The sequence below is a fragment of the Parasteatoda tepidariorum genome, chromosome 8 (genome assembly GCF_982258835.1).
Source record: "Parasteatoda tepidariorum strain Cologne lab strain chromosome 8, Ptep-v5.0, whole genome shotgun sequence".
NCBI lineage: Eukaryota > Metazoa > Arthropoda > Arachnida > Araneae > Theridiidae > Parasteatoda > Parasteatoda tepidariorum.
The window spans coordinates 46,260,630-46,332,718 of NC_141762.1; the positions used below are offsets into that span (position 1 = coordinate 46,260,630).

Below are 72,089 nucleotides of genomic sequence, written 5' to 3' on the forward strand. Positions count from 1 at the left end.
TATAATTTATAAATTATGTTTGTATATCATCATAGACCATAAAAACTGAAGTTGTATAATTTGATCATATCTATGAAATTAAGTAATTAGTATTTACTTTTTTATGATTACATTGAAATCGAATTAAGTTACAGATTTCTTTTTCAGTTGGTAAAGATAAATGGTAATATTGAGATTCCAAAATTTTTCATATTAAGAAAAGTGCAAAGAAGAAAGTTTGGTAAAAAACTTTATAAAATATGTTAGAAAAATAAGTTTTGATATTTTACTGCTAGGGCTGCAAACGTATAGTTGTAAGCCAATCTAGCTAAATTTTTGGTTAAATCAAATAAATTCCTTTTTTCACATGAATGGTTTATTTTAAGCGAGTGGTTTATTCATGAGTTTATATCAAAAGAACTTATGCTAAAAAGTGGAATCTGAACTATGTAAGATTTTGCTTAACTATATCATGCGTCATGTTAAATTAAGTACTATCCCATGTAAATGCCCCACAATATCCAGGCACCATTGATCTTTCTGCTTTTTTCCTTATTTTTTTGTTTGACTTAGTTTAATACTATTTAAATTCGTTGCAATGAATATTTTTATAAAAATTGTATGGGATAAAAAACACAATTATACTTGAGAAAATTTATGCTTTTTTAAGTAAGATTTCTCATATATTGGCCATTTATAGGTGCAACAACTATCCAAATTGCTTTGTTTCTCTATGCAACATGTAAATAAAATGATCTAAAATAACTTTGCAGTTAGCGCAATTCTACTGGCCAGAAAATTGGCCTGGTTCTTTAACTAACAAACACTTATAAATTATTTATCTACTCATTAATTATAGCCATTTACTTATATTAGTCATTATTATCAATAATAAAAAATATTACTAATTATTGATGTCAATAAATAATTATTACTATCTATTCTTCAAAGTAATATCATCCATTCTTTAAGTTGCTTTATAATGATTTTGATTTTTTTTCCAAATTAAAGGCTTAAAATTAAAATTGGTATTCTTTCATTTCAAAATTATCCTGCAATATTACTTTATTCTGTTACATTTAATAATCAACACATTCAAAACAGTATGTAACTTTACCATTTTACAACTGTTCAATAGTAAATAAATTATATTTATTTTCCTAATAAGTTGTACAGAAAACTTTGTTTTTAATCAAATTATGCAATTAAAATAATAAGTACGAAACTGTCAAGATGAATTACTTTTGCACAATATTATTAAGCAATCTGACGATAAACATTTAACAGCTTTTATAGTAACCAAAATTTTGATAAGAGTTTTTAAAAAAAATTTAAAAAAAGCGCAATTGTATATTAAGAGGCAATGGTAAACCAAACTATATTATAAAGTTCACATTTTATTCTAAATTAACTCTAAGAGCTTGTGCATATTTAGAAACAAATTAAATAAATGTTGGGGATATTTAATTGAGTAATTTTAGTTTTTTTTGTATCAAGATGTTTGTCGTTCATAAATAAAAATGTATCCTGCAATCTCATTCAGAACTCAGGAATAATAAAATAAAAATGAAAAACTTAGTTTTTCAATCCCTTCTAGCCAAGAATTATTGGGTTTTGAGAAAAAGCTTCAGAAGTTCCTTTGCATTTTTTGCAACAACAGTAATTTTATGAAAATTAGTGTTGCTAAGAATTAGTTGTTGATAATAATGATGTTGATAAGTATAACTGTTGATAAGAATGTTGATAAGAATTAATTCCAAGGAACTGGAGTGTTAAGATATTACTTGATTGAAAACTTCTATCAGTCCTAAAACATATAAATTGGAAAAAGCAGTTGAGTCAAGCTCTCAAAAATAGGCGCCCAATATCAAGACTTGCAAGACGTCATAGAGAAGAAACAAAAGTGATTTGAAATAGAAAATGTGAAGTAACCAACGAAAAGAGGAAAACTAAAGAATGAAAAAAAAAACTAAAAAAAACCTCAGAAGCTTTTAGAGAACAAAAGATGAAAAGCAAAACAAAACAAAAAACACAGTGGCCAAAAGAAGCAACCGCGGTGATTTGCATTTCCTGGTGCTGTGGAAAAGTACGGTGGAAATAATGTCGTTAACAAAAAAATAAGTAGCTCCTCATGACCTCTACATAGTGCTTGGAAGTACATTTTACTCTCGTTTGCCCTTCTCGATTACAGTATTTTTTTTTTGTTCTGCTTTTCATCCTTTTTTTTCTCTCTCGGATAATGTGGTTCTTCTTGTTCTAATTCTTACCTTTAGTTTTCCATTTTTTTGTATACAACTTTAAGTTTTATATTTTAAATCACTTTTGTTTCTTCTTATTCACGTTTGTCAAGTCTTGAATCAAAATTCGATGTCTTGAAAGGCAGATATTTTTGAGGGCTTGAAACATGTCTAATGTTATTTCCAAATTGTATATTTATGAAACGAATGAATTTTTTTTTTATTAAATACCAAATTAATTCGTTTATTTTTGTAGAAAATTATCTACTGTTAAAAATGCTTCAACTGAGCACTGACCAGTATTAAAATTTTCTATTTTCTATTCCCTATATATTATCAAACTTTCAAACAGAGTACCGTTTTCGTTCCATATTCTCTTAAATAAATGCAGAAGTTCATGAACTGTACTAAGTGCTACTACAAACTAGTTTATTTTGCATCTAAATGCAAAAAAAAGGTTTTTATCATCTCAAGGAAATTAAAAAGCACCGGATAAAATCCATAAATCGAATACTTAAACAAAGATCCTTGGAATAAAACGTTTTCTATTTTATAACAAATTGAAAAGAGGAGAGGAAAGTCAAAATTCTCATTAAACAACTTCCTCGTTAGTATCGATTTTTATTTGCTTGAATCCTCATTTTTATAGCAGAGTGCCTGCTCGCTTGTGCAAGAATTCAAAATCGTTCTTTCGAATATATCTTAGAAATACGAATGCAGAAAAGGCTTAAAAATAATTTCTTAAGTCGATTCTAATGAGAATACAGTGATTTTAACCATGCAAAAGAATCTTTTGAAAGATTAAAAAGCATTTATGTTTTTTTTTTCTTTTCTATTCTAATTTCGAAAATCATCTTTGCTATTTCTGTTTTGTATTATCGCAATCTTACGGAAGGTGCTTTCTTCCAGGAAAAGATTCTTACGCAGATAAAATATTTTAGTTAATTGTCTTTGTTTTAAATCAAAGCAATTTATTCGAATGCCCTTAACAGTCAGTAATAAAAAACTTTTAAGAATATCGATATAAAAGTCTTTTGTATTTGAAGATAAAATAAATTAAATAGAACCGTTGTATTGTAAAAAAAATAATAGATTTGAATTGAACGTTTAATTTGTCAGAGCGAAACTTACTATATAGTATAGAATTTATTTTGTGAAAACGTAAGCATTAAACTATTTGCATTTGAGGAAATAAAAACTGAACATCATTGTTAAAATTTGCATTATTTTATATGGAAGCCTCATTTGAATAAGGGTCTAACTCCTCATATTAAAAACTGAAGTTAGTGTCACATTCTGAATCGCACTGTTTCATCAGTATCTTATTTTAAAACAACTGACTTACGCTTTCATGAAAAACACTTCCGCTTGAAACCTTTCCCGGTAAAGGGAAAAAACGCATGCAATGACTTTAATTAATTAAAATTAAAATGGCTTTATTTAAAGTCATTTTAATTCAAACATCTCTTCGAGATGAGTAAAATATTCATGACCCCTACCATGGATTATTACAGTCTATAAACTCTGTCGACTAATAAGACATGATAGTCAACAATATTTTACGTTTAAAAAATAAGCTCGAAATAAATTGGTTTTATTGCTAGATTATCCTCATTTCCAAGTACGACACCCTGAGAGAGTTTATCTCGTGACGGTAAGTAAATATATCTGAATCACACTGTTTCATTAGTATCTTATTTTTAAACAACTGATTCATGAAAAACACTTCCACTTGAAACCTCTTCTGGTAAAATGAAAAAACGGCAAATAAAGCCTGTTGATTTCTAACATCTCTTCGAGATGATTAAAATATTCATGACCCCTCCCATGGATTATTACAGTCTATAAACTGTGTATAACTAATAAGGCATGATAGTCACCAATATTTTACGCTTAAAAAATAAGCTCGAAATAAATTGGTTTTACTGCTATATTATTTTCATTTCCAAGTACGACACCCTGAGAGAGTTTATCTCGTGACGGCAAGTCAATATATGAATTACGGTCAAGGAAAAAACTTCCTCTGGAAGATTTTTTCATAACTTCCCAGATGAAAGGGGAAAAAGCGTTAATTAAGCCGTTTTATTTCTGATATCTCTTCGGAATGAGTAAAAAACCCATGACTTATTACGACTTATTACAGTTGTAAAGTTTGTCGCTTAAAAAGTCATGGTCGTCGTCTATCTTTATATATATATTTCGTCTGCTCGTGTGTATGTCACTGAACTCCTCCTAAACGGATGGACCGATTTAAATGAAATTTTCTGTGTACCTTCAGAAGGATTCGAGAATGGTTTGTATCTAATTTTTTTTCATTTTTTGGACAGATTTAGCGTATATTTTAAATATATCTTTATTTAATCGTATTCGGATCCAAACTAGACATAGAAACATAATAAATCAAAAATAATATTCACGCACGTTGCAACAAGTCATATTAAACTCTAATACTTATGCATGCCCTTAAAAGAAGAGCATCAAATATATTTGCAAGTATGTGAATAAAGGCAATGATATAGCAGTATTTCGAGTTGAAAATACCAATGTGACTGCTCTTCCAGTGAATAACAACGACGAAATAACGCTGTACCAAATAGGCCGGTACATCAGCTCCAATGAAGCTGTTTAGCGTATCTTTGGTTTCCCAATTAATGAACGGGATCCAACCGTTATTCATTTAGCCATCCATCTTAAAAACGGTCAGAGCGTATATTTCACGAACGAGACAGCGATTGACCGAGCTATAAATCCACCAAAAACTACACTCGCCAAATTTTTTGAATTGGGTAATCGTACGGATGCTTTTGGCGTCTTTGCACGGACATTCGTCTACTCAGAAGTACCACCCTATTTCACATGGGTTCAAAAAAATGGACACCCCACAAGCAAGGCACACCGGTTGATGCATGTCCGGGTTTATTCAAATCAAACGCCTTGGGGAGAATATTTACAGTCAATATAAGGCAAACTGAGTGCTTTTATTTTCGACTGTTGTTGGTTAATTACACCGGCTCATTGTCATTTCAAGATATATGTTAAGTCGATGGAAATCAGCATCCAACGTATAAAGATGCATGCTTTGCACTCGGCTTGCTGGAAGACGACAACCAGTGGGAATGTATGCTTGCTAAAGCTGCATTGAACTGTACTGCAAAGCAAAATCGTCTACTATTTGCTATAGCATTAGCTACATGTTTCCCGGCCCGTATAGAAACGTTATGAGAATATCACAAAGATTCGATGACTGATGATATACGGTATCAATATCGCACACGTTGCAACGATCTAACGATAGTATTCAGCGATGCTATGTACAATGAAGCACTGATTGTTATTGAGGATCTTTGCATTATTATTGCCAAATTGCCACTCAGTCATTTCGGTATGCTTTCGCCAAATCGAAGTGCATCTGATTTATTAAACACTGACATGAATCGTGAACTTCAATACAATACGATAAAAATGGCAGCGATTGTTCCACTAACAAAGGAGCAATGTTCCACTCGCAATGTTCCACTAATGAATGAGAAACAAAGGAGCATTTATGACAGCATTATGCTCGCAGTTTCAGCAGGACAGTGTGGATTTTTTTCCTGATGCACCAGGTGGAACTGGCAAAACATTAATTACTTCGCTAATTCTCGGTGAAATACGATCAAATAATGGCATCGCGTTGGCCGTTGCATCATCTGGCATTGAGGCAATTTTATTGTACGGAGGCAGAACAGCTCATTCAGTATTTAAGCTGCCACTAAATATTCAAAACAACCCAGATGCAGTGTGCAACATAAAAAATATTTCTTCTATGGCCACAGTGTTAAAACACAGTAAAATTATCATCTGGAATGATTGCACTATGGAACACAAAAATCGTTTGAGGCGTTGAACAGGACATTGAAAGATATAAAAAAATAATGACAAATTATTTGGCGGCACTCTGTTACTCCTTTCAGGTGATTTCAGACAAACACTTCACGCCATTCCGCGTTTAATGTACGCTGATGAGATCAATGCTTTCTTGAGATCATCTCCACTTTGGCGTAATGTTGAAAAAGTTCTACTAAAAGTAAATATGCGGGTCCAAATGCTTCAAGATCCATCTGCTGAAACATTCTCAAAACAATTGTTAGATATCGGTGATGAAAAGGTTACTAAGGATGAGACTGGATGCTTAAATTACCGGACGATTTCTGCACAATCATTGATTCCCAAGATGCTCTCATTAGCCTAATATTTCCCGATGTACACACGCAATGCATTCATCATGAGTGGCTGGCAGAAAGGGTGATTTTAGCAGCAAAAAATTTGGACGTCAACGAATTGAATCTGTAGTTGCAACAGTTATTGCCAGGTAACTTGGTGACATGCAAATCCGTTGATGCAGTTTGCGATCCCATTGAAGCTGCAAATTTTCCAACAGAGTTTTTAAACTCATTGGATTTACCTGGCATATCACCGCATAATTTAGCACTCAAAGTCTCCGGTTATTTTGCTTCGTAATTTGAACCCACCTTGGCTGTGCAACGGCACGCGATTAGTCATTAAAAAATTAATGAACAACGTCATCGAAGTCATTATTTTAAATGACAAATTCCGGGATGAAAGTATATTACTTCCACGAATCCCTATTATGTGTCAATCCCTATTATGCCTATTATGCCCCCACAGATGTGCCAATTCAATTTAAACGCATTCAGTTCCGCATTAGATTAGCATTCGCAATGATAAGGCCAAACAATGTCTGTTTGCGTCTTAGATTTGAACACACCATGTTTTTCGCACAGATACGTGGCATACTCTCGAGTGGGCAAACCATCCAGTTTATTTGTGTTAGCTAAAGATAGAATGACAAAAAATATTGTACACTCCATTGCACTAAGAGATTAATATTGTTGACTAATATTTTCAGAATTCGTTGTATATATAATTTATAAGAAAAAGTTGCAATAAATTAAAAAAAAATATTATTTGGTGTGTCGTTACTTTCACATTCCGTCATTGTTCACAGCGCTCCATGCCTCTTCCACTCATATACCACATACGCACACATTTACAATAAATAAGATATATTTTCATACTCTAGAAATAATTCATATGGCAAAACATCGTTTGCCGGGTCAGCTAGTATTTTATATTTTTCGAAATCAATGTAGAAATGAAGTGGTTTTACAAACAGGTTATCCTCATTTCCAGGTACGGTTCCGCAGGAGAGTTTCCCTTGCAACGGTAAGTCATAACATTTTCAGTTTCTCGTTGCTGTCAAACAAAAACCAGGAAAATATAGAAAATACTGTCGATTGATTTTAGTACCTTTTTAATCACTTGTAACTTTTAAAGACGTGCTTTTCATCTGTTGCTTTTTCATATGTAAACAAGTTAATAAATAAACATAAATGAGAAATTTGTGTATTGATAAGAAATTTCTGTACAAACTTGTTTACATGAAAAACGATCTTTTAAGGCTGCTTATCTCAAAATGACAAAGGTTAGCAGCAATACTATTCAAGAAAATATTTTAGGTATTTATTATTTTACGTATTAAATATTTTGCATTATGAATAATAATTTTGCATAATTTAATAAATTTTGCATTATAAATTTTTTGATAAATCTTAATAAAGCCTATAGTATAATATAGCTTTGAGCTAACGATGCATAAGTTGAAATTCGCTTGTAATGATATTTGAATAAAATTAAAATGCGAATTAGGTACTTGCAATTCGAAAAGATGATCACTGAATTGTAAACACGTGACCTATTATATAAGCGCCAAATGATCATTTATAAACAAGATGGTGTGTTAAAGTCGAACTATGCTACTAAACACATCTTTTATGTGTACAAGATATTTACATATCTTATCACATATCACCACATATCTTACCGTGAAGGTTACTAAATGCAATACCTTAGCATTCATCAAATTTGTTAAAATATAAATCTATCTCGTCTATGTCTTTTACTAAACTTTGATTTATTATTTGTTAATATATTTCTTTGCAACCCTGATATATTTTAGTTTTGTCTACCTAGCAACTGTGATACATATTTTTTAAATATAATTTACATGACTCCGTGCCTGTTTCTGTATTAAGCGAGGAATACATAGTAACGGAATTGAAATATTTGCGAAAGAATTTTCGTGAAAGAATATAGAATGTGCCACTTAAAATAATTGAGGCTTAACGGACTTGGTTTAGTTGAAATAGAATAGGAAGAACAGTTGCTAACTGCTAACGAAAGTAAATGACACGTTTCAACAGCCTATCAGGACCGAGATACCCACACTACGTCACTTGCAAGCATCCCATTGTAAAATTTTATGTTGAAAACCAAAGCGTAACACTTGGTAAATTTTCTTCTTATAACAACCATACCATATTTTTTCTAATTATATCAAGTAACCTCTTCTCTTTTCTTACATTAACAGTTTTATATTATTGATCTAAAAATTTCATAGTTTTAAAGTTTTTTTTTTTTTATTTAACTTGCTAATCTAATTAGATGATTACACTTTTATTTCAAAGAGAAATTCCTTACAAAAAAATTCATTTTTCTGAGAGATAAAAATATGCGGTATGAGAAAAAATATATACATATACACACATTACATTCAATTCGACAAGAAATAGATAAAATAAAAATCACGAAAAATGTTGTAACTTTACCCCGTGAACTTTTCATGTAACCGAAAAAATAAATGCGCTATGAAAAAAAAGTCATAAAGAGAAAGAAAATATTAAGTTCACCAATCAGACTTAATTGCTTTCTATCTCCTATTTTATATGTTCTTTTTTATATCCTATCGTAGCATCCATTTTGGTAAAGTTTCGGGTTTCAAACCGCGTCCCTCCATCTAACCTCACCTCTTTCTTTTCCCTTTTCATAGAGATCTAAGAAACAAAAGAAAGACGCGAGGGGAAAGAAAAAAAGAAAGAAATCTTATATTTTTGTCACGGAATCTTTCAGGAACGTGATGAAGGAATTTCGGGGGAAGGAGGGAGGTAAAAGCATTGGCATTGATTTTTCGTTTAGTCTTTTATCAAAAGGTCGTGCGAATTGTAACGTCACTTTCCAAGAGCTTCATATTTCTTATACGGTAAGCAGGGGTGCTTTCCTTTTTTCCCATGTATGATTTAGATAGTGAAAGTGACATATGATCATACCTTGGTATAGTTTTCTGAATTCAAGTGATATTGAGTGTTAGTACGCTGAAATTTCTGGGATTTACGGTTGAATAACAATTTATTTATTTCTTATTATACCATATTCAAATGAAATAGTCAAATAACCGTAAATAAGATGGTAATCAAACAGTTAACTGTGACAAAGAGACATTTTAATGACTGCTTTCCCCAAATACGGTTAAACAACCAGAATTTTATCGCGCCAACTAAGTCCATCTGATGAAGCAATTTAGCTCATGATAACTGTGAACCTATTTAAGCCAAAAGGACTAATCTATCAAGCTTATAACCAACAGAACCAGGGTTCGACTCCCAGCTTTGAAATCACACTAATTCCTCCATTCCCCTGAAGTCATGGAGAGTTTCTAGTGTCCTGTATTCTCCAATATCCATTGACTAACAAAAATATTAACTCTTTGGTCCAATTGAAATTCTTTTTATTTACGATTTTGAAACCATACTAGTTGTAAATGGTTAACACGGAAAAGTTTTGTATTCATGGTTTTATAACCATACCAGTTGTAAACGGTTTCAAAACAGTAAAGGTAAAAAAAAGGATCTGTACCGTAAACTACAAGGTTTATCGGATGGACTGGCTGCTGGAGATTATTAACAAATTTCATGAATAATCAGTTTAGATTGAAAGGGAAGAATATATTTTTATTTTTGCTATCCATGAGCTTCTTTTGGTAATTATTTTGTAATAATTTGTATCATTGTAATAATTTTGAAAATGGGATGGAGGGTGTGGCTGTAACAGCAAGCTCAACAGAAAACTCCGATCATTAAGGCTTAAAAAATGGAAGAAACCAAAATGCAAGTTTTGATTTATTTTTTCCTAAAAAGAATAATTATGCATACGTTCAAACAGTTGTCGCCAAGAAAGGGAAGTAATCCATACGTTGGCTATTAATCTTTTTAATTTTCTGCTTTTTTTTTAAGTCTTACGCATTCAAATGTGTTGGCGGAAAAGAAAATACGATATTAACGAATTTCAATAAACTAAAAAATCAAATCAAAACATTTTGCAACAATGCAATGGTTTTTAATTGAAATTTAAAACACAAATCTAGAAGGAATCTCTAAAAATAGATTTTTTTTATGGTAAAATGGTTACGGTTTATTATGGTATGGTTAATTCAAGGTGATTGAACAAAAACAATTTCGATAATATTTATAATTTTTTTATTCATTGATAAAAGATTTAAATGAAATTATAATTTAGTTTTTAAATGTTAAGAAATATGGTATCTATATTTTTGTAGGACAATACGTTTTTTCAAAGTTTGATAAAAGCAAAATCAACGGCTACCTTAATGGAGAGAACATGACTACTCTTAGCTATTTTGAAGCACTAACTGCACTTAAAGCACTTATTGTGAGCACTTAGGTTCTACGAACAAGAAACTTTCCTCTATGTCTAAACAACAAAAAATCGTACGGAAGTAAAGCTGACATACATTTGTGCTTTACTAATCTATTCACATAGTTAGCGTGCCTGACTGCGGAGTCGCTGGTCGCGGGTTCGAATCCTGCTCTGGGCATGGATGTTTCGTTCCCTCTGTGTTCTCTGTCCTTTCTCCTTTGTGTGTGATTGTCTGAATGTGACCAAACCTATAAACGCGTTTGTGGTTGTGTGGCGTGGCCGGCGCTGCTCCACCGCCGTGGCTTCGCCACAGGTGCCCACTGGGTAGCAAGAAGAGAGTAGCAGTTCTGGCATTTCTGTTGCCAATGGGACAACCCCCAAGTGCCCGCCATTAAAAAAAAACTAATAAATTCATTTATTCACATATGTTTTTCCTTAATGTTTCACTTGAAATGTTAATAATAAATTCCCTTTTTTTACTGTGAAGTTAAATAGTAAAATTAAATATTAAAATAAATTACCTCGAGTTGCACTAAACCTCTACCTAGACTATACTACCTAGGTTAGAGTTATATAACCTCGAGTCGATTTTCCCGTGCTTGAAATACTCGAAATAAAAAAAAAATCAGTCTATTTTGCTTTATTCTATTTTATTTGAACGTTGAATAATCAAAGCAAGGTACCATATGTTTTAATTTATCCCTTTTTAATTGAACTAAATAACTAACTAGAAGCCACATAGATCACAATATTGAGTGCCTGATATCTATAGAGGGAACTAAAAGAATAAAAATGTATGAAAATCAATTTATTAAAAAAAAGGATAGATTCCTCACGGTGAATTTAATCGTGGTGATGTCGCGGTGTGGGTAATGTTGCTCGAAGCGAAGAACGTAATATTTCAGTGCCAGCCATTAGAAGAAAAAATTGTTTGAGACTCACGTATAACATAGTTGAAATTGAATAAACACTAGAAAATAAAAGAGAAATGTGTGTGCTTTTTATTTTATTTTGTCTCTCTGTTTTTGTAAGGACAAAAACGAAACATTCAAAGTTTAAAAATTGAATTTTCAAGAGCATATTTATTCGAAAAATATGTATTTTTATATAATCTGCAAAGATAGAATTATTCAAGGATATAAAGAATGAAAGTCTGGAGTCGATACGATAACAGTAGACATATAACTTCTGTTCTAATAATCGGATGTTCATGTTATAGGACTTAATCTTATTGACTTGAGGAGATGACCTAAAATATGCTAATTAATAAGTGCAGAAAATACTTACGAAATCAGATACAATAGCATTTACTCTGAATAAACATACTGTTTTTTAGACCGATTATGATTTCTGACCCCCAAAACATAGGAGGTAGCCGCAATCTGGAAATTATGGTCTCCATAGTTTGATTAGGAGAAAGATCCAAAATTCAGACTCCTTAAAGCAAATTTTACTTTTTACGAACTTTTTAAGTGAATAGAGAGATTTTTAAACACGATTATAAAATTTGTTTCTCCAAAGATAATTCTAAGTAAAAAATCGTATTTAGTATTTTTTATATTTTTTTTTCTTAATACTGATCGGAAAAATTTTTAATTGTTAGACATACACATTTTTGCATAATTTTAAAGAATATAATTTTACATGGAAAATACAAAATTTAAGCAAAATCGGTCGAATAGTTGCTGAGAAATCGAATTTTAAATATCTGACTTTCTTGAAATTCATTTTCTCAGGAACCATTCAACCAATTTTTTCTCAAATTTTGCATTTTGATGTACAAAATTACATTCCTTAAAATAATGCAAGCAATTGTATACCTTATAATTCAAAATTTGCCGACCATTATTAAATAATATACTAAAAAATTTTGAAGTTAATTTTTGCATGACATTCCATGTAAAAAGTTATTTTTTGCATGGAATTAGCTTTTGTTAAGCGATTTTTATAATTGTGTGCAAAAGTTTTTCAATTCGCTTAAAAAGCTCTTGAGATATAGCGAAATACGCTATAAGTAAAATGAACATTAAGGGGTCCAAACTTTGGAACGCTCTCCAGAGCAAACTATAAGGACCATAGTACCCAAGTTGCGACTACCCTCTTTAATTTAGGGGACAGAAATCCAAATCCGTCAAAAGAGAGATATGTTTATTCAGTGAAAGCATGTTTTTTTGTCTGATTTCGTAACTTAAAGTATAATTTGCTCTTATAAAATATTATATTTCAGATCATCCTCTCGAGCCATTAGGATGAGTCCTAGAACGTATAGATCCAATCATTAAATAAAAAGTTATTGAGGGTATTCTGTTTTTTTATTTCGTGCACTGTATTAAAAAAATTTCTGCCGTTAAAAACACATTTTAATTAGTATAATTTTTAAAAAAATTGCAAAAACATGGTAATTTTTTCAGTGTAGACATTTAAAAAATTACTCTAACCAGTTGGAGACCAGGTATCATAGCCTCCCAAAAATTAGATACCTGGTGGTCTGTAAGGGTAAAATGGATGAAATATGAATGATCACTGATCTATAGTACCTTATCCCTTTACTCACCAGTAATGATTTTAGAATAGAACAGAGTAGTACAGCAATTATTTATTTTCGATAGTAGAATTGAGTACTGTTAATCAGCTAACCAATAATGCTTTATTTTTATTCGAGCGAAACCAAGCTCAACAACTAGTTCATTTTCAAATTAAATCACCCCAAAATCATTACTTAATTCTTGATATTAAGAAAAATTGACTTACTTACATCATTAAGTTATTTTGTCTTCTTTTTAAATTATATCTTTAAAAAACTTATTACATGTAAAGAATTACCAATATTTTTTTTAAGAAAATAACAATAGAAATACAAAGGGATTCTGCAAAACAAAAAATTGATAATGCGATTTAATTTAAAAATATTTTAATGATAAGATAAAATATCAATTCAAATACTTCAAAAATTAATAATCTTTAGCTCTTCAAATTAGTTCCTTTTTAAAAAACTAATGTATCATAAAATTATTATAAATTCTTTAATATCATTCACTTCAAGCTCAATAATTGATGCATATTCCACGTAAAACTCGACCTATTTAATTATTATCTCCCGACACTTTTATGTTCTTAATTACATTTTAACAAAACAAATGAATTGAAAAAATAAAAAGGTGTATCTTTGAAGTGAAGTGAAGAGAAGAACGCTCGTTGACGTCACGCGTCCGGGAGTTATTTAATAAGCAAGCGTCGGTTTCGAGACTTAATTGCACTCATCATTAGAAGGTACAGCTGCGGCCACCAATAATTACTCGGCGCTTGCTGTATAATCACTCGCTATCTAATAGTTAATTAAATACGTAATTGTTAGATTCGGGAGATGGCTGATTTCGTGCTCAGACGCGTCTGAAAATCCCTATCACAAATCTCACTTTTGAATTAAATGGATTTTTTTTCTAAAATTTCAAAGACGTATTACAAGTCAACAACAATGTTTTAAATGAATGCATTCTTTAAATTTAAAACTTATTGGTACAACTTCTGCATTTTTATCCTTTAATTCTGAATCTTCTTGTTAGCGATAATTGAAGTATGTTGTGATCGGTTCTAAACATTCCCCACTGCTTAAAATACTTTAAATCGAAACACTTAAAAGTTAATTAGCGCTCTTTCTAATTAAGCTCGACCTATCACGCATCAAATTAAACAGAATTTTGGGAAAGTAAAGTAAAATGTCTTACAATTATGCATTTAAATTTATAAATCAGTTAAGAATGACGAGTGAGTTGAAAAATATTTTCCTTGTCACAAAATCCACCGTTATGTTTTAAGTGCAGAAAATATTTTTCTTGTGAGATAAAACTCAAATGAGTGCGCATCACTTAACGAATGTTTATTAATTCATTGAAAAATCTTTGAAAACATTTAAATTCAATTGGAAATTACTTATACTTCATTTCCTCTTATTACCTAGGTGGTTAAAGGGAGTTTTAAAGTGTAGAGACAAACTGCCCCTACGACTATATTAATATATATATATATATACATATACATATATATATATATATATATATATATATATATATATATATATATATATATATATATATATATATATATATATATATATATATATATATATTTATATATATATATATATATATATATATATATATATATATATATATATATATATATATATATATATATATATATATATATATATATATATATATATATATATATATATATATATATATATATATATATATATATCCCAAGCTTTAAAATTTATCATTCTAAACATTAAATATCATACAGCATAACACTTCATTATGAGGACTGCATTCAGTCGGAAGAAGAATGATGTTACTTCGGATTAAACTCTCTTCAAATACAATTTTGTGCAACCAAATAATCAGTAATAAAATTCAATAACAATCATATTTGTTCTAATTGAATTTTAAGGTTCCACCATGTTTTACAATATACAGTTTACAAGTAACGAAGTCCCGCAGTGGACTGATCGCTAATACACGGTTCCCAGCAGATCACCGAAGTCAAGCATCACTGGCTACGGTCAATGTGCGGGTGGGTGACCACTTGGATCAGTCTGCGTAGAGACCGAGGGTGTGCGGTATTGGTCCTCGTTAAACTGTCCGTAAAGTGTTCAACTTCGCGCGCATGTCATCAGGCTACCGAAGCGGGGGTGCCATCCTTTCCGCAGAGGATCAAAATTGTGATGGCATGTCTTCGGATCATCCTCCGGGATGTTTCCCAGACCGTCGCCAATAGCCCATTGTGCAGCTCTAGTGCGGCGTAAAGTAACAACAACAACAACTACAAGTAACGAAACCATGTCTACAAATTTGAGTTTAACACACATAAAGAAGAAGCGTGTTTTCTTAATTATTTAATTAATTTTTTTTTAATTTTTTAAATAAAGATGAATTATAAAATGACGGTGTATTTGAAAAATCTTACATAGGTCACTAAGATCTTCAACTCAAACATCAGAGAAGTTGGAGCGTCTTCGTGAAACTTATGCTGTATTTACATGTAAAACAATATGTAATCTCTACCACAATGTGAAATGCGTAATTAGGTGTAATAATTACAAGATTGCACTTTTCGTACAAAAAACACTTTTAACTCTTAAAGTATTTATTACATTGACTTATATATAGTCTCATTATTTCCAGTAGCAAAACATTCATAGGAGACTCACTTATTCAGATAGCTATACCCAAAGCGTAAATAGGTTATAGTGCGAATTTGTACTTTTCATACAAAAAGCCTTTATAGCTTATAAACTGTTAGTACAATCGTCTCGGGATTGTTCTAATTCAATTCAATGCAATTCGCTTCACTTGCCTATCTATTTCAACTATCCCCCTCAAAACCACTCATTTTCCTCGAAAAAGGGGGAAACATACAAAGGAGAGTAAGTTTTCATATAAAATTTAGAATGCAGTAACTAAGCTTCCCATAAAAAAATCTTAGGTATTAATCTTTACGAAGAAAAGTTTCATTTTACAAAAAACTTGAGTCGAAAGAAACGGTGTGTCGAATCTCTTATTACTCAAAAACAATTTGCACTAGAAGCTTGAAATTTGGGCATCGGCTACAAACAGTAATTTTAGACCTCGTTTTTAAAAATCATTTAAAATTTTTAATTAGTCTTTTCGGGAGCGATATTTATAAAGTAAATATTCTGCTTTAATTTAACATTAGCGACTGATGCAAATTAAACTGTAGATGATACTTTCTAGTGGATTATTGCAAATGTTTCATTATTTGTTTTACTAGATCAGTGGTCGGCAAAGTGCGGCTCCAGAGCCGCATGTGGCTCTTTGGCTCCTTAAGCGTGGCTCTGGCACAAATATCCACGGAAGGGGCAGTAATATTTTCATTTTAAAAAAAACTTGATAAGAAAAATTTTATATTGTTGTAAAAATAAGTAACGGACATCGAGTTTAATTTTATTAGTTTTTGTAAACATAAACACAAATCATGTACAAGCTACTGGCTGAAATTTTTCGTATGTTTTCGGTGTACTCCGGTGTGATACAAAAATACCACAAGCGTGCGCGCACATACTTTTTCTGAAGTTAGAGTAGTGGGGGAACAAATTGGCATCACAGACAAGCAGTTGCAGTGTGAACAGTTTTGTCTTATCTACCGTGTCTGCCGTTGTCCTGTCTTATTAAAAAGTTTTTGATTTTGAAAGGGAAACATTGTTTCACCTGCTGAAGCATCGCCAAGAAAATAATTCCTCTATTGATAAACACCATTTTAAAACAATAATTTTAAATATGAGGGAAGCATTTCTCAGTAAGTTTCAGGAATTTAAAAACAGCAGAGTAACTTTAACATTTGGCAAAAATCCTCTTAATGCAGCGATAACAGAGTTGAAATTTTCTCCTTTTGAAATTGACATTAGTAGCTCTAAAATACAATTGCTGGATTTAAAAAACAAGGAGATATGGCGCTCTAAATTCGAACGTCTTTGTGTTGAATTGGAAATATTGGAGAAGAAAAAATTTTATCTTAGTTCACAACACAAGTGGTCTGCTTTGAATGACCTGGAGAAGGAAGACATGATCATTTTCAACTCTTGGAATAGTATTCCTGACTCTTACGATCAGGTGAAAAAGCTCGCGTTTGCTGTTCTTTCCCTTTTTGATTCTACATAGGTATGTATGCGAACAATCTTTTTCAAGCATGAACATTATCAAGAGTAAACTGAGAAGTTGTCTTATTGATGAGAACTTGGAATCATATTAAAACAATAACAATTAAAAACAACATTTAGTAACTAAAATTAAAAACAACATGCAAACCTGACTTATTCAAACTTTCCAAGGAGATGCAAGCACATTGTTCGCATTAATAAATGTTTATTAAGTATGAAATTTAGTTTTATTTAATGTAATGAAAGTTTACTAAACAGGGAAATTTGGCTCCCAATTTTTTTTAAAAATTGTTGTAATGTTCATATTTGGCTCTTTGTCTAATAAGTTTGCCGACCACTGTACTAGATCAATTATCACCGCGCATGGTATGTGGATTGGTGTTACGTCACCAAATTTGTATTCCTAAAGTTATCGTAAAACAAGTGTTTATTTTTTTCATAGTTGCATCTTTAAAAAGTGTCTCCGTGGTAATAAATAATTTAAAGTAAATGGCAGGATAGAAAGGAGATATGGATAATTAAAGTAAAGCATGCATTGAAAAAATCATTGAGTAAAATTTAGAGAAACCGCAAAAAAATCACCATTTGTTATTGATGCCAATGCTGATCAATTGATTTTGATAATTAGTGCTACCGTTATTATGGTAATTAGTATATTTTTAATGGATACCAAGCATACTAATGTGGGTACTGCGCAATAATTTTTTTACCGTTCCCCGAAAGGGATAAATACAGGAAAATATTGCTCGACTGTGGCAAATTTTGACTTTATGAGTTGTTTCGAGGAACATCATCATGTTGTATAATATTTATTACAGTCAATCTTTAATTTTAACGGATGAATTTAAAAAACAAAATTGTTTTATTACATTTAATAACGTAATAAATTTTAAAAAAAATTAAATATTTTAACTTTATTATTCTTGTCAATATACTTCATACTTTATTATTCAGTATACTTCATTATTTTTGTCGAAATATTGTAATTTTAACGTAGTACAATATTTCGCAATGTTAATCAGAGAAGTGGAGTAGATAGTTGATATGCTCTAATCCATGGATACATGTTAGTGACGTCACAATGTGTAAATTGTAGTATTTGTTGATTATGAATCCAATCAGGTTCGACAGACTCGCAAACGTCACTTACAGGTACCCAATTAAATCTGATTTAAGTCACATTGATAGGCATAATCACTTCACTTATCGAGTTGCAAGCACGCGATTCAGACTCTAGACTTTCCTAAGATATCGACTCCGATTCAAGTCTATATTCGAGAGTTGAGCTAATCTCAGTTAATTTTCCAGACGTTCATTTTTGTATAAAATTTATCTTAATATATGTTGCCAGAATTTCTTATAAAAGGTTTTAAAAAAAATGAAATGAACAGATGAAAAGTTAGCGTTATAACAACAATAATAAGATCAAAGCATAATAAAATACAAGTAATAATAATAACATTTTCACCTGCTTTCTTAAATTTTTTTATAAGAAATCGACGTGATTTATTTTAAGATAACTAATATAAAATGAAAATAATACCGTAAAAATTAGCTGGGACTAAATCATCTCGATTCTTGTAAGTTACATTCAATATTCTATTTCTTACTTTTTCGCTCGAAATCGTACAAAAGTTTATATTTTAAATTAGTACTTTTAAAATTATTTTTAAATTTATTTAATGCTTTAATAAATTTGTTTTTCAACCAATAACGTTAATCAAACTACAATAACTGTATTTTGAATCTCCCGAAATGAACTTCTTAGGATGATTGCTTTTAAACTTCGATAATTCTCTCAGACCGGAATTATCAGAGTCGGAAAGGGGGTTGTTTGGAAGTGCTTCTTCCTTTCCCCCTTCCACATAAATCGCTCCCGCCTACTTTCCGAATACTTCCTTTGGTGTAGATCAACTGCACTCTAAAGGTTTTCGCATCAGCGATAACGAAGGATCAGTTTGTGTGGGTGGGAGTTTTGGGGGCTTTCCGGGGCTTCCATCATCATTGAAGGCATCTTGACGGGTCCATTATTGGACGAAGAGATGGATTCCACGCATCCGATAAGTCGTGGTTCTAAATAATGTACGACTGTGTGAAGGAACACTATTATTGGATTAATCACAGCAAACGGAATTATTCGAATTTCAGCAGTGCACTTGATTTGGTAGATGTGGCTTTTAACTAAATCGCTTGCAACTAAATCATTGCATGAATCATGATAAGTCGCGTTAAATATTGATTTATATTGTGTGATTGTGTTTTCTGTACCTACGGAGCCTGCTGTTTAACCATTCAACCATGAAGGCTTTAAATAAAATCTCTTTCTTATTTATTTATGCACGATTCGAAGTTGTACTGACTTAACTTACTTTTTCAAAAGGTACGACTTCAGAGGATATTCTAACTTTTTAGAACTTATTTTTATTTTATTTTTTTTCCCTCGCATCCATTATTTCCATTTTTTGGAAATCTTGATAATTCTATTTTCCTTTTAAGAGTTAGTGAAAACTATCGCTTTTACCTAATGAGGTTCGCATCATCCTTCTTTCTTTGCACTGAAGGCATTTTTTTTCTAGAATGTTAATCATATGGAACCAAAGCAATGAAAAATTAACCAACCATCAAATCATAATCCAATGCAATCCCTTCTGTTTCGTTCATTTTGGTACTTGGCAACAGCTATAAAGAGGCATACCAGTTGACCGTCAGTAATGTGAAAATATGCATTAAGATATATCTGATGCTTCTAACAGTCACATCAACAGCTAGTTATACGACATGCGATATGCAAACAGTCAAATCATACTTGAAAAATGGCGAAAAATCTTATTAGAAAATTTACATAAGATAACCCTCGAAAAATTTGGCACATAGCAAATCTAATTTTCCATGTCTTCTTCAAAAACAAACCTTTATATGTTTTCTAACCAATTCTTAAACACTTTTATACGAAACCACGTACGATTAATACTTTTATCTAGAAGTTTCAAAACTGAGAACTATGAATCAAAATTAAAAAAAAAAAAGTATTGCCAATCTAGCATATGATAGTTACCCTAGCAAAGTTTATTTTGATTAATTTTTAATATTTAAAGCGCGTTTGAATGTTACGAAATAATAATGGAAATAAACACAATACTTAGCATATAAAATGAAATTAAACATTTGTTAACTGTAGTTAATAACATGAAACTGACCTAATATGACCTAATTATATACAATAATTGATGCACTATTGGACCCTGTGAAATAGTTATGACACTAGCCGGCTAATATCACAATGGACATTTAAGTGCATTTCAAATCAATAGGGAATGTTAGTGTGATGAGAAAATTTTTAAGCAAGCTAGTTAAAATGTCTTAACAGAGGGGAAAAAAGTTTGTTAAATTACCAGGAAAAAACCTTTAAATTGTCCTAAACTCCTGAAGATTGAGGGGCTCTTCTGACGCGATTTAGCCAGGGGGTGGAATAAAATGTCACCAAACAACCCTTCGTAGCGAATTTCGTGGTCTTTTTGGACCTTAATAGAAAAATTACTGTGACCTTAAGGGGAAAAAATGAGTCTCCTGCCTTGATGTATCAAATAGTCACGGATTAGTTAACAAAGTAAATTTCGAGTAAATGTCCATATTCTATTCAACTTACTTATATCATTTTTAAATAAATTAATTCATCCAACTTACCACAGTAATTACTTCAATACTTTTTTAAAAAGAATTTATCTGTACGTGTATATTAGCCATAACAACAAATAATTGTAAACAAACATTAAAATTTAAAATTTCCTCTTGAATGTTAAAAAAAATGTGATAATTGAAATTTGAAATGAATTGGAATTTGACATTTTGAAATTTAAAAAAAAATAAAATTAAAAAATAGCTTTTTAATGAAATAATTTCTTGAAAAACAATTCTCCACAATAATCGTAGCATTTTTAGTTTAATTATGTCCTTTTTAAACTAAAAATATTTTTATTATTATTATGTTTCATACCAATTTTTTAAACAATTAATAATTCATCTTCTAATTATCAATTAACGTAAGCGAATTAAATTTGCTATAAAAAACGTCAAGATTTGTGACACCAAATACATGACGAAATTCTGCACTATCGATACATAAATGTAAATTATCATTTATTCTTAACCGCCTTGTTTGAAAAATTCTCATTTTTAATAAAACAAAATGTATAACGATTTCTATTCTTCAAAGATTAAAACAACACCATTGAAAATCTTAAAATGCTTAGTACTATTTCATAAATCTAAAATCAATGATTTGTTTACATGAAGTCATGTATTTCATCAGAAACACTAAACAACTCTCTCATTTTATGAAACATAATCTGGTGGTTTACTTTCCAATCACAAATCAGTTACGAGTACTTTTCAAAGTACTTTCCCCAACAACAGATGTTAATTTTCAACCGGCATTCATATTTAATTACCTCTGCCAACAAAGTTGGAAATAGCATTTTGAATTAGTGTTGTAATTTATAAGCTTAGCGGTGGTGAGTCTAGAAGGTTAGATTACAATCTCGTTAAATTGTTCTAGCTTATAGAAAATACGACTTGTCGACTTGGGTACTCTTATTAAATCGATATTAATATTATTTTAAATTAAAAGAACTGAAAATAATTTAAGAATGCTTGACATTTTTTTTTATAAAGTATATTTATTTTTAAAATATTATAAAAGTTTCCCAATTTTTATGAAAGTTCACCTTTCATTCAATGATTTTAAAAGCGATTATTTTTTCTTACAAATGTCAATATTTTAGACAAAAGAAAAACGAATCAAGGGGAAAAATAATAACAATAAAAAGTCTATAAGCATATTTATTATATTATTTAAAATATTCCTCCGTATTTTTACGCAGCACAAATATGTAAGATAAAAATAAATTAGACAGGACAAGAAAATTTGAATTAGTATTGTATTCTCTAAGTTTAACAGTGGTGAGTCGAGGTAAGAATTAAGTACCGTAAATGCGAGAGTTTCCCAGTAGACAGCCAGATTGTTTCTACCAGATCCCGGTAAAAGAATTTCACTTCACGGTACCTGCACTGTAAAAATTTCCGGATCAGATTACAGTATTATACGGTATTATTAATTTTTTAACAGTAAAATATTCCACCGTAGTTTTTACAGATATTTATTTAATTATAGTGATTTGTGAAAATTATTACTGCAAAAAATACGATCGGATTTTTTTACTCTGCAACATATACCGTTATAAATGAATTTTACGGTAAAAAATACGATCACTTTCAGTGCCGGCACTTTTTACAGTAATTTGATCATGAAGTTCTCATAATGTTGTACTCGGACCCAACAAATTTTATCGTGTATCCAGTGACGAAAACATTTATGTTCGACATTATTATAATCAGATTAATAGTAAGCTCGAAAAAATTTCTAAAAACAATTATAGTTTCGAAAATGCATGCATTCCCACAGTTTCTCAATAATAAAACTGAAATAAATGTTTTTGACATAACAAATTTTCCACTGGAGCAGAATTTTAATTCCAGAAATAAATATAATAAAATGGACACTATTGGTACAGAAATATTTGATCTCTAAAAAAAGTATTCGTAGACGAGAAGGACATACGAATTCAGAAATATAATGCTGAAAACTATTTTAACTAAATAACATGATAGTTAAATAAATAGAACATTGCAAATAAGTAATTATCTTGATATTTTGGTGAAATTAATCGAAGTATAATGATTACAATTCTAAGATAATCGTCAAAATTACGAAATAGTTTATATGATTTATGTTACTCTCCTCCAAAATTTGTTTCGACATATGAATAAATGCAATAATATGTTTATTATTATTATTTTTTTTAATATTTCTATTTGTAGGCTTAACATTTTAGAGTATATTTCAGACAGCAATTACAAACAGAATATAAATGTTTTCTTACAAATGTCCCTTTAATTATTCGAAACCTATTAATAATTTAAACAACATACAAAATAAATTTTCTAGTAAATAAAATTAAATGTGAAACCGAAACAATTGTTCCAACAAAACTTAATAAATAAACGTTTGAAGGTAGTTTTTATTTATTATTTTCCTTTAAATAGCTTTTTTCTACCTAACTCGTCAAAAAACTCAGTTAAAAATATTTTATGAATTTTTCCGCATGAGTTGATTAACGTTCATATTGAAAGAAAAAATGCATGAATAAAATTGGTCATTGGTAAATTTATGTATTTTCTAGCAGCTTTCTAGAGTGTTTCTTACTCGTTAGCTCAATAAATTCAATTCAAACCTGCCTGATAAAAGTTCTTTTAACGTCAGGCTGACAATTGGAGGGTTTTATGTTTTTTCTCTCCTTATAACGCAAATAAGCATTTTTTATTTGCATTTTGATTATAGATTGATCTATAAGCTACTTTATCTCTTAGGGTTTTGTAATTTCTAGGGTAGTAGCATTAAGGACATCAAAACCTGGGCTGCGATAGCCTGCTTGGTAGTCATTGGGACAATGTCCGAAAGGTCAGGAGTTCGATCCCGTTGATCAAGGACTCCCCATGTAGTAAATTGGTACTGGTGCAAGTTAAATATGTCGGCTCACAAAGTCCTCCATGTTCAATCAACAAATCAATACCTCTGGAGGTACTGAATGGGAGACAGATAGATATTTGCTTCGGGTCAAAATTACTGTTTCTAGATGAATAAATGTACGTATGAATGGGTCCGCCCTGAAAACGGACTGTGACGTGTGTGTGGCAGAAGTCACATTCTTAGTCTTCAAAACGAGAAACGCACGTTAGTGCCTTAAATTCGCTTGGTTTGACCAAGCAAGTGCTGCTGGTTAACAAGTAGCATAAGAAACAACAACGAAAACACCAAAACCACTGTATCACTAATTTATTCAACATTTGTAAAAAAATTAAAATTATTAATACGGATCAAAAATTGTGTGAGAGTGTACTAAAATAGATATCATTCCACGTAAATGGTGTTTATAGTTATCAGATTATTAAAGAACTAAACTCTGATAGTTAAGACATTTTTTTTACTCAATATACTGCCCTTTTATTAAAATATTTTTAAACAGCGTTTAACAGATGCTATATTAATATCATAATTGAATAATTTTTCATTTTAATTACTTGCATATTTGCAATTAGTTAGTGTTTGCACTTCTTCGCAAAGTTTTACGCAAATAATTTTTATTTTCAATATGAATTTATGAGTTTTGGAAGAAAAAAAATACACAAATAGCGATTGTAATAACGTTTTGAAGGCTAAGAAAATATGCATTCCCTAATTAAATACTTATATCGTATCTCTACTTATCAGTGACTGTTTCCGAAATATTTGTTATCGTGCAAAATAGTTCCCAAAAGTTGTTTGAATTCTTTTAAATTGTTAGAATTAGTTCACTTCCTCAAATTATTTCCATCATATCTGTATTTCTAAATTGTTTCCGCAGTTCTTCAAATTTAGTTTTTTCGAAAATTACACTGGGGAATAGTTTTTATAAAACTGTTATAACAATTTAATTGTTAAACAGTTTTTGTTCAAATTAGTTATGATTTAAAAAAAAAATACTGCTCTGAAAAAACAATTCGAAAGTGGCGGAATTTCCCGAAAGCTTCCAAATTTCGGTACCTTGTTGATTCAAAACATTCAAAATATAAAATATCACTTATAAGGAGCTAATCTAAAGTACAGAAAACTGCAGTTACCTGATTTCAACCTTTTGTTCAAGCAAATAAATGCATAGATTCAATCTGATGTAAAATTGCAAAACAAAATTTCCTAATAAAAAAATTTAAAAATTTTAAAAATTACAAATAAAGGAAGTAGCTGCAATCTGGGAAATATAATCCCAATAGTTCGGACAAAAAAAACCCCCAAAGTTTGAACCCCCTAATGGCATTCTTACTTTTAGTGTATTTTGCTATATTTCGAAACAATTTCAAGCGAATGGAAAAATTTTTGCACACATTTATGAAATTTGCTCATCCAAAGATAATTCCATGCGAAAACTCATATTAAGTGAATATTTATTTTTTCTTTCCTTAAAATTATTTTTTTATTAAAAAGATCGAAAAAAAAATTGAATGGTAAGATATTTAAAATTCGATTTCTCAAGAACTAGTTAACCGATTTTGAGCAAATTTTGTATTTTGCCATGCAAAATTATGTTCTTTAAAATGACGTAAAAATTCTAGACCTTACAATTCACCTTTTTTTGACGATTTTTAAATAAAATAATAAATATTTACTCAAAGTAATTTTTGCATGGAATTATCTTAGGATAAACGAGTTTTAATATTGTGCACAAAAACTTTTCAATTCGCTTGAAAAATTCTTGAGATATAGTGAAATAAGCAGAAAGTAAAATTAATACAGGTCCACATTTTGGAGTGCTCCGTTGACCAAACTATTGGGACCATATTTTCCAAACTGCGGTAACTCTTTATACGTAGGGGGTCAGAAATTCAAATCCGTCAACAAAAAAGTTATGTTTATTCAGAGAAAGTATGCTTTTGTGTCTGAATTCGTAGCCTAAATTATCGTCAGCACTTATTAATTTGCATATTTGACGTTCCCTCCTCGAGCCAATAAGATTGAGTCTCTTAAATTGTGAAGATACAATCATAGATCAAAAGTTATTCAAGGTAATCAGTCTTTTTTCTTTCTCTTTTTTTTAGTGCCGATGACCGAAGATCCTTAGTTTGTTTAAATTAGTCCTTTTTTTTAAGAAAAAAACTTTGAGAGCAAAATCCAAACTTAATTTTTATTTATATAAGACAATTTGTATTTATTCACGTACAAAGTAAAAAGGAAGTAAAAATTGCACCTTAAAAATTCGAAATTAATTGTTTTTTTAATTAATATTTTTTTTTGAACTTTTTCTTTATTCCACATAAATTGGAATGGAATTTCTTTATAAAAATAAAATAATTACATAAATTAATATTGTGACATTTTATTACAAAATAATCTGAGAATTAATCTCACAGTGTTCACTAAATTTCGAGTTATCACAGTGTTTGTTTTATTTTACGAAACTACTCGGTGTTCACGTAGCAAATAATAATGAAGAATTAAATTACTCATCTCATGTTAAATTGAACTATACTCATTCCCTTCATTTTAGTAACATGGATCTATACAGCTGATTTTGGAAAGTTGATAAAAAATTTGGAAACGATAGAATCATTTTGAACTAATATCCTGTGTATAATCCTAAATTACTTCGATAATTAAAAAATTTGTTAAAGTCTAGACTGTATATGTGAAATTAATTATCTGCATATATTGTTTCATTCTAAACTATTTATAGAGTTATAAAAATATTGTAAGTCTAGACTGTATGTCTAAAATAAATTTTTACCCTTGATTAATAGAGCTAATGGAAATTATTCATTTGCAAAGCGTTGCAATTATAGTTATATTTTTTGAAAGACTTACAGCATTGTTTTGTTAGATTTATGTTGTATAAATAATCAGGATTAACAACAACTATTAGTTATTATTTACTAAGCAATTTCAGTATTTTGTGTTAATTTAAACAAATATTTCCTTTTCAAAATATTTTTAAAAATATTTCTAATATTTGGAGGCCTGAGAAATCTATTTTATTCTTCAAGCTGCTAATTTAAATAGTATTTGAATTCAAATGCTTACGACCCTGATTTTATGTATTTGACTCCATGTTAATGAAAAAAAAATGATTTATTTCTCTCTCTTTTGTATTACTTGCGAGGTTATAGAGTATAATGGGATTTTTTTAAAACTTATTTGTCAGAATTGAAATATTTGTTAAAGTTACCGTGACTAAAACAGACATACAGCACTTGCAGCTCATATAACTCTACAAAGGTCGTTTGTGTTCTCCAGAAAAAAAAGGGCGTTGTTAGATTTGTTTCAATATCTTCCCATCGATTCGATTATGTCAATTCTGTGCATCTCACTTCTATATAATTTTTTTTTGCAGTTATAGGAAATCTAACTAATTCTATATAATTTAGGGTAGATATTTAAAATCCACCTGTACATTTTACTAAACTTTTAATAATAAATATAATATATTAACCGATTATATCACATCTTACTTTAATAGTATTTAATAAGCTGTATTTTTTTTAATATTAGAATCTCACAAAAACTCAAATTTTTTTTCAGTGTAGCGAATTCATTTATGTACAACTTCACAAATTCAAAACAAAATGTGAATAAATTGAATTGCTTTTTACAATGACTTTAGAGCAGCATAGCTGAATATGGTACCTGTGCCATAAATTCAATCTGACTTTCATTTCATATCCTGCCCAGCAAAAACAAATCTGTAGGTCCAGCTCCACAAAACTGCTGTTTGCCACCAGCTAAAGCGACGGGTCTGTGCCGGCAAAAGTCACTTTCAACTGTACTAAAGTGAATGGCTGGCCTTCTGTCGAGCCAACAATACCGGCCTATCGATGGCCGGTAGTACCTAACCCAGCAGTTACTGTCTAAAACGCGCTGGGTGAGTGATTGCCCGACATTTTCCAGTAGAGGGTAATCAATGAATCAATAATTGAGGGCCAGCAATTTATATACACCCAGCAGCATCCCTTTAGTTTATAGAGGTTTACGAGAGGTCATTGACCTAGTTACAGGAGTAATTAAAACCCACAAACCTAATTTTTATTTTATTCAATTAGCTAAATAAATATCTAGCTATCTAATACATTTCTGAATAAATTATTAATATATGAACTAAGAAAATATTTCTAGGTTAATTTTTTCATTTAAATTGTTTTAAGCAAAGAATATTTTTTACACAGTTCAACCCCTTAGTCCTAAAGATTTGCTGTGCACAATCTATGCTTCCACTTATCAATACATTTTTAAACTAGGTAAACATATGTAATAATCTTTTCTTTACAGTGATATTCTACTTAAAAGCAGAATAATAAAACTGCTGTCCAGAATTATGAAAATTCTGTATCTCACAAGTAATTTTTCAAGTTTTAACTTGAAGTCAATATATATGTCTATAATAGCTTGTAGTCAGTATATATATGTTTTAAAATAAAAGCTGTGTTCTTAAGGAATCTAGTGATACTATTGTACCCTATACAAAAATAAATACAACCTACAGCCGATAATATTAAGAGGCTGTCCAGAGATGATCATTTAGTGCGATACTGATCATGAATTCATGTTTTACTGATTATATTTAGTCTTGCAGCAAATTTAACAAAAAATAGGTGTATTGGACAAAAATGTACTAATGTAGATAGTCATGTAATGAATTGAATGTACCCTGAAATTAGTTAAATGAATAATCAACATTGTCTCTTGCAAACATTTTATTATACAAAGACATATAAATACAAAGACATAATCTTAATCAATACAAATATTACACAAATTTCAATTTAATTTTAAAAACAATAAAAACAACAGAGAAATCATATCTTTGTCTACATAGAATCACTTGGAATAGCACAGAAGAGTTCTCCTGAAAGAGAGGATAATAAAATAAAAATTATGCAAATCGTATATTTTAAAAACATAAGTATTTTTGTGAAAATGAGCTTTTAAAACTAAAATTTCTATCGAAAAGTTTTTGCTTTTATCATTTCATTGATAAATTTTGACTCATCAAATTAGTCTTCAAATTAGTAACACCATGCAAAACATACACCTGTCTTATAATTTAGAAAGATTTTGAACATAAAATTCCTTTCTGAATGAAATTATTGAATATTGACCCACAAACCCATTAAGATTGACAACTAGTACATGAAAATCTAACTGTTAAATGAAAAGTTATTCAGGGTGTTTAATTTTGTGCTCACCTTTTCTCAGAAAATATTTAATTTTAAAAAACATGCAGTTTTTTCTTCATTAATTTTATGGTGCTCAATTTTATTGCATTTAATATTTAAAACAATTATGATATTCTAATGTAAATTATTGTTTCAAGGAAAGGTATAGAAGAAAAATTACTTTTAAATATATATTACTTACATGCACGAATGTATCAATAGTATTTCTTTTTCGCTTTACTTTTATGATTAAATTTTTAATTGTATACCCTTGACAAAAAAAATTTCACAATTTACAACATTTTTCATATTAAAATAGGCATCAAAACAATAATATGTATTGAATTGAAACCAGAATTGAAACCATATGAAAAAAGGTTGCTCAAAATTTGCTAGTTAAAAAGGCAGATAATTTTACAATTCTGTAATAACTTTATAAATCAATAAATTCTTAAATTACTTTAATGGTGATGCTTTGTGAAATTAATGTTTTCCTCATATAAAAAACACAAGAACTAGATAAGAATAACGACAGATTTGACCAATGTCACGATTTCCGTAATGTCTTTATATAACTGGTATAGATGTAAGACAAAAAATGAAAAGTTTACATAAATATTAATAACATTGTTTACATCTCTGATGAAATTTCTTTTCTTCAAATTTTTTTATTAATTTAGTTCCTTCTTTTAACAAAAAATATTTGTTAAATACTCCATTACTATGCCTAGGAATAAAAAAGGGAAAGGTGCTTCCTAAAAAAAAAAGGGTACACCGAGTTTTTAAAGGGCTTTTAATTAACACCGTAAATAGTTAACAAAATGTGTACTATTATGTAACAGCTGAATTCGATTCTTAACAACTGTAAAATTACCATCCTATACCTACTATTTTACATGTATATTTCAAAAAGTAGTTCTCACCCATTATCAAAATGAGAAAAATTTGTAGCTTACAAAGAAAAAAAACATGCTAATAGAAAATCATTGTGCAATAGAAAAAAATATTGTTAAACTTGAAGGCTTTTTCCATAATTTAAACTATTAACTAATAAACGATTAATTAAAAATAAATATTGAAAGGTACATATTTTTAAAAAAAATATTCATTTCAAATTTTTTTAAAAAATCTTTTAATAAACTTATTGATACTAAAAAAATCTTTTAAAAATTTAACCAGTTGAGAATTAACAAAGTAAATATTTGTAATGGTATCTGAATCAAACTTATTAACACGAATAATTTTAAAAGTGTGTAATCATCATTTACACATTAAATTTTTTAAAAGGAATATTATCAGACAGTGTCGTCAAAGGGCAGTGAGGACGGTTGGCCCTTCTCGAGGAGGTACACTGCATTTTTATTTGATACAGAAAAATTAGTTGTCATTTTCTGTAGATTAGAATAGCAGGAGTTGCACATTAACCACTTTCAACATATACTTTTCGAATTCTAGCAAATAAACTCTGTAATAGGATACACACATTATGGGCCACAAATAAAAAGAAACAAAACTTATTTAAATCTAATGAATAATTCAGAGAAAAATTAGACTGAAAACATTTAAACCTGTTTGATTGCCCAAGGACAGGAGCGTTACAATGGGCGTTTCCTTATTATAGACTTTTTTCCCTTTTTTTTTTTAAATTGCAGGCATTGGGGGGTTGTCCCATTGGCCACAGGAATGCCAGAACTACTACTTTCTTCTCGTTACCCAGTGGGCACCTGTGGTGAAGCAGGGTCGCCCACGTCACACAACCACAACCCGTTTATAGGGCGGAAAGTTAAAAAAGAATCTTTAAAAACTTCAACATTTCAATATGCAATTAAACTGGTTCTGATGTTTTTCATCTCGTTTAACTCATAAAATCGTAAGATTTCTATAATCTTTTTGCTTCTGTCGCACTTAAATGTTAGTTTAGAGATTCCTAATGTGTTTACATTTTAAACTTCTGTTTCAAGAAAACTTTTTTGTTTTTAAAAAGGTAGGTGTATATATTTTTGCCAAATAAAAATATTTTGTACTATTGAAGAATAGATAAATAAGTGAAATGTAGGTGTTATTAACATTATTTCTTAGTTACCATAAATTAAATTTACTTACACATTTTATTAAGAATTTTTTAACTTTTACGGGGCATTTTATTTGCTTGGACTAAAAAATTGTTCTTATCGCAAAAATTTTTTCTACCAAATAATGTCTTAGAAGGCATTCAATATTGTACAGGTTAGTTTCAAGATGCTTCAAATCAGTACTTTGTCGTTACTTTTTTTTCTTCTCTTTAACCTACACGTTTTTAAGCTATGTTAACAAGGTAGGTTTTTAAATATGATTGTGTTTTCACAATCAAAATCTTACTGTACTTAATAAAATTTTTAAAAAAATATTTTATATACATCAATAAAATTTATAAATATAACACTTTTTTTCATTGAATAGGGAAGTGAACGATTAAAATGAAAATTAATAACCATTATTAAAATATAAAACTACATACAGTGACCAATCACTTCTGCGCCACCTCTTTTATGTGCCTTTTGCATATATACAAAGGTTTTCAAAGGCCCTTGATCATTATATAGGAAAATAATAATAATTATAATTCTTTATGCATCATTCAGAAAATAAATATTTCAATTCAGCACACAATTTTTTTTAAAAAGTCTAAAATTTTGATTTTATTTTTTGTTTAAATAGAAAAAAATAATCCCATTTTTTAGAAAAAGTTTTCAGTTTAAAGCAAATAAACAATCTTCGTTACAGATAAAAGGAAATAAGTTACTGGATCTAGTAATACAGTTCATTTTTCTTCCCTATGGGATTTTTTTCACCTTTATTGTTTCTAGGAAGACATTTTTTTTTATATGAATTTGAATAAGGTGTCTTATCTATCACACCACCCACATTGAAACCACCATATATACCACCCATATGCTTTCAAAATTTATCTAGCAGTGTCTTTCCCACCACCAATTAAAACGTTAGTTTTTGGTCAAGGAATGTAAAGCTATAGCGATTACTATTACTCAGTTTACGCGAAAACAGAGATGACAAAAACATTACTCAAAATCATTAAAAACAATTAGAAGGTTTAGCCGCTATTCACGACTATTTGTAGTTTTATTCAGCTATTGAAACTTTTCTATCTAGCTTTTCTTATTTGTATGAACTTACTGTTTTTAAAATCTTATGGACTTTTTCTCTTGGTCCCAAAGACTGAAGCATAATGAGAATTCACTGTATTTTATAAATGAATTCGCTTAATACATTAAAATGTCCCTAATCCTTCTTTAAAATCATAATTCAAATAATAATAATTAAAATAATACTTCTCAAAATAATAAATTATTTATGCACATCAAAGATTCTGCAGATGATAAAAGTAATAAAACTTACAGAAATTCATGGTGGACTGGCACAGGTTTACCAACATTTGAAGAGCTAAAAGGGAAAAAAAAGGGTCTTATTTTTATGTAAATATTAACTTGAGATATACAGTAAAAAAATTTTTCAGTAAACTTTTAGCAGAAATTTAAAAAACATTATACAACGGACACCCAGAAAGATTAAGTAAAAATTAGAATAATATTTTTTAGAAATTTGAATGAGAAAAATAACTTGCAGGCTACGAAATTTTATTAACAGAATCGTCATCAATAAAACAACAAAATTTTCTAAGTTCGCCTCTAGGATCACAAAATATAAGGCCAGCGTTTAAAATCTTCCAAAGAGTTAATTGAAATTTATTTTTTTATTTCCACTTAAAGATTCTCCACAAAAAATTATTGTAAATTTAGCTTTCGCTGAATCTGAAGCTTTTCTTATGTGCATGAACTTACTGTTTTTAAAATCTTATACACTTTTTCTCTTGGTCCCAAAAACTGATGCATAAGGGAGAATTCACTGCACTTTATAAATAAATTTGCTTTATACATTAAAATGTCCCTAATTCTTCTTTAAAATCATAATTCAAGTAATAATAATTAAAATACTACTTCTCAAAGTACCTAATATTAAATTAATTATGTACATCCAAGATTCTGCATATGATAAAAGGTAAAAAACTTACTGAAATCATGGTGGACTGGCACAGGTTGAAAAGCTAAAAGGAAAAAAAAGGTCATATTTTTATGTAAATATTACCTTGTATACAGTAAAAATATTTTACGGTAAACTCTTAGCAGAAATTTAAAAAGTATTACCCAATGGACACCCAGAAAGATTAAATAAAAATTAAAATATTTTTTAGAAATTAGAATGAGAAAAATAACTTGTAGGCCAGGAAATTTAGAATGAGAAAAATAACTTTTCGACCAGGAAATTTTATTAACAGAATTGTCAACAATAAAAAAAAAAACACAAAATATAAGATTAGCATTGAAAATCTTCCTAAGAGTTAATTGAAAATTATTTTTTTATTCCCACTAATAGATTCTCGGCAAAAAATTATTGTAAATTTAGCTTTTGCTGAATCTGAAGCTTTTCTTATTTGCATGAACTTACTGTTTTTTAAATCTTATACGCTTTTTCTCTTGGTCCCAAAGACTGGTGCATAAGTGAGAATTCACTGTACTTTATAAATGAATTCGCTTAATACATTAAAATGTCCTTAATCCTTCTTTAAAATCATAATTCAAATAATAATAATTAAAATATTACTTCTCAAAATAATATTAAATTATTTATGCACATCAAAGATTCTGCAGATGATGAAAAAAAAAAAATAAGTTAATTGATAAATCATTTTAATTATTAATAAATTTAAAAATTTGTATCAGGGGAATTGGTTGGTAATAGTTGCTTTTCTCAATTTAATTTATGTAAATTAGAACAGTTTCACATAAAAGTCATTTTTGAAATTTAATTTATTTTGAAAAAAACTTTTCAAATTGATTATAATCAAATTTTTGTCGTTTCCATATGGTTCGCTCCCTAGTACAATAATTTAAAATATGTGCGTTTAAACCCTCACTTTGCTGTGGTCAGACTGACAGGCAAACAACAACTATTTTGCTCAAGCCAAAACAGATTATGAAAATAAAATAAGAAAATTATCAATAAAAAAAAGCGGCTAGATTTTTTCGTTAAGCCGTGTTTCAAACTACTCGTAAATTTACGTTTAAATTAGTGTTCAATGGAATCTAATATTAAAGCATATTGTGTCTAATAAACTATTATTAATAATTATATTAGTCTAGCACTTCCATACAAAGCTCAATATAAGGATTTGATATTTAGTTTAAGAAAAAAAAAATTCCTTTAAGTGAGAAGATGTAAGTTGTCAATGGAATAAGAGTTGAATTTGGAGCACTTCAGCTACTTGGAAAGTGAAGTTGATGAGAACAGAGGCGCAGTACTTCACCCAGTTGGAAAATAGTAGAAATTTCAATTGCAAGTTACCATTGTTACAAACATGAAAGCGAGATAATTCAATAAATAATAAATACATTAAGTAATAAAACTTACAGAAATTCATGGAGGACTGGCACAGGTTTTCTAACATTTAAAGAGGTAAAAGAAAAAAAAAGGTCTTACTTTCATGTGAATATTAACTTGAGATATACAGTAAAAAAAATTTCGCTTAACTTTCAGCAAAAATTTAAAAAGCATTACACAACGGGCACTCAAAACGTTTGAATGAAAATTAGAATAATATTTTTCAGAAATTAGAATGAGAAAAATAACTTGTAGGTCAGGAAATTTTCTTAACAGAATTGTCAACAATAAAACAACAAAATTTTCTAAGTTCGGCTCTAGGATCACAAAATATAAGGTTAGCATTGAAAATCTTTCAAGGAGTTAATTGAAAAACTTTTATTTCCACTGAAAGATTCTCTGCAAAAAATTATTATAAATTTAGCTTTCAGTGATTTGGAAGCAGTTATAACTTGTTTTCTCAATAGAATACAAGTTAAATTTGAAGCACCTCGGCTACTTCGAAAGTGGTCAAACATCCTTTTAAGAAGTTGTACTTGTAAATAAAATGGTATTATATTCTGTCTATAGCGGTCAGGAAATGATTGTAATTTAAATTGTCAACAAGTACAGAGCTCCTGTAGATTTTAGTACTCTAACTAGTCGAAAAGTAGAAATTTTGATCGCATGTTACCAATACGAGTGCGAGTTCATTAAATTAATAATAAACACAGCAAGAAATAAGAAAACCTATAGAAATTCATGGAGAGCGCTAACAGGTTTTCTAACATTTTTAAAACTAATAGAAAAAGAGTTGTTTGTTATTTTTATTGAGTATGAATTTTGTTTTCATATTGTATTGAACTTTTATATATTTTTGTAATCCCTATAAAAATCGGGCATTATTTTATATGAATATTAACTTGAAATTCACAATAAAAACATTATTCACTTAACTCTTAACAAAAATTATGAAGTAACTTAACATTGATTTCAAAATATAAAAGAATTTTGTAATATTTTTTTTTTGTATAAGTGGGGTTAGCCAATATACAATTAAGTATGAGCAACTGCGTGCTAAAAAACTTTCCATAATCTATATTTTTTTTAGGTTGTTTAAGAATTCACAGCAGATTCTTCGCAATTATTTATATTAACATGTACAAATAAATTTTTCATCTTAATTTAAACTATTTAGTATAAGTTATTAAACCTTTACCTATTTTTACACTTAAATTTAGCTCAAAAATTTCATTAAAATGAAATACATATAACAGAAACAATTTTTAATATTACTAACAGCAATTAGTTAACTAAAATCTAAATATTATTTAACATAAAGAAATAAGTTTTAATGAAAATTCTTGATTATTAAACAAACCTATTTTCATAATATACTTAGATAAACCTGATTTATATCATATGCTACAACATATTATGAATTGCACTTAAAGAGTCATCATACAACAGAATTTATATTTGTTTTTGGCGTGCTCGATTGTCGCTAAAAATTTGGCGGCGATCTTGGTGTTGATAAAACATTTGTCTGTACATTTTCATTGAATTGAATTTAATATTTTTTATTATTCTATCTTAGAAAGGTGTTAATTATGATGTATTAATTGAATAAAGATGATTGCCAATCTAAAACATAGCGCCAAAACAGCACTTCAAACGCGGTTCTTTGTAAACCGAAATCTGCACGTCGTAAACATATTTGAACAATAGTAAATCAAAAATGATTAAAATAATAACTTCAATGTAATAGAAAAAAATAAAACCTTACCTTTTTTGAAAATTATAAGAATCCAACGTGCTTCTTTTTCTAAACAATAAATTCACAGTTACAGTTACTCGTTCGACCGCTTCACTGGCGGCAGCAGACAACTTTAACTTGGTGGCCCATTGGGTAGATACAGACTGACGGGATGCGGCTGTTTGTAATGTACAGGCCCAACACTTCCTACAATGTTGGCAAAAGTTCATAGGGTGGCCCAGCAATCAACCCAGCTGACAGTAATTTGCACCTTCACTTTTCAATCAGTACCGTCAGTAATTTCGAAGATGGCCAGAACTTATGTTTTTGCTGGGTGCACAATCACATTTGCATTATATCAGTGCACTTGAACCAATTCAATGACAAAAATGCACTGTAAAAAATCCTGATCAAATTACTGTATTATGTACCGGCACTTTGGGTGTATCATTCATAGAATCGAATTCTTCGACAAATCTTTTTCTTGCTGTAAAATGATATACTGAAGTTTTCGCTGAATATTTATTTAATTAAAATGATTCAATGAGTTTACGGTAATTATTATTGTATAAATTGCATTATATAAGATATTTTGTTCCGTAACATAGTCCAATAAAACTGGATTTTACTGTAAAAATTAATGACATCCTGAGTGCCAGTATTCTTTATCGGAATTTGATCCAGAATTTTTACTGTTTAGAAAACCACATGAAGCATTCAGAAGTTTAATAACTTTCGAATGTCTTTGCAGTTGTATAATTTTACGTTTACAAACAAGTATACTCGTGCTATTTAACCAAACCATCAAAAATGATTCACAATCATAAACTCTACACATCAGAAAAATTAATTCAACGTTGAACCGCAATATCGACAATTTAAACTATAATTCGATGCAAGTTTGCGGTAAATTTAACGAAGTGCAAAATTGAATTCTGTGTGTTTAATTTTAATCACCATTATTAAATTATGATTTTTAAAGTTAACCGTATTAAATTTTTAAAAAAATCTGTTCTAATGTATAGTTTCCCGTAAGCCAAAAGTTTCATCAATTTAAATTGGTCATACATATGCTTTTAATTAACACCACATGAAAATCGTAACAAATGCATTGAAATCATAGCTCTCCTCACTAAAAATGCGTAATTGTGTATAATACATTGCATCTTTCACCTTAAACTAATTTACGATAACCACACATCAGTTAATACACTATTGGCCATTAAAATTGCTACACCAGGAAGGCAACACACCACGAACGTGAAATTTGCAGGACGTATAAACCATGTTGTGGTATGCAAATGATTAGCTTATCAGCTCATTCATGCAAAGTAGGCGACGGTAGCGACACCTACAATGTGTATAAAAGAAGAGATTTTACAGTAAGTTTCTCATACAGAAATTGAATTTGAGCGTTGTTCTTGGGGAATTTTTTTTGTTATACCTAGTGTAGGATTAAGAAATGCCTACCAGCTCGTGTCTGAGTTTGATCGAGGTCAAATTGTGGCCTACCGGGATTGCGGTTTATCATACCGAAATATTACTGCTTGCGTTGGTCGAGATACCATGACTGTTAGCAGAATATAGAGTTGATGGGTTCATGGCGATCATATGGAGTTCCGTGCAGGATCTCAGTGGCTCCCCATCTCTAACAGCCTGCCTAGAAGACAGATATGTTATCCACATGGCCTTAAGGGATAGTAGAGCTAGGTCAAGAAACTTGAGTCAACAAATGGGGTAATTTGCAAGATAACAAGTGTCTGCATGAACAGTTCGACGACGTTTGCAGCAGCATGGGCTGTCAACATGGCGACTATGGCTTCGGTGACCATTGACACTGCATCACAGGCAAGAGCACTTCCAATGGTGTGATCAACGACGAACCTGGACATACGAATGGCATGACGTCGCCTTTTCAGACGAATCCAGGTTTTGTATACATAGATAGGTACATCATAATATGTACACATAGATACATCATAATAGGCCGCATCTGTGTTTGGTGACATCGTGGAGGATGCCCATTGGCAGCTTGCATTCGACATCGTCATACTGGCCTATCACTGGGAGTAATGATATGGGGTGCCATTGTAAACACGTCTCGATCACCTCTTGTTCACATTGCCCCACACTTTTAACAGCAGCAGTTACGTTTCCAATGTGTTTTGGCCAGTTGCTCTGCCTTATCTTCGAGGCATCCATAACGCTACGTTTCAGCGGGATTATGCACGACAGATGTTGTCCGCACTGTCCTGTCCTTCCTTGACACAGCACATGTTCACCTGTTGCCCTGGCCAGCACGTTCTCCTGATCTCCCACTAATTGAAAACGTTTGGCCAATGATTGCCGAACGACTGGCACGCCACCACTCGTCAGTCTCTACGGTCGATGAATTGTGGCGTAATGTTGCAGCTGCATGAAATGCTGTACCAGTCCATGCTATCCAATCTCTGTTCGACTCGATGACCAGGAGAATAGCTGTCGTTATTGCTTCCAGGGGAGGCTGTTCTCAGTACCGATTCATCAGGATACATGCATCCAAATATCCTGAAAATATAATGACTTGTTTTTCCAACTATAATGTATGTGCCCAATAAATATTATTCTGTTATTTGCATTCCTTCCTCGTGTAGCTATTTTAATAGCCAGTAGTGTAATTCGCGCATTGTATTGTGTCGGTATCGGTAGTAAATCTGGATAATTCAGTAAAACTTGTGACTTATGGGTAAGTAGTTTGCTCAACGTAAACTAGCATCCTTTTTGAAGCAGACCTCTGTCGGTGAAATTTTCCTATATAATTATGGCTTATCGTTCAGTAGTTTACTTAATATAAACTGGCATATATTTCTTGTAACGGATCACTATCGGTGAAACTGAAAAGTTCTGCTGCAATTGTGGCTTATTGGTCAGAAGTTTGAGCAGCATAAACTTGCATCTTTTTTGTAACGAGCTCTTTTCCGCAGTATTTGTGGCTTATGGGTTACTAGTTTCTTCAATATAAACTGGCATCTTTCTTGTAACTAATCGATATCGGTAAAACTAAAAAAATCCGATACAATTGAGGCTTATCGATAGGTAGTTTGATCAATATGAAATGGCATCTTTTCAATAAAGTTTAGGGAAATTTTAATGTATCGGTAAAATTAACAGAGGCGGGTACAGTAGCGAAAAGAATTGGCAAGGAAAATTGTCGCGAAACCCAAATCAAGCTAACATAAAAACAGTATCGACTTCAATCACCCACCAGCCGAAAACCGCATGGAACGTAACCAAAGATGAACTGGCCTATTATATACTCGAATCCCAGCGATAGCTAGTCGATACGAATTCCGAATTCAACTTGCACTGACCACACTGCTGACATGAAGTATCCTTAGTGGTAGATGGATAATGGGTTGGAGTCCCCTTGCCAACAGGCTAACCGTGGGAGGTTTTCGTGGTTTTCCTCTCCATGTAACGCAAAAGTGGGTTAGTTCCCTCAAAAAAGGCTTATAAGAAGTCAAATTTCTCATAATACTTTATCCAGTATTTCCGGTGTCTTCAGGCTTGGGTTCAAAATTACAAGGCTGCGGAGATGAACATTGGTAAGACAAAAACTCAAAATTTGCTGTTTATCTTGATCTGCTGTTTAACGACGGCTATAAAATTAAAAGAAAAAAAATATTGTACACAATTTTATTTTAGCGCATTTCCTATTTCAGAAGAATTTATAAGCAGAATTTCGTAAAAGTTCATGCTACACTAAGTGCAAATATTAATTAACAAAGAAAAATCAGGAGTCCAGTATTGAAAATGGAAGCAAATTAGAAAACAATAAATAATTAACTAAATATTTACTTAAAATTATTTATTTTATATTTATTCAATGTTCCTCTTAAATTTGGTAATAAGACTCGATATGACATCAATTTCTCTAATACATGACAGAGAATTTGGTTATTTACTCATACTCTATTCATTTTTGCATTTAGGTAGAGGAGAAATTCCGCAGTTATTAACTGCAGTAAAAGTCTTACGCTAGACATTTAAAAGATGGTTTCATCCATATTTTAATCCTGTACAAACCGTTGTTTACAATTCCATTTTAACGTATCCCCCATTCCAAGAAGAATTTATAGGCGGAATAAAGATTACATTATACTTAAAACTAGTGCCTTTGAATATAATTAGGAGAGAGAATTGGGGGTTTTATGTCCGCTTTAGTAAATGAGTGCTTGAATATGCGAAATCTTTGCTGTTCATCATATGATTAGTGTCAAGGATTTAACGGAAATGCATTTCCTAACAGACTGGTGTATCTGTTTCTGTAAAAATAAGGAGATTGTGTGTGATTTTCTGCTTGTTTCATTGGAAATTGTTTTAAGAATCCAATCAAGAACTCTCAGTACTGGTTCATTAAGTAAATTTTCCTTATGCGCACACTATAAAATTTAACAAAATTTATTATTAAAACAAGATATTTTAAAGAGCGAATATTTGGTTGCAAAGTATATTGTTTATTTAAAATGAGATTGTTAAAAACTTGACCTGTCTTACAAAAAGGGCGCTTGATTCCGAAATCATATTTAAATATATATATATATATATATATATATATATATTTTATAACTTTTTTTTCCGAAAGATGAGGATTTATTAAGGATCTCTGTCATGGTTTAAAGATTTTTTTAAACTTACAACTTATTTTATACTGCAAAAAAAAACAGATGTATTGCCAATTTTTATAACAATTATTAATAGCAAGGTGGAGGCTTTCTGTCTTAGCCTTCCTTCATCGATCATCGACTATACGTCCAACCACGTGATGTGGTCTTTGCTTCAAATTGATTAAAAGAAAGCTTTCAGTTAAACTTATGTTTGCGTTTCAATATTTTTGTAAATATTCCGGTTCAGAAATAAATTCTCCCTTTTGACGATTCAGATATCCTTGAGCTATGCTTCCCTAATTTTTAGAATTATTTCGTCACGAAATCACGTTATTTATGACGAAACGAGAACTCTCAAATAAATTAATGACGAAAATGTTTCCTCTACTCGAGATCTCATCGTAGTGATTTGTGAGAGATTGTTAACTAAAGAGAAGAAACTAGTATAAAGATTGGACGATGAAGTAAGCTGACCGCACAGGCAGTTGTCTTGTACGAGGAAGATCCTGGATTCATTCCCGCTTCAAGCACGGTTGTAATTTATCTCTCTGTTCTATTTGTCTTTGTTGTGTTATTAAGGTAACATTGATAAAGCTATATGATGTCTATGATTAAGTGTCTTTTGAAAAGGAATCAGACACTACCAGTTTCTTTCGTGAGGAAGGGGAATAGAATGACAAAATATTTCCTTACTATTGATGAAATTCGCAGCTGCATATCTGCTGTCTTATGAATTATTTTTATTCTTTAAAATTTGAACTTAAGATTATTCAGGTACATAAGAATCATTTGTTTATTAGTTTTATTTTCATCAGTTTAAAGTATTGTGGGAGGAAAAAGAACTACAAAACAAAAAGTTCCGAATCAAATTACGGTAAAAATTACCGACACTCAGGGTGTCGGTACTTTTTACCAGGAAATTCATTTTCGCCTGAACATTTCACTGAACAAATAATTCGATATACCTTAATTTTTACAGTAATAATTATCGCAAGATCACTGTAATTAAATTAATATTGCTGTTGAAATTAGGGTATAATGTTTTACAGTAGAAATGGATTTTACAGTGAAATGAATAATGCACCCAAATCGTCTATACCGTAATTCAATCCGTATATTTTACAATGTAGAGTACCCTTTTACATGAATAATTTTTTTAAAATTAATTCATTATGTTTCATAATTATTCATACTCATTCATCATCTTCTAATTTGGACAGACGGAACGACCGTATTTATATGCGCCTTATTTCATTTTATGACCCATAAGACACAGTAAATTTTCTCCATAACACTATACCAATAACTCATTTCTACTAGTTTTACACTGCATGTTAGTTCGTTTCATTATCCGAGCTTTGTTTAGAGTTGTAATACCATAGTGCTTCAAGTAACACAAACGTAAAGAAGTTATAAACGGCGAGTGAGCAGACTTTAGGGTAAACCAAATCCTCTCTCCCAACATCAATAGTGAAACATTAACTAGCATCAGGGTGCAACAGAACTCATTTGAACTACGAGAGAAATGATGCCCAAATCCTATAAGCCTTGGTGATTACGAAGTAAAATCATTTGTCGCTCGGAAATGTCGGGGAGCCGAATAGCATTCTTGCTAGAGAGACATCCTTGGAGGGACCTTAATCAGGTCGGCACTTAATTATTCGAAGGTTCCACAGACAAGTCATTATTTCTCTTGTGATGTGAGCTTGAGCTTTGATGGCGATGTAATATCTCCAATTACTTAATTCTAACACTAAGCTTTTCTGTGAGGAATTGGCACAACTTTTGGCAACAAATCCTCACTATATTTTAAATCAAATTCCACCAAAGAATAATTTCCACCATGGGGTCAACGTATTTAATATGTAAATTTGGAAATAACGAATAGTGAAAATCTGTATGGTATCAACAAAAGCGTTTCTTTACAAGACATAAATTTATCGCTCACTCTGTAGTTTTTCAATACTGATATTTAAATGCCAGTTAAAAGGTTAAAGGGTATTAGTTTAGTTTAATTATTAAAAATTGGTTAAAAGAACAAAAGAATAAAAAATTTTCACGTTATAAGAAAGAGTTACATTTCTTTTTCACTTTTCTTTCTGCACAAAATAATGAAACATTTCATACACTTTAAAATGTATTAGTGTATGTTAACGAAAACAGGAGGCCACTACTTCCTACCCAAAAAAAAAATGTTCCATTTCAATTGTTTTGGAGTAAGGTAGTTGTCATCACTTCGGAAGTTCAATAACATCAATATTTTCAATTGAAATGATATATAATCAATAATATAATAAGAATTCGTAAAGTTATTGTTAGGATACTAATTATAAGAATTTCAACTAATTTAGAATGTCTACATTGAACTCTTCTTGAAGTAAAATTTGTTATGTAAATGAACGTAGAACAGCAAGAACATTTCAATGAATTCTAATAACATTTAATAGAACAAACACGAATAGAAATTTAACATTACAAAATTTGATATAATTGACAGATACATGTGTTACCTTTGGAGTATATAGTTATCATTATTACATAACTAAATCCAAGCATGATTTCTTATGAGAATGAGCTTCTGTTACTATGCTTAGCTGCGTATGATGAAAAGGCAACGCATTAACATCCTGTGTGTTCGGTAGCAAACAATTTGCCGTGACCATCTGATTGTTTCTAAGAGTACTCCAAATTTATTGTTTCGAAGACTATTATTATTCGAAAAGGGTGCAAGCCTCATCCATTATTGCTTTCTAAATTAAATATACGCTTTAAAAATAGATTTCAGAGGCTTAATAGATGTATAGTAATTTTAAAATGACTTATTGCATTCTCTGCAAATATATGGTGTAATACCTCTTCGAATTTGTTGATAAAAAAGTCCAGAAACTATGTAAGCGAACTCGTTTTTCAGGTTAACATCAAATGGTTTGGCACATCAAGGATTTGAAAAAAAGTTTATTTTTTATTAAAATTGGATTTTAATGTTTAAAAATGATACATTTAAGAGTTTAAAATAAAGATAGATGCCTACATGCTTAAATTTAGAGTTTTTGTGCAGCCCTACATTACTGTTTGCTTCCAGAAAACTTAAAAAGCATTTTTCTCCAAGTCATACTTTTCAAGTTTGCCATAACTTCACCGACACTGTAAGATAGGTTGAACTCCTACCCACCCCAGCGGGGTATACGAAGATAAAAGTAAAATTATTACAATAAAAAATTTCTCTAAAAACTAAAATTACAGTAAAATTTTGCCAATTGACAGTGGTGGTGATCAGTTAAAAGTGGATTAACAATAACATTTGACAATTAAAAGCATGTTTTAGAGGCAATGAAATCCAATAGCGCCAGTGTAAATTTCGAGAATTAAATGATAATAATAATAAGGAAACAAGAGATAAAAAAATATCAAAACTGAAATCAATGAAAGCTAAAAGTCCTAAGTGTAAATGTCTAAAAGTAAAAGTCTGACTAGAAGTTGAAGTCTAAAATCAAAAGTAGATAAAATTTCAAAATGTAAGGCTAAAAGTTGATTAATATAAATAAACGATGACATGCTCTATTGTTGGTTCATGAGTGGGGTCAGTTTATCTGAGGCTAAAATGTCCACGAGAGTTTGTTTAATAATTTGAGTCACAATTTTCCTGCAGTTTAATATAGCAAAGACTCACCGACGCTTGTAAAAAAAATATATTAATTAGGGTGTAAAATATATGGTGTAAAATACCAGATAAAATTAAGGCGTAAAATACCGGTTCTTTGGGCTCGTAAACCGTAAAACCCATTTTAACCCTAAAATACTACACCGTAACTTTTACAGTAATATATACTTAGTTTGATTGATTTATTGGCTTTAATATAATTATTACTGCAAAAATTACAGTATCTCAGAGATTTTGCTTCGTAACATTTTCCAGTTAAAAATAGATTTTACAATAAAAAGTACCAGCATCATCAGTGCCAGTACTTTTTACCATAATTTCAACAGGTAATTTTTACAATGTATTGGATTTAAAAACCATGACTTTACGGATTGACTTTAAATTTAAACGGCATATTTAAAATTACATTATTTACAGGTACATGGGATATTATTTCGCTTTATTACGTGAATGGTATTCGCTTTATTGCATATTTTGAGTGAGATTTTGACTTTAATATAAACGAATTCTTTTTTTTTCTTCAAAAACAAACCCTTAGTACTCCCGTCCTAAATATGATAGGAAGAGTGTAACAAAATTATAACGTAAAAAATTGCAGTTTCTTCTGGTTAGGTCTGTATCTCTTACAAAAAAAGGCATCATTGAAGAAAAACTATACAACCACCATTTTGTATTATAGTTCACTTCTTAAGTAATAAAGCAGCTTGGTACCTTCATTAGTTCAGTGAAGTCATTATGTAACTAAGATCCCTTTTGCAAAATTATGACTTACTCCATTGTCGCGCATAAATAAAACTTAAAAAATTATTTCATTTTTTCGTGGCCAGAGTGGCAAGATCTCTTTCCGAATATTGTCGAAATAAAATTCAACTCAATGAGAACAAACTTGTGCACATTACGTGCATGGAATACCAACGAATATTTAAAAGATTCCAAACTTCAATACATCCTTTTATTATTAAAAAAATAAAATAAAGTCAGTATTGGTTGAGTATTGTAAATTTTTGAATATTTAATATAAAATATAGCTCTAGATTCAAATGTAACCAATAAAACAGTATTTGGGATAAATAGGATAACTAGAAAATGCATTTTTCATTTCTTAATTAGGCTGTATTAATTCCCTATTTGCAAAAAAATTTAAGAGTAGCAATTGTTTATTTATATTTAAACTAATAATTAAATTTTCAAAGTTCAAACTCGTTTACTCTACTTTTTTTAAGATCTGCATAGATAATTTTACGAAAATTGTAAATAAATAACAGAGTACTCTTCCATGTACCTCCAGTCTAGAGAGTGTTTTTGTAATATTCTTATAAATAAGAAACTCTGTCCCCTGCTCGCTCCGTTCAAGTGGTTGTTTCACTTTCATCTCTGTTTTTTTCGATACTATGCTGTTTTTCTTTACATTAAATATTTCTATTTCTAAACTTAGCAGGAGTTATGAGCATATAGGAACTATAAATATATAGATGTTATGAATACGCAATTCACGATGAATTTATAAAAGTATACATAATAAATAGGCAGGGTGTCTCAGTTAAACGTTTCAGAACTCCTAAGAGGGGTAGGGTGCATCCTGACGACTCGAAATCATATAGCAATGCGGGGTCGGAAATGCCTTCCTGAAGCGGTGATGTACACAGAAGCACCATAAAGAAAAGAGACCGTAAGTGAAAAATCATTTTAAGAATACATTTAAAAAAATTATATGGCCTCCTCAGTCACCCGACCTATCATGTCTTGATTTCTGGGGTCATATGAAAACACTGGTTTATGACACCCCTGTTGACAATGCTGAGGAGCTGGTTGCAAGACTCGCAGTAGCTGTCGGAGAAATTCGAGATATGCCTGGAGTATTGCTGAATGTTCGAATGGCCATGCGCCGGAGATGTGAGGTGTACATTGTAGCCGGTGGCAGAAACTTCGAGCACTTACTTTGACCCATGTACCATATAATTTTTTCAATGCAGTATTAAAACGATTTTTCACTTATGGTCTCTTTTCTTTATGGTGTTTCTGTGTACATCACCGCTTCAGGAAAGCATTTCTGACCCCGCATTGCTATGTGATTTCGAGTCGTCAGGATGCACCCTACCCCTCTTTCGAGTTCTGAAACGTTTAACTGAGACACCCTGTATAAGGCAGAAGTATGCTTTTTTTAAAGAAATACTGCAATTAAAAATTTTGGGCCTGTATAAAAATTCTTATTAAGAGAAAAAAATCATTTTTCTTTGAATCATAATATTTTTTAAATTTGCCGCAACCTCAATACGTTTAACATCGTTTATACCTGCTTACGTTCAATCACATTCCCATGCAAATTAATGTATCAAAACCTTCATATTTTAATAATTCAAAAATATCTAAACTGAATGAGAAAATAGATTACAATTGCTAAAGTTGTAACAGAATTACGCGCTACTTTGCTTAATAGTACCAATGATCAGTTCAATGTTTAACCGATCTTATGAAAAACGCAGGACAGGCTAAGAAGTTTTTAAACGTGTGCAAATATAATTAGCCATAAAGTTCTTTGAGTTGTGAAGTTTTGTCCATAGCTATCCAAGTGACCATTAAACAGTTGTTAAAAGCAGCAATTCAAAACAGATTTGTAAAGCAAAATCTGAAATATAACCTTAAAATGCTAATATTAGCTTCTAGAGCAGAAAGTGTGTGGTCATTCAGTCGGAGTGTACTCTATAGCTTCAAGATATTCGTTTCAATCGAAATAAGTTTTATAATTTCATGATATCTCTTTCCTTCAAAAAATGTCTCATAACTTTAAAATATCCCCTTTATAAAGCAATAGCTTCTTGATCATCAAGTGAAAGAAAATTCCTGTAATTCTGATGATTATTAAAATGAAATCAATCATAAAATGATTATCTCCACGAAGTGATGATTTGTATAAAGACTTCTTTAACACAATCCTATCTCAAAATGGCAAGGATAGCGAGAATAACGCTTATTTTACATAAAAAGAAGTATATTCAGCTTAGCTTTCAAACTTAATATTCAGAAAATAAATCGGTTGTATTAAATTTCAGTGTCCCCGCTTTTATTGGAAATAAGCAGCAGTTAACAAATGACTACTAAGAAAAGGTGTACAATACCAAATCATAAAAAATCATAAGAAATATCTTCAAAAATCATAAAAAAATAGTTTCTTGATAACTTTCAGGAAGTTCTCTACTTAAAATAAATAAATGAATAAGCATAATTTCCACAAGATAATGATTTGTATAATGATCATATTTACATAATCAATCCTCAAATCACAAACTGCGTGAGTAGCACTCAACGTTACATAAATAACCCTGTGGTTTTGTATTTCAAAGTTAATAATTAATAAGATGTCACCTTTTGCTAGAATATGCCCTATAGCTTTAAAATATCCCTTTTATGAAGCAATAGAGACCTGGTCATCAAATAAAACAAAAACTATGTGATTCTCATAATTATTAAAATAAAATCAATCGAAAAATAGCAATTTCCATAAAGTGATGATTTGTATAATGATTTCTTTACCTCAAAATAACAATGATTGTCAGAATAAACCTCATTTTACATAAAATTGCCTTTTGATCTCAAGATTTTAAGGTTAATATTCCGAAAATAAATCGGCTATATAAAATTTCAGTGTCCCCAGTTTTTCGGTAGTAAACAACAGTTAACAAATGACTACTCAAAAAATGTGTGCAAAGTCAAGTCAAATTTAAAATCTAGCTGAAAAATCAAAAAAAGAAATAGTTTCTTGAGAATTTACAGAAAGTCATCAACTTAAAAAAAACGTAATTTCCACAAAATAAAGATTTGCATGATGATTATTTTTACATAATCATTCCTCAAATCACCAATTGCTTGAATAACACTCAACGTTACATAAATAGCCCTCTGGGCTTGTATTTCAAAGTTAATATTTAGAAAATAAATCGGCTATATTAAAATTGAGTGTCACCACTTATTTGGTACTTCATCCTCCAGTCGGAGCAAATCCCTTCCTTCATTTTAAACTTCTCAGGAGTACACGACGATCCCAATTTCGAATAGATCATTTCCCTGAATTCATCACGTTGGCACTCTATTATTATCGGAGAACGATAACCACTGCATCTTAACTGCATTCTACGCCATGTTCTCGACTATTGAGCAGTAGCGATTATAGGTCTTCAATAAAGGGGTTATTTTGTTGTCAAACACGTGTTCTAATCTTTGGGCGGAATTTAAAGAAGGTTATCGGAGAATTTCTGAACTGCTTGAAAAGAAAGAATTAAGGAAATTGTGTGAAAGATTGTTGAAAAGTTTTACTTAGTCTAGAATTCCCAACTGAGCTGTTTTGTTTACAAACTTTATTTACAAAAAGATTGGCACGCTTTCAAATTTTACACATTGATTTAGATTAAATAAGCATTGTAATTATTGCTAAAGATTATTTTTAAAAGGTTTTGTTGTTAATAAATCTTTCTCGGTCTTCAAGGATGTTGCAAATTATGTATGAACAAAAAATATTGAACAAAAATATTGCATTATAAAGGTTTTTTTACGGAAACGTACAGTAATATTTCCAATGTTTTAAACTGTAACAGTTTGCAAGAATGGTTTTTATAAGATTTATTGAATGGTCATAAAGAATTAAAATGAAGTATTTCATACACATCAGTTTATTTTTTTCTTCCTTTGTTTTGAAATTGACTCGAATTTTATTTCTAGCACATATCTAATCCTTTAATTTATAAAATTTAACCCTCAAACTCTTGTGTTGTACCTGAAAATTGATCCTTCGGATTTAAAGACCTAAGCAAAATTTTAACCGTAAATTGCGTACTTTAAATATTTTTAAGTCATAATTTCATTTAACTTTATATATCTTAGCAACTATAAAAAATAAATAATCATACAAAATACCTGGTTTAGCGGTATATTCGTTTAGGCAGTGAACATTAAAATATGAAGGATAAAAGTTCAATTACTAAAGCAAACTGATTTTAGATGTTTCTTGCTCATAAAATAATAGCAAGTGTTATACGTTTCAATGTCCATTTAAAGTCCATTTGTTTTTGAAATAGGCAACAGAAACTTCTCTTCTCTTGAATTTCCAACTTAAATGCACTACTAGTTATCCTCTTGAATATTTGTTTTGTATTTTAAGGCAATTGTTTTGAAACAATCATTAGAGATGCTCCCTTGCTACCATTTGCTTCTTAACATGTAACAAGCCAGGTTTTGTAAAAATAAATTCTTCGCTGATAAGAAAAGTAGTTCTTTCACGATTTGATTACTTAACAATAAGGCAAATAAGCGTTTTTTTTTATATACTACTATGGAACAAAAGTTTTTTATATCCTTTTGAAATAATATTTTTAAATGTCTGTCGGTGGTTCTTTTAGTTTTATTATAGCAAAGTGTATTTATCTCTATGTAAGGAGTGCACTTTAGGAAACAATTATTATTTTTAGGCATAATATTGCATATATTTTCAAATTTTTTATACAAATTTTATACTTTTAGTTCAAAGCACAAAATAGAGTAATATTAGTATGTAGAATGGAAGAAATATGTTTTATTGGTTATAATTTTGTCTAATGGTGTATTACACAAACATATAATGCACTAATTTCATACTTAAATTTTTAAAATATTTAATTATGTATTGAAATGAAATTGCACTTTTATTGTTTTTTATATCTAACTCAAGCTGTATAGTATTATTATCACCTGTATTTCTAAAGTAATTAAATCTAAGATGACAGAAAATAAACAAATGTTTACTAATAGTAAATCGAGCATTTGTACGGAGATTTTCAACTTATTAAAAAAAGGATCAGGAAAAAAGAATATTCAGTGAAAAGTCCAATTTAAACAAGTGTAGAGTATATGAAGGTTTGGTATATCTTTTAGATAGTTTAATGTTTGTATAATAAATGTAATTTACTTTTACTGTACAAATAAATCTTAAAATGTGTTTTCTGGAAAACTGAATTTTTCTGTTTTTCGATTCACGCTGGACCTTATTTCTCAAAAACTATTAGGACTTTTATGATGCAATTTTGTAACACTGTTATAAATAATATTATCTGTGTTCTGAACTAGAACTGAAATTCTATTTCAATATTTAAGTATTTTATAGCTATGTAAATCCAAAAAACTTAAAAAATATATCGTTATTTTGCTGTTTTTCTACGTAATTGGGCATATTTCACCAAATTTTTAAAATTTCGATTAACTTTTAGTTCAGAACACAGGAAAGGGTTAAAATAATATATACTCCAAAGGAAATTGTACTTTATTACACACAACTAAGTTGAGGGTGTCCAGCGTAACTCTTAAAATTCACTAATTTTTTACCTAATTTCAACAAAATTTTACAAACTACAAAATATATTGTTATAATTTTTCTTATTTGTGTCATTTTTAATCCCATTTTATATAACTAAGCATAAAAATTTTTGAAAAATTTATTTTTTTAAAAAAAAGTTCACCGAACGTGGGCAGTCGCCTTAAAGCACAAAACACAAGTTTTTTACCTTCAGTAAAAGCAAATATTGTTTCGAATATTTCCGTATTAATATGTATTTTATTTTTATTTCAGGGTAAATCCTTGCTGTACATTTTTATAATGGAATTCCAATGAAGTTTATTTTGAATTTATTAGCTTATTTATAATGTTTGAATAAAATAGTTTATTTATAATGGAAACCAATGAAGTTTATTTTGATTTCTACACAATATAAAAATTATAAAGGATGTGCTATGTCCCCGTGATCCACGTCATAAGACCATGGAAAATTTTATGTCCTGCTTTTTACTGCAGGAGATCCTATAAGTTTTCAAAATATAGTTAGATCTCCCATACATAGTTAGGTTCAAAAATCTAGCATTTAATGCCATTTATAACATGTTTGACAATTTGTGGATTATAATTAAAAGTGCCTAAAAAGCGCTATATTCATATATTAAACTAAACAGGACCGGAAAAGTTCAAACTAATACCGAACTATAATGTAAGTAAACTTATTTTGGTATATATGTCATCATAAAATGAAGCAATATCGTAAATTGGTAAGCGAATTTGTTTATATAAAACTTCAGCATTATTCAGTGCACCTAAACTACACTTTCAATATAATAATCCTTGCTTTTTTTTTAAATTAACTGTATTTTTTTAGATGTACAAATAATTGAAAATATTCAACCTTTAAAATATTATGTAAGCCAACAACATATCCCAGCTTAACTTCATGCTAATATTAGAAAATTTTGCCGATCCAGCAAGCCTACTTGGTGAAACCAAGTTTATTTAAGGCAGAGGGTTTCTATGCCCAAAACACTACACATGTCATAACCTGTTTATAAAGTGGACCCATTTATACATCCTTTCATTCATCCACAGATCGTGATTTTCACCTGAACTAGCGAACAATCTCCAATTCAGTAATCCCAGAGGTATGATTTGTTATGGGAACATGGGGGACTTTGTGACCCGACAGAATTGATGTTCAGCAATCATGATTCTTCGTTCGTTGGGGATCAAACTCATGATCACTTAGACATGAGCCTAATGCCCTACCAACCAGGCTAGCTCGGCCTTAAAAATTAGTTGCGCTGTTATAGAGGTCCAAATTTTGATTTGGGACTAAATGAATCGAAGGAGCTTTATATGGTTAAAAAAAAGCGAAATAAAATATTCAATTTTATTTAACTATGTGAACGTTTATCGGATCGTTAGAAAATCGAAATGAACATTTAGAATAATAATAGTTCATATTCGTTTGTTTTCTTTACTAAAATAATTTTTCTCTGAAGTTTATGCCGAAAATGCAAATTTTAGGCATACAGGTTATCGTAAAAAGCAGTTATTTTTCATCGGATATTTATGTAAGGAATTGTCTACATTTCCTGTGAATTTCCAAAATATAAGTAATATTTTTGAAATAACTATTCAATAACTTTCAAATAAGTTTTGGACATATAAGAATAAATTTTGTTGCATAAGAATGGATTTCATTAAATGCTTTTAAACAAGTCAAGAAATCGTTTTCTCTTTTTTTTCCTTTCTTAATGTCTTCCAAAAAATCGACTTATTTTTGTAAAAAATGAAAGCAACTACGATGTGAATGCCACATTCACGTCTGGAGAGTCTGGAAAATGGGAGACTATTTTTGATCGCTTGGAATATGTCGACTTTTATTTCTATCTGCATATTTGTGAAACCAATGAAGTTTATTTTTTAAACAATGTATATCTACGAAACCTCACATGATTTGCGAAATCTCTAAACTTTTTCCACGGACTTTAAGAGAATTGTATTTGATTTCTACAAAATAAATTTTTATAATTGTAAGCTTTAAATGTAACAGAATTTTTAAGAGAACTTGAAGATTGTTTTGAATAAAGGTTTTTAAATTTAGAAGACTGTTTTTTTCTAAAGATGATAAATGTAGTGTTATTTTTTTCATCACATTAAATTGTATTTAAATAGATGTATGAATCACTGAAAACAACATTCAACCGTAAAATATTAAAAGTAAATAAACCAACAACATAACAGAGCTTAATTGCATGCAAGCGTTGGAAACATTTTTATGGAGTTAATAGAAATCGAATTTCATTTTTGTACCTAAAGCTTTGAATGTGTTCAACGGGAAATGATTTTAAGATTAATATTACACACCAGCTGTCACAATTATAAGCTACTTTCTTGGCCAAGTGAAATTATTTTAAATTTGACATAGATTGGCATTTAAAACTTTGAGATTTCAAAAATCTTACTAGATTTATAAGAATACATAAAAATAAAAAAATTAAGAAGAATTTAAGTAATTATTTTTAATGTTTTTTTTCAGTTACGACAGTCTTAGCCAACGTTTTTATTTAAAAGAAGTCATCCTTAAATTGAGTTTTATTAAAATTTGCGCAACACATTCATATGATTTGGGCTTTAGTCTAATTAAGTCATTTTTAGAGAAATTTCAGTTATCTTTTGATGTTAGGAAAATGCATGCATTATTACAAAATAAAAAAAAGCAAATTACCCAATCTTTGTGTTTAATTAGCTTAACTAATGGATAATTAAAGCTAATTAATTACCATGTTCTTAAAGTCCTTATTTTCGCGTAATTAACTCCGTTTATAGAATGAAAATAAGTGACAAACCTTTTAAGAACCTAATGTGAAGTTGTAAGTCTGTGTCACAACTCAAGTTTTTCTACATCGTGTCACGCCATCGTGCTTGAACAATCTCCAGTAAAACTAAACTTAATATGTTTCCAAATAGGATTCTCGTAATTTTAGTTTATATAACTGTTTTCCAATCTGTATATTTCAAGCCAAATAACTCGTAAAATTTCGATAAGAAAATTAGATATAAATTAAAATAAATCAAGTTAAGTTTAATTAATTAATTCGGATATTTATAATTAAAAGGTATTAATAAATAGATTACAATTAAATCGTATTACTTTGAAATTTGTATACCCGTTCTTCGCATATGCAGTTAAAAAAAAAACATTGAAAGATCAATGAGTTGGTTTTAAATAACACTATGCAATCATGTACGAAGTTGAAAGGCTTGTAACGACGCAATCCAAATGAAGTAAAATAATTTGTAGCGTAGCTGCCACTATTATTATCCAATTACAATTCACCAATATATAAGACATGTTAAATCGATTCTATCTGTGCTACCGTTAGATAGATGAAGGTTGACATTGTCGGTAGCTAGCCCTACATGGGTGACTCGCGGACGTGACCTGAACACGCCTGTCTCTACCAACACGACTAATTCGGCTGAAACACCTATTTCGATTGAACGCACCTAGTTCGAGGAATTGTCTAACACTGAACAGTTTACTTGTTATTATTGACTGCCACATTGACCTCCTTAAGCGGTTGCTACTCAGTTTCGTTCACACACAACGTGGACCTCTACACACTTGATTGCTGATAACAATACGGGAGCGACCACGTCCACGACCGTAATATTAATACAGCTTTTTCGGCCTCCCATAAAACAGCAATGAATCAACTAGTGATATCCATTCATCGAATTGAATCCCAGATAAAATTCTGGTGGGGGAGTGATGCATCGTAGCAACCATTACAATTGTTCGATTCAAATTTACAAGTATATTAGACAAGTTTACTTGGTTTAGGTTAATACTCATCTGCGTATATGTCGCCTTCAGAGGCGACATATATGCCAGTGAGTATTATGATCTTGTCACACCTATGTTTAAAAAACAGGATAAAACCAGAATTAAAACTAATGCTAAATGTCTCTCATACGTAAACAGCCTCACGATACTATCAAACCACTCAAATGAACTTAGCACTGTTACGGATATTGAGAACGAGATCACTAATTTAACCAAGGACATTTAAAGCGCCTATAATGGTGCGTCCTATAAAATGGAAAGAGGGAATGATTACTATAAACTCCCATACCATATAAAATGTCTTATTAAAATAAAAAATAAACTGAGAATGGTTTTTCAAAGGTCTAGAGATCCAACTATCAAGACCCAAGTAAATAGCTATACGAAAATTTATCAAAAAAGAGATTACTGAATTTAAAAAAGAGACTCGGGACGAAAAAGTAGAGAATCTTACTACACAAGACAACAATGGTTCGTGCCTGTGATGCCACAATTGGCATTACATATTTATTTCCTATCTTTTTAAAATATCCTTCATTACTTAAGCTTATTTTTATTAATAGAATTACATTTAAAAATAAATCGAAAACTTAATCTTTTTAAACGAACATAAAATATTTATTTCTTCTCTTCCAGATCAATGTAACGGATACTTTTTATTTCATTATTATGCAGACATATTAATTCACTGTCGCCTCTAATCGAAAACAAAAATCTATTTATAACTTTTTATTCTAAATTTCTAACGGCTAAATGTTTCGGTTGCATGGTTGTAATAATTCTCATAAATTTGTTGGCGACTCGTGATCGCCAAGGTGTTCTTTTAAATCCATGTTGATATGCTAGTTGGCTTTGTTTTGGCTATGGTATATTAGGAAAAATCGCCAAATTTTGGATCTCCAACCCATATTTTCTATGTCCGTTGGGAATAATTATATTCACTTTTAATTTCAAATTTGTGGAGGCTGGGAGCCCTTTGGGGGTCTCCCCAGTCTCAATTTTCTAACCGTCAGAAATGATATTCTGGCTGTATGATCTCTTAATATAGATAGTATTCTGATTTCATCCCTTTAAGGGATTTCTTTTTTTTTTGGATGAAGAAATGGCCATTATCTAAATCTCAAATTATGCTTAATAAAATCTAAATTTGCATTCAACGATTTGTACATTATTTCCAGGAAACTCAATTGTTCAATTTATTCATTAATGGCATAAATGAACATTCATGTACTACACTATACAACTATGAGCGGCTACTGACGGAGACACAAAGCTTCCGTCACAGTGCCTTTAAAAGTTCCAAAACTACTAATATGCCACTCCTAGGACCTAGGGGTAAAACCTATAAGTGCGAAATTTCGCCAACACCATGGAAACCCAGTTTACCATTAATAGCGAACCCAGTGATAGCACTACTGGGTTGAATATTTTAAGTACCTATAATCTATATATATAAAAGTGAATGTGTGTCTGTCTGTTTGTCTGTCCTCTATAGACTCCTAAACCATCCGACAGAAAGCTATGAAACTTGGCATACAGATAGTTCAAAGCACGAGGAAGGTTTCTGTCGACATTAGAACATTCTGCGATAAACCGTTCCAGCGATATCAGTGAAAGTCGAAAGGGAATTTTCTGATTGGTTAAAAGCTAGCCATTGTTTTAAATTTTGCTATAAACGATTCAATTTTCAAATATCTTGAAGATAACAACTGTGATATTTTCTATCTTATAACTCTATTAATTTAGAAAAGTAAATTAAAGAAAATTGCATGTACTTTAATTTTTAATTCGCGCGTTTCTTTATGTCAGGTGAGCACAAGCAAGTAAAATCAACGAGAATAGATTTCTTAATTGTTGGTCGTATCACGGATTCAGTACTGTGAAAACTGTTTAATAAATATAAAGACAAAAGCAAATGTCATTCAAATTGCACGTTTTCAGAAATATTTATATTTAGTACGTAATTTTAGGTTAGCACAATTAAATATAGTTTTCGAAGATTTCAGTGCTGTGACAGTTGTCATTTAAAAACTATTAGTTTGTTTGTTTATTTATGCAAAGTTTTCGAATTCATCCATTTTATTTCTTTCATTTATAAAATTGATTTTTGTCTTCAATCTTATAATTTTCATATTTCTTATTCATCTCATTTTTATTGCTCTTTTTATTATTTAAAATATGTATGTGATATTTCGATTTAGCAAATTTGCGACCACTGTCAACTTTTACATTTCTTTTTCTTTGTCAGAAAGAATATTTGCAAAAATATGCCGCCTAAGCAAATCGCTCTTAGTCGGTCGACATCTGAAGCGCGCAAAAAGAGAACTACCCGTGTTTCAGAAACATCGGAGCAACGGGAAAAAGACTTGAAACTAATCGAGAGCAGAATGCTTTTGCCCGTTCCTTAGAAACGTCTGAGCAACAGAAAAGAAGACTGTCAACAAATCAACTACGAACTACACAAGCCCGTTCGTCGGAAACATCAGAGCAACGGGAAGCAAGAATGAAAACCGACCGAGAACGCATTTCGCTATTCAGACGCTGCCAATACTCTGATTTGAATTTCAGTGCATTTCACTATGATCCGACAACAAACTATAGTCTTCCCCCAAGTGTCATCATCGGAGAAATATATCAATTATGTATGTTTTGTAATGCTCTCAAATATAAAAATGAAACAGCTGAAATTTGCTGTTCTAGAGGCATACTGAAACTACAAGATTTTACGTCGCCTGCCGAGACATTATCAACCTTCGTATCAGGTCAAACAAACCAATCGAAACATTTTTTGGCGCATATACGCCGGTACAATTCGTGTTTCTAAATGACTTTATTCGGTGCTACACGTATCGTGAACGAGAATTACATCCCAACATTCAAAGTGCAAGGCCAAATTTATCATCGTGGAGGATCCCTTCTTTCAATGCCTAACGCAGATCATAAATTTCTACAAATTTATTTCATGGATAACACAAATGATCAAGTCAATCAACGTTGTCAGGTAAGTAATGGCACTAAACGAAAAATTGTTACCGTATTACAAAAATTTTTCGATCAACATAATCAGTTAATTAGGCTGTTCACAATTGCCCTTGACTAAATGTCATCCGATATTTACAAAGTTGTTATTAGAGCTGAAGAAACACCTGTAGGCCACCACAAAGAAAAATACAATGCGCCAACCATGGATGAAGTGGCTATTGTTATAGTTGGTGAAGAATTTACCTCCCGCGATACAGTTCTTCATCGCAGAAATCGTGACGTTCAAAGAGTTCTCAGAAACGTATCGATCATATGATGCATTGCAATATCCTATTTTATTTTGGTGAGGAGAGGAGGGATATTATTTTAACATAAAATTAAGAAGTCCGCAAACAGGCGAGAAAACCAATAAGAAAGCAAGTGCAATAAGTTTTTATGCATATAGATTAATGATTGCCAAAACGCTGATAATCATACTTTAAAATGTCGACAATTAGTTCATCAATACATTATCGATATGTATGCGAAAATTGAAACTGAACGCCTACTGTATATTAAATTAAATCAAACCAAATTACGTTCTGAAGAATGCATTCATTTACGGGATGCAATAATTAATGATGGTAACGTTAATCCTAATGATGTGGGGAAAATGATTATATTGCCGACTACATTTGCAGAGAGAAAAACTTGGACTCCCTGCAAATGTAGTATTCATACATGTCTGAGTATTCATACATGTGCCTTGGACTCCAAGGCACATGTATGAATAATCACAGGATGCAATGTATGTTCTCGCATATGGGCTCCTAGATTTATTTATTACATTTACGTGCAATTCTGCTTGGGCTGAAATTAGAGATATTTTGTTACCAGGACAATCATCATCGGATCGTCATGATATTACAGCACGTGTGTTCAAACAAAAATGATAATCTTTACTTGATTTCATTGTGAAGCGTCATGTTTTTAGAGAGACACGGTGTTGGGTGTACTCTATTGAATGGCAAAAACGAGGATTGCCACAGGCACACATTCTGATTTGGCTTATTGAAAAAAAACCACCATGCCAAACTGATCAGATATCAGCAGAAATTCTTGATGTCACCATAGATCCAGTTTTATTTCAGATCATTGTCCAAAATAGGTTTCATGCTCCGTGTGCATCACCATACATGTCTGTTTAAAAATGCACTAATGATATCCTAGAGAATTAACTGCTGAGACTATCACTGGTTTTTTTCACCATTAAATAAAATTTGCATTTCAAATCATAATCGCAAATGTCATTTACACACTTAAATACAAAATTCAAATTCAAATTGAAAGCGTTGCAACGCACGCAGGGTACAGCTAGTGAGTATATAAATTCTCACAATCCAAATAATGATAGTGAGCCTATAACTGCTGATGAACTTTATAGTATCATTGATAAATTTCACAATAATAAAGCTCCCGGGACGGATAAAATTAATAATGTTATGATCAAATACCTCCCCTCAAATATTATAGAGCAGTTTAAAAATATCCTTAAATCATGTTTGAAAAAATGCTACTTCCCATAGAAGTGGAAGCATGCCCAGGTTGTGCTTTTCTCTAAGCAATGCAAAAATCTCTTAAAACCCGATAGCTATATGCCCATCAGCCTGTTAAAGGCCTTTTCAAAAATTTACGAAAGGACTATCTTTAATAGACTAAAGCCTAATCTTACTTTTCTGCCAAATGAGCTGTTTGGTTTTCGTGACAGTCTGTTGACAACAAAACATCTTGTTCAAATTGTTGAGGAAGTCTCAAAGAGTATTTTATAAAAACGAGACCACTGCTCTCCTGATGTTAGACGTGGCCAAAGCATTTAACCGCGTCTGGCATAGAGGCCTCATTTGCAAATTAATTAACTATAAAATTCAAATGACCTGATCTTGCTAATAAACAGTTACCTAATTAACAGGACCTTCCATATAAAAGTAAATGACTCTATATCCTCAGTCAGATCCATACATGCTGGTGTCCCTCAGGGCTCAATATTGGGCCCAACCCTTTACCTCATTTACTCAGGTGTTTTTCCGAATTTTAGTGATAATAATAATTTTTGTACAGAATCTGATTTTGCTTTGACTACGTCTTAAAATTTTGATTTTGTAGAAAAATTTTCTTTTTTGCATTCTTTTGTTATTATTGATAGTGAAGGGTCCAGCCAATTGCAATTTGGCTTACAGCTTTTACTTTGCTTCCCCATTTTGTTATAACGGAACCCAACACTTTTTTCGTTCAACGGTATGTAGTGTTGTTGGCTGCTGATATGATCGCTAATTTACAATCCAGTGGCCTTTAACGACTCTCTTTTTTTGGAATTTTTTCTCTTGGCTGTAGTTTGACCAAATTACAATGCAAGCTTTTATTTCTTTCAAAATTTGATATTTTAAAAAAAGGTAAAAGACTGAAAAAAATAGATTGTTTAATTTATGAAAAAACCAAACAGAAACTGGGGTCGTTAAAAACAGCTGGATTGGATAATAGCTTCCCGGTACGATTTTGAAAATTAAGAGCCCATTTACCATGTTACGATTAGTCCATTAATTGTTATGCTTTATAAGGAAATAAATTATCTAAGAGATCATGCGTATCCATATGTTATCTAATCAATTATATTTATGTATAAGTTAATTTATTCTGTTAAAATTGCCATATTAATTTTTTTTTCCTAAAATCACTAAGCTCAATTAGTTACTGATAAATTTTTTCGTTGATCAGTGCTTTCCTAATTTACTTCCTAATTCCTTAATTTTATCAGAATTAACCTAATCTATCAACTTATCTATAAATTAAGTTAAATGATATATACATTAGTTCAAGTACATTACAAGTATCTATACATTAAGTCATCTATAAATTAAGTTAAACGAAACCAAAATTAAGTTAAATGATAGCCTAAATAACTCATGACTTTTCTAAACATTTATTCGTTAAAATTATTTTTAAAATCAACGATTTGATTGATTATTGTTTGTTAGATTAAAAGGATGCTCCCGACGCCCTTCAGATTTGAATAAAATTTCCTTTTTAGGTTTGAAACTTGAAAAGTTGGAACACCAAAAATCACTCAACTCTTCTGAAGTGACTTCAGGAAGCTGAAGGAAAGTAAATATATTCCTGTTTCGATTTCTCTTTTCCCGTTTCACGATTGTGATGAAATAAATAAAAGCATCGAATAACTCTTTTTCCGATAACAGTGAATGGGTGATCGATATGGTCGTGATCCGTGATTTCATCGAATGGGAAAGAGCCAGTAAATACTGAGTCTGAATAATTCGTTCAAACAACAGGAATTTTCCGATCACTCATTTCACGGAGATTCGGCTTTGTTTTGAGACTCTATTGTCATCGCCTGCCCATTGATTTTACCATTCATCTCTTTTCAGTACGTGTCACCGCATGTTCGGACGGGTTGCCCGGAAATTATTGTGGAATGGAGAAGGCTAAGTGTTCAAAACGCAAGTCAAGATCGAAGACGACATTTTTGGCCTTAAAAAAACTTTTAAATAGCTTATTGATATTTCAACTTCAATTTGAAAGCTTTTTCATCAACTGCGAAGCAAATGAAAAACTTGCTAGCTGCATTTCTAATAGGAAAAAATGATTTGCATATATTTTTGTCTCGAGTATTTTCTCAGTTTTAATATACTTTTAGACTCTTGTCTATATCATCAATGGCAGAAAACTATATTTTTTTTTTAAAAAAAAATAGCCTTGTTAAATTATACGGTAAATAATGGATTTAGTAATGTGGTTTTATTTCATACATTCTGTTTTAAAAAGCAATAAGCAAGTTTTGTCTTTAGGTTAAAGTAATTCATTTTATTTTATTTTATTAACGACGCTATGCAGCTGGCACAATGCTAAGCTTTCGACTATATATGTTCAGCTTTGAAACCTTGTAATTTTGAACCCAACTCTGAAAACAAGAGAGCTCCTGGACCAAGCGTTGGGATAAACTAAGCTTCGTGGAGGACTTTCTGATGAAACTAACTTGTATTTGCCTTACATGGAGAGGAAAAACGAGAAAACCTCCCACGGTTAGTATGTTGACAAGAAGATTCCAACCCATGATCCTTCTACTACTGAGAAAGTCTTCCGTCAGCACTGTGGTCGGTGCGAACTGAAAGCAGAATTCGCATCAAACAGTCACCGCTGTGATTTGAACCATTCACCATATTTAGAGGCGAATGCCTTACCCCCTGAGTCATTATGGCTCTAGGTTATTATATTCTATTCTTTAATCGTTGTTGAATAGCTGACTAAATTTTAAGTTTAAAACTACTGAACTAACTAAATTTCGTAGCCTTATAATTTTGAACCCAATCCAGAAGACAAGGAAACTCCTGGATCAAGTATTGGGATAAATTCGCCTTAATGGAGAACTATTTCGATGAACTAATTTGTGTTATATGGGGGAGTAAAACCACGAAAATTTCACTTGATTAGCCTGGCAGCAAGGAGACTCAAACTCATGATCCGTGTGACACTGAGGATATTTTATGTCAGCACGGTGGATATTGTGATCTGGGTGCGAAATTCATATTGACCAGTCATCACTGCTGTTTGATCCCGCATTATATAATACTTGACATTATATAAACATTAATAAACCTTTATTCAAACTATTATTAGAATCATTAGCTAAAGTCTAATAACGAATATTCCTATGGTCTAATGATCTAAAAGTTTATATATTTTAGATCGTTAGGCTGTAAAAATATTATTATTCCGTCAAATAAAATTTCAGTTTTGCCTAGAACTTTAAGTTATAAATAGATTTGTGAATGGATGGTTAGACAGTAAACCGCAGTTGCTTAAGGATTTGAAAACAATTTTATTTGAAACGAAAATTTGATAATTTTATCATAATACCTAAGAGCATGAAATGAAAAAAGTTTATTAGAATATATTTACTTACATTTACTTGCACATCGGTTTTGTATATCAGTTCCTTTTACCAGAAATGTCCTTATTGTACCGTATTGTAATTTTACCTGAATTTTCTTATCCGTGTTAAACTTGCGTTACAACGGTGATAGAAATCAGTAATAAACCTGGTTTATTTTTCAATAGCATCAAATTTAAGATCATTTTTCGATGAAGAGTTGCTTTACTTGTGGTTATTTTATGAAAACCGGTTAATTATTGATGGACACAAAAATCATTTTTTTTTTTTTTTGTAAAAGTAGCAAAACTTATCTGCCTCTTTTCCTTTAATAAAAGGAGAATAATCAATAGGAAGTAATGTGGTTTCATTGAGAAAATATATTTTCCTAAAGAGGCCTTAGGGAAGAGAATAGTGTTCTTAACCTGTTTACGCATAATCAGTTTTCCTTCTAACACACGGTATACTTGCTCAAGGATAAACAAAAATTAATGAAAATATCTGTATTAAAGACAGTGATTACGGAATAGTCTGTAAGTTTTGAAAGATTATTTACTAGAGAATGGTATAAAAAATTTTTCTTCAGTAAATTAGTTAAACAAAATTTAAGGTAATTATAGACACTTGTATTTACAAATAATTCTTAGCAATAAAAAAAATTAAAATACAAGACAAAAAATTACATCATTTAACTATTTTGAAGTACATAATTAATTTCAAAATATTTTTACAATGGAAATTTTAGAAATATGTAAAAAATAGTAAAGTAGGGGAGAGTAGGGTCAATTGTAACAGGGTACGATTGTAACAGAGCAAAAATTTCGAGCGTCGGGTTCTAGATTTGGTTCCTAGGTGGCGCACAAGATGTATTTAATAAATCTACATGCTCACCCCTACTGGCAACCATTTTTATGTACTTTTGAAAGAGTTACATCACAAAAGATATTTTCATGCTACGTAAGTACTTTTTTTGGTATTAGAATATTATATTGTAACAAAGTAATTTTGTTTAAACAAATGAAAATTATTAATTGAATATGTGGATATCTTAATTGACATTTCAAAAAAAAATATTAGTTTTGTTAATTAACTAGCATTGTTTTTAACAAATGAAGCTGAAATGGCGTCTTGGGGACGATTGTAACAATAAGCAAAGGGACGATTGCAACAGCTGAAAATAAATAATCTTATGTTTACAAACCCTTACTTAACTCTTTAAGAACCACCAATATTTTCTTATATCATTTATTTTCTGTTGCATGTGCATTATTTTATTTGTCACCTTTCACATCATAAATTAAATTTTTTAACCCCATAAAGTTAAAAGTTTAATCCTTTAGATCTCTGCTCATTATTATTTTTACTCCTAAAATATCACTACTATTTTGATCAATAAAAAAATATATCACAACTATGATAATACGTATAATTAACTATGTTTTAGTAGAATTTATGAACTGTTACAATTGACCCCGTAAGTAAGGACAATTGTAACAAGTGCACGACTGTCAAAAATTGTTAATAACTAATATAATAACATTTAAAATAAGGCATTTATTTTTTTTTAGTAGAGGATAGTCTACTTTACTCGTCTGTCAATTAATACTAATAATATATTGAATTTTTAGTTAAAAATAGTTAAGTAAAAAATTTTACAATTGACCCCACTCTCCCCTATATATTGATAAAAAAATATTAAACAACACATACGAAAGGAAAATCCAAATTTAAAACCTCTTTAAAGGATATAACTTTGTTTAATTATTACTTACTGTTTTTCTCCTAAACCTCAAAAAATTAATCTATTTTTTATGCCCTAGTTATATCAAAATACATACAAACTTAATTCTTAGACCAAATGATATTAATTTAAATTATTGCCACTAAGTGATTTACTGTTAAATTCTTCCCAACTTAGTTCAAATATATTTACAGCTAAAGCATTTTTATAATCATAAATAATTTTGTTAGAAATTTTGAGACACGTAATATTGAATATTTCACATTATACAAATCGGCTAATGAATTCATCAAGAGTAATAAAAGGATGAATAGCCATAAAGGAATTTCAGCATACTGACATTTAACTCGTGCGATGTACTTTTTTATACGAGGCGATTATTAAATTATTACGATATAATCTTGACGATGTTTTATATATTATACGATTTAAGTGTAAACAATATACGCTGATGTTTGCAATTGTAGTTTTTAGATATAATAATTGCATAATTTTCAAACTCATCTGATTTTCCAACATATATTACTTTGGCAATAATTTGACCTCTCAAATAGTTATCTTCCTTCATCAATTAATTTTCCATTATGGATCATTCCCAATCCTCATTTTAAAAAAGATCATTTTAAGAGATGCACCTGTTTCAACTTCAGATAATCGAGGGACGATGTCTACTATCCAGTTGTTCTCTAATATGCAATGAAAAATATTATTATCTGTCATATGCAAGTGAAGGCGTTGTTATGCTTCATATATTATTTTTATTTGTCTAAAAATATTTGTTAAATAACATGGTCCAATATTATATCAGTTAGAGTCTACGTATTTAATAAGCTTCGATAATATCTGAAAATCTAATAATATAATTTAATCATAATTATCTAATAAAAATTGCCTAAAAATTATCTAATAATATAATAGTAATATTTAATAATTAGATAATCTTTTCTGGATTTTTTGAAAATTTTTCAATTTTTTAGACAACACAGTGGTGCTTTCGAGTTTATCTCATTTACACGGGTTCCAATGATTTACACCGGTCACATGATCATTAGATACACTGTTAGAAATTTCCTGTAAAAAATGGTTAAATAACAATTTATTTAATTGTTATTTGACCATATTCAAACAGAAAAGTCAGAAAAATGAGATGGTAATTAAACTGTTAACTGTGACTAAAACCGTTTATAAAATTTGTTTCACTTAATACGGTTAAACAGCCAGAATTTCATCACGCTAGCTAAGCGAACCTAATGAAGCTACTAAGTTCCATGCAGCTGTGGACCTATTATTACCGAGAGGACTAATCTGACAGTGTCATGTCCCACAGAAGTGGATCTCGAGTCCCAGGATTGGCACCACAATTTTCGCTCCATTACCTCGAGAACATGAAGAGTTACCAGTGCCCTGCACTCCACGATTTGCATCTTGTGCTCTCCAATGTCCATATACCTAATGAAAAACCTAACTCCTCTGCCCAGATAAATGTATTTTTTATGATTTTGACATCCTGCTAGTTGAGGACGATTTCGAAATCATATGTTTAAAAAACCGTGCAGTTTTCTATTCTTGGTTTTATAACCATACCAGTTGTAAACAGTTTAAAAACCATAAAGGTAAAAAATTTTAATCGCAACAAAATGTAATTTTGTAAAATGTAACATTGCTAAATCGGATGGGACTACTACCGGTTATAATATAGTTAATTTTATTGTAAACTGCAGAATGACAATTCTAATATTGTACAATAAAATTAACTATCACAATTATTGCTATGTGCTAGTATTTATTTCAAAAACAGTTTTTCATGTTAGTAAACTTAACCTCAAAGAAATTATGGCTTTTAACGAATGAAAAATAAGTTATTTTAAACATGAGAGCTTATTGTTTCATTTGCAGAGTAAAATTTAAATCAGGCAGTGACAAACACTCATCACAAATTTAATCTTATTTAAATCTTTCGCATTTTTCCTAACCATAACACCTTGACCAAAAATGAAGGACAATTCCAAAGTCTTCCATATCCAATCGAACACTAGTGATCGACCGTTAGCAGTGTCAAACGATTTTGGTCTGTGAAACTCCACATTAGAATCGGCAACGGAAAGCGGACGCCTTTTAAAATTAAGGGTTTGGAAAAGCTCCGCGGAAGTTTAATGTGGCTTGAAAGCAGAGAAACCGACAGAGCAAAGGCTGTGATTTGGTATAAGAATTGTTTGGCTGGAAAACAATAAAATAGAAGGTCTCCAGTTATCATAAACAGGAATCGATCCGTTTTGTACCGCGGCCGAACGCCTCGCTAGAGAATCTTAATTCACGCCCGCGGGAAAACTGATAATGTTAATACTTGGTCGAAAATATCGATGAAGTGTTGCATAGAGAAGGGAATTCTTCGTATCGATTATCATTTAGTTTAAACAATAATCGAGAGTCTCTGGGGAGTTAGGCAGTTTTCTCACCCTTAGCATTCATAAATTTTCCCCGAAAAATCCCCTTTTATTACGCAAATTCCCTATCAGTGTACAAGTTTTTCAATCTAATTTTGAGACTGGGATTCATATATTTAAATTATTTTTGTCTTGATGGTAATGAGTCTTTGAATGTTAAAATAATGTAAAATTTATGCCAATGGATAGGATAGGGTATCGTAAAGGATTCTAGTTTTGTGAAGAGAATACTTGCTCTTTTTTCGTTCGGTTGTTTGTTCTGTAAATAGTTGAAATTTGGAGAATTTTAATGTATGCTAAAGTATGGATCATCTATAATAATAATAAAAAGAGTGTGTGTATCTGTGGTATGGGTTAGTATATGAGTGTTTGCTTAATTGACAACTCAATCATTTTTTATGAGTGCGTCCAGGAATTGGAACAGTGTGTGCTAGGGTAAAAAAAATAGATCACGGTTACAATTAAATAGATACACAAGTAATAATTCTAAGTTAAGTAAAAGAAGTAGATGAAAAGAATTATATTTTAATAATTTCGATGCGTGATACGGCCCTGTATTTCATTAACTTCACGTTAATTAGCATTCTAATTAACATTCGAACGTTAATTAACATTCATGTGGAGAAACTTAGCTGAATTTTAACACGCCTTTTTGCTTGCTAGAGCAAATGTCACAGGTCACATGTTTGAGTAACAGTATAGTCTTCTTCTTTTTTAAGTGTAAATACCCAATAAACTATAAAAAAATTTACAAACATTTTAACTTTTTCATTTTCTCGGTTTATGTCTTCATTATGTTACTCAGTTTTGTGTATGATTAATTAATACAAATTCATTTGTTATTTATTATTTTTTTAACCTGTAACAAATTTTTTTTAACAGCAAGTATTTCAGCTAATCAACTAAAATGTTTAGCAATTTTTAAAAGATTTTTAAAGTTCATTTTTGAAATTTTAATTATTTTATTACTGCGAAAATCATAAACAATATTAAAATTTTGTAATTATTTTTTTTTCTTTCACTATGCTTGTAATTAGTTCAAACAATATATTTTCTGTAATTACTTATAATACTTCCTTAATTAATCTCAAATTTTTCCAAAATACATGATATGAATAATTTATAGGTACATTTTTCTCTTTTAATTTTTTAATTTATTTTCATAATTTTCATAATTAAGTTCTAAGTTTTATATACGCGTTCATCCTTTATTAAATTATCATTAATTTTTCTGTTGTTGTATTAATTAGATTTCTTATTTTTTCTTCAGAGCATTTAAGTAAAAACTGAGTTTTTCATCTTTATGTAGTTTTCTTTGTTTTCCTTTTTCTTTTTTTTCTTCCTCATGTTTTATTTTTTCTCCTTGAAAGTCACGTATGTGGCAAAGTATTTCTGAAAATTAAGTACATTGAGAATTTTAATTAGTGTTCAAACTTTTTTTATCACAAAACGACATCCTTGATTGATTTAGCAACACTTGCTATATGAGTTTTTTTTTTAGCTAATTTCAATATTTTAATCCTCAAGGGTTCGATTCTGATATGAAAAATATAAAGATTTTTCAAGTTTTTAACAGTTGTTTGGTTTTGAAAAAAAATACATTAATAAATATTAAATAAAAAATGTGTATCAAAGAAAAACATTAAAAGACTTGCTTAAATTTAATTAAAAATTACTTTTTAAACCTTCATTAAAATTTTAAATGCACTTAAAATATCTATTTTTTTTACAGTTCGTTTTTATATTTTTAAAACAAGTGACCCTTTTTAAAATAATTATTTTCGTTAGTTTTCAGATTATAACATTTAATTAAAAGGCGATATTGATATTGGCCATAATGTAAAGTCACCAATCAATAAGTAAGTAAAACTTATAACACCTATAATAAACCATGTATCGTTGTAAACCATGTATCCAGTATCGTTGATACTAGATTATTTTAGCAGCAAATAAAACAAAAATTATCTTAAGATTAGTTTACACTGGTCATTTAAGGCCCAAAACATAGTTCTAAACGGAAATTAAATGGATAAAATTTGCAATTACGTAATGACTTGAAGATTTTTGTGTATTTTGATCAAATAATAATTGCTATTACTACTTTAAAATCTTCAAAAAATATTTTTAGATGCATATACATCTCAAGTTTTTTCTAGTTTTACTAGTTTGTGTTACGTATTTGCAATACGCAACTAAACTTATTTTAAAAAATAAACAAATAAGGAATTTAAAAATAAATACGAGTCCAATTTAAATACGTACACTGAGAATTCTAATTACTGGAAAAAAGTTGTTTATTTACGTCACACTTGAGCTGCACAATATGTTATTGGTAACGGTTTGGGAAAGAACCCTGATTCTGAGGATGATCCAAAGACATGCCATCACAGATTTAATCATCTGCAGAGAGGATGGCTTTCCTGCTTTAGAATACCTGCAACTTCCGCGCCAAGTCGCGTATTATACTATAGGACGGTTTTTTGGAAGCCGTGATGGTTCAGGGGATAGAGCGTTTGCCTTCCAATGAGTTGAACAGGGTTCGAATCCCAAAGATGGCTGGTTAATACGAATCAGCATCCGGCTTGTACTGACCACAGTGCTGACGTGAAATATCCTCAGTGGTATGCGGATCACGGGTTTGAGTCCCTTTGCCGTCAGGCTAACCGTGGGAGGTTCTCGTGGCCTTCCTCTGAATGTAACGCAAATGCTGGTTAGTTTCATCAAAAATTAAGGATCTTGTTCTCCCTTGTCTTCTGGATTGGGTTCAAAATTACAAGGCTACGGAGTTGAACATTAGTAGTAGCAAACCCGAAATATTGGGTCGGTTGTTCAAGCGTACACAACAAGTATTTTCAAGAACCAATAAGAAAAAATATATTTAAAATAAATAACAATTAATTCGAAAATTTAGTCCTGTTGCCGTATTAAAACCCATAAGAACATAATATTATGAAATAAATGTAAGTGGGAGTTTGTTCTATGCCGTGTATGTTTTATTTATATGATTCATTACATTTTTACAATAGTTTTTTTTTGTAATCTTGCTATTAAAAATAAGAAAAATGAACTAAAAACATTATTAGCTTCATAATATAAAAACTGTGCAATTGATTTGAAATTTATTTTTGCGAGCTTATTAAAAGCTCATAAAAAGCTTAATAATTACTATGAAACAAGTAGAGTCTTATTTCTATATCAAGTTAAAGCTTTTTACGTAGTTCTGTAATTATTTTAGAACACATTAAGAGTTTACGTAAGCAACAAAAAGAATTTCAAGTAAGCCTTTCAGAAACTCTAGGCACAAAACTAATGTATAACTAATATAAAACAATGAGGTAACTTGCTTAAATTTTGCAATTCCAATAACCCTAAAAACCACTCCGTGCTTCGGTAACGAAGAAACATGAAAGAAACTTTTGCTAAGTCTCATTTGACTCTCTTAGTTGCGTTTGGCCACAGGGGCAAAGACATTCCTTAACAAGGAAGTACAGTTACAGTTAGCTGAGGGCAAGTCTGTGTTCATTACATCGGTAAATGACCACTGTCTTACTGCCCTTCGGGGCTGGCGTTGGAGTGGGAGCTCCAAAAGATGTGGTCTTTCATTAGTTATGAGAAGATTCTCGAGAATTCTTGACTCTCTTTTTTTCCCGACGTCACTGTTTCTGTTTAAATAAACTTTTACTGACAACTGCATGCTTTATATAAACTAAGTTTTTAAACAATGAGCAGTTAGTAGAGTATGTATTTTTTTTTAAAAATCTTTTTCAAAAAAATCTATATATAAACACAGATTAATACGCTTAGGAATTTCTACTAAGCTGTTTATTTTCAAACATGCTTTGAGAGTGTCGCAATTAAAGCAAAATTTAGTAGAAGCTAGGGTTCAATTTTGTTCATTTTATCAATTGTAGAAGGAAATTTCTTAATTTTGTAAATATGTTTACTTACTTTTGTTAAATATATATATATATATATATATATATATATATATATATATATATATATATATATATATATATATATACATATATATTTTTGGTTTATAAAACCTGTTTATTACACATTTCATTCTTCGCAAATATTTTAGAGCAAATAACATACTTAACGTTTAAATACAATTACATACAATACATACAACTCATACAATACATACAATACATACAATACATACAATACATACAATACATACAATTACATACAATTACATACAATTACATATAATTATTATAATAAAAATTTTAATTTGTGAATCCTTCAAAAAATATAATTGCATAATATTGAGGGAAGAAAGCAAAATAGGTAGGTTAAATGGTAAGTTAAATTGTGCTTTGCCTGTAGACATAGAAAAAAAGACAGCGTAAATTTTACATTCAACACAGTATTAAAGTAAAACTAAGTTTCCGATTACATTTTTCTCCATAGTTTGTTACATCTGTAGATCTATCAGCTACATCCTCAGAAATATATTTTTACTTGAATATATCAACATTTATGTCGATATCACTGTTAAAATATTGCACTTACTGTTCCATAACAAAAGAAGAAAAGTGGTGATTTCTATAGTATTCAAATGTAGATAAGGAAGTTAATGTATCATTCTATAAATATTAAAAAATTTATATATATTTTTTACTTTTCACGCTTAAAACTGGCCATATAAGGCAATGACAAATAAGGGTATATTTTCATTTGTGTTTGTTCAATAATTAATTTAACTTTATAAATTAAATTGCTAACAAAAAATTAAAGCATCGAGTTACAACGAAGGATGACGAGGAAATGATTGGAAAAACTTGAAATACAATTTGTTTAAAGAAAAATGAGTAGAATTAATGAAGAATTCAAATAAATATGCGCGAATAAGAATGATAATTAATAAATACAACATGTTTTAATAGAGGGAATAACGTAAGAGGAATAATGATAAAGTGAATCAAATACGGAATACTATTGCTACGCAAATAGTGAATATTATTGTTGAGACACAATTAACCAGATAAACATTGGTTTGGAGAAAGCCCTAGACATGAATTAGACTTACTAGTTTTTGGGAATGAGCATCAACAATCAGATAATCAAATAAATACGTTAATTTAAATATCAAATATGATACATTCTTCTA

The 72,089-nt window shown here is 30.3% G+C and overlaps 1 long non-coding RNA gene across 1 annotated transcript; it reads right to left on the bottom strand.

The window, feature by feature from the left end:
* Positions 1-28,764: 28,764 nt before the first annotated feature.
* Positions 28,765-36,740, bottom strand: LOC147806119 (uncharacterized). Its single transcript, XR_015428725.1, has 3 exons — positions 36,446-36,740; positions 32,641-32,685; positions 28,765-28,934 (listed from the first exon to the last, which is right to left on the bottom strand). It is a non-coding gene; the product is annotated as an uncharacterized LOC147806119 (long non-coding RNA).
* Positions 36,741-72,089: the final 35,349 nt, after the last annotated feature.